Genomic DNA, 72,089 nt, shown 5'->3' with positions numbered 1-72,089 from the left:
GTATATATATATATATATATATATGGGCAACAATTCATGCCGAAAACATAAGTCTGATGCTATGGCCAAGTCTATATATTTCTTGGATTGTAGGGAAATATTTGTAACCTCACGATAACATTTGGTTGTGATTGCAGAGGTTCTGTTGACAAGGATACACCGTTGAAACAGATGGTGGAAGTAACTGAAGCAGGAGATGCAATGGAAGAATGAGTTACTGTGGTTGAACCATGCTCGGTATTTTGTATTGATTTCTTGCCATTTATGACACTGTTTACTCTCATATTGTATCAGGTGTGACATTAAAAATTTAAAACTTAGTTGTTTCCTTTCTGCAATTAACATTTGCTTAGTTCCTTCATTATGTTATATGCGATCTTTGTGGTGGTGTGGAATCTCATATGAATACTGGAGATTTAGGTGTGGCAATTTCTAAGAAAGATCATTTTGAGCCACTGTTTTTTTTTTTTTTTTTTTTTTTTTGAAGGTTTTTCTCTATTGCATGCACAGAACAAACACTGTTTAAATTATCTTGTCTCTTTTGTGGTTATGTGGAAGCTGCTGAAAATGATGAAAATGCAGAACAAGGTCAAGTGATATTTGAAAACGTCATTTCTCTCCCCCTCCCCCCTCTTTCTCCCTATACGAGGATAGACCATTACCTGTTTTAAGATTAAAATTCTGAATCCCAGCATCTATATGAGCAGAGTCAATTAGAGTAATAAGTTATTTAAATTTGGCTTGAAAACTTAAGGAGTTTGAAAATGTGTTTAAGTTTTGCTTGTTTATTTTTCGAACCAATCTCAAAAGAGTTTTAATGAGCCAAGGTTGATTAGTTTTATTTTTTATAATGCATATGACTGAGTCAAGTCAAGTAAAGATCGTTGAAGTTTAGTTTAAAAACTTAATAAGTTTTAAAATGTATGGAAACTTAAACACGTTTTTAACAAGCCAAATATGAGTGAGCTCAAGTAGTTTGATTTGTCTTACAACTCTAGTTGAAACTCATTGCGAAGCAAATATTAGAAGATCAAAGAAAGACCACAATAAAATGATTTTATTGCTTAAACAAACTAAAACAGTATATGGAACTTCATTAAACTTCTTTAATAAGGCTGTATTTAGATGATGAATTTGGGTAACGATTTAGAAAAAGAAAGAAAACAGAAAAAGGAAAAAAAAAAGAAGTGAAAAGTTGAGTAAAATAATATTACATTTCATTCACATTTCAACTATTTTTTTTTTTTTTTGTCTTCTCAAATCTTTAGTTAAATTCATGATTTAAATACAGCCTAAATGACTTCTTATATGTTTGTTCTTAAAAAAATGATATACAAGTCTACTTTTTAAACCTATTTTTTAGACCTAGTGATGTGTCAACCAGATGTGTCAACCAATCATCATCTTGACACATCACTGGGTCTAAAAAGTAGGTCTAACTTTTGAGGCTGAATAACAATACTCTTGTTCTTTTCACATATTTCTTCCATATGTATAAATACATCACTATCTTCTCTATCTCATGCTAAAACTACGAGACTCCCAAGCATGTTCTTTCTGAAGAAATCTAACACTGAGTTGAATCGAAGGAAAGGCGTGGTCACATTCAAACTTCTAGTACTATTAACAATTTTGAACCACTGACTTGCCGGGTCGCACTTGTGACGTATTTTTAAGCATTTACAAGTATTCGTGACGATAGTATTGCTATTGAGGTCCACATCCAAGCACACGCGGGCGCCGTGGCGGGCAAGCTTGGATGAGAGGTGCATATTAGAGTCTGAGATGGGCTCCCATTTTGAAGTTGAGCCACTGCAAATCACACCAAGCTTGACTGGTTTGTTTAGCCCGTCTGCTTGTAAACAGAAATAAGTTCCTTTTATGGTTATTGTCTTTTGCTGTGTGTTGTAAATCCAAGCCTCAGAGTCTGTGCATGGACCTAGAGTCAGTGGCTCCAGCAGTGATTTTCTTTGGAGACACTGACCAGTTAATGGGTGGAAAATTACTTTGTGTTGTTTGGCTCCTGGTTGGCCTGGTTGTTCTATTGGCCCTGCATGCCAAACAGAGCATAAACAAAACCATTTATATATAGGCAGTTACAAATCTGTAATATGATTGAATTTAACAGTTAAAATTTTCCCTTGTAGTTACAGAAGGGCATTTTCAGAAAGTACAAAATGCAACATTTTGTGTTAATACAACTCCAGTATTTATTCACTCGAAAAAGCTCAAGTATTCAATTTAAATGTTAAGAGATTTTTAAAAAGTGTACAATATTTTATTGTACTCATTTTTATATATAATGGTGGGATGTATTTTTTGAATACCAACACGTGACATGGTGACGCCCACGTGTCAGCCGAGGTGCCACGTATCCTGGTAGTTATGCCGAGGTTACCTCGGCAAGGCCGAGGTGATCTCCGAAAATATCGGAATCCGAGATAAGCGGATAAATGGATAAGGGGCAAAAGTCCTAGAGAAAAGAGAAGACTTTGCTAAGATAAGGATAAAGCTCTTAGGGAGTTTATCTTTATCTCTTGAAGAGTCCAAAGTCAGTATTGAATTGGAGTCCATAGAATCAGACTTCTAGTGGGACTTGGATTGAGTAAACTATAAAAGAGAGGCACCCCCGTGGGTCTAAGGTACGCAGTTTTATGCTTAAGCTTGTGAGTTTAGTACTTGATTTATCTTTGAGAGATATACTGACTTGATCGTCGGAGTGTCCCCAGGTGGAAGAGCCACCGCCGGAGCCTTTTCTTTCTGTTACAGGTTTGTTGAAGCCATCTATTCTGCCGGTGCTCTCCAGCTGATTACTAGGCGGGTAGTGTGGTCAGATTTTCACCCACACAATTTGGCGCCGTCTATGGGAAACTTAGAAGAATAGATGGCCAGTGACGGACAGAGAGAAAACATTGGGGGCGACACTCCTACTGGGAGTGGCAGACCAATTGGCCTCGATGTTGAAGGAGACAACCACAATGCAGAAACTCATGACCAAGGCCACGTCGAGAAAGACGTCGGCCAGGAGGGCAACACTTCAAAGAAGACAGACCAAGGCAAGTACTATAACGAAGATAACCTTCAGGTATGGAGGGATAGGTGCCTATGGAGGGATGAGGAAGTAAAAGACTTGGCAAACAAGTTGGCGGACCTACAGTCGGTCGTCAACTTCATGATGCAAAATAATGTCATGCAGCCACCATACCCGCTACAGGACACACCGATGCCAGCAACCAATGCCCAGAAGGGAGGAAGAACAACAATCCCCGAAGTCTCTCAGCACACCAGGAGCGGACGGCACTCTCACCGACCTTCCAGGGAAGGCAGACGAGAGGAGCCGAGACGAGAAGAGTCCCGAAGGACACATCACATGAAGGATCCAGGGCCCAAAGAACATCGGCATGTTCAAGGGTAAACACTCTGCTTCGACACAACCCATGGAGAAAGATCAAAACGGACCTGTAGACACCCCATTTTTGACCGACCTTAAGACTCAGACGTCGCCGATTGAGCGCTTGGTGATGTTGCATAATGTGCTCATTCAGAAGTTTCAGAGTCGCGGCCGTAAGCCCTGCCTCCGGACTTCCGAACCCTTTTCTGTGCCTTGTCTCGGTTTGCGAACCAGACTCGGTTTTCTCTGTTTCTTTTTCTGAAGGGAGGGAGAGGTCTCGTAGACCATCTCTCAATGTCCGTAGGCTACATTTGGTGGCCGTAGGCCATTTTGCCCATTTCGGAGTCCAGTTCCCGGTTTTCGGAGCCGTCAGGCCGTGTGCCTCGGTTCGGGACCGCTTAACCATCTCCTTTTGCTCTGATTTTTGGCATACATCCTATTTCATCCATTTTGAGGGACACTGGGGGCTGAGAAACCCACTTCGGGGTCAAATACCATTTTCGGTGCTTAACAGCCCATTTCCGGGACCCCGAACTGCGTGTTTTGGCTCCGGAACATTCGTTTTGCAACGGTTTTCGCTCATTTTTGGCAGGTACCTCTGTTTTATCACAGGGAAGGTCACTAAAGGGTGGGAGGCCAGCAATTGTTGCAGCAGCCAGTTATTTCTCCTCCTGAGCCTCCCGGCGCCCGTTTTTCGCACTTCCGGGCTAATGTTGAATACCTTAGAGCTAGCGTTGCCAACTTTCAACCACATATCTGTGATCTACACATCTGGGAGGCCACTAAAAGTTGGTGGCCGGCCATTAAGGTCACCTGACCCTTTTGACCCCTTTCTTCCGGGCTAATGTTGAACCCCTTGGACCTTTTTTCTCGAACTTTGAACCACATATCTGTGATGTACACACCTGAGAGGCCCCTAAAAGTTCATGGCCGGCCAGTAAGTCAACTTGACCCTTTTGACCCCCTCTTTCCGAGCCATTGTTGAACCCCTTGGGCCCACTTTCTTGGAATTTCAATTACATGGTTGTGTTGTACACACATAGGGCTACCTCCCCAATACCTGGCCGGCCAGAAAATATGGTTGACCCTTTTGACCCCTAGCCGGCCGGCTAGGGGGTGTGGCCGGCCGGCCACCTCCAGCAAAAGTGAGCGGCCGGCCGTGCTCTCCTCACTGTGCCCCTTCCAGCTGTGGGGCAATATCCCCCAGATATTTTCTGTATCCGGGGGATATTTTGGGAGAGAGTTTTCCTCTCCATTTGACCCCCCTTTTACACCCCTTTCTTGACCATATAACCAGCTGAGGGTCTTCTTCTTTAGGGTTAGAAAATTTCCTCTCCAAGGCTCAACCCTAAACTCCATTGTTATAGCTCTCAAATCTCCAAAAAACCCTAACTTCTTAACCTTCATTCCTTCTACACCACCAAGCTCTACCACCACCATCTCATTTCCAGCAGCTAGGAGGGATTCTTGAAGGCTAAAGAAGTTGCAAATCAACCCAAGAAGCAACAAAAGCTTGGATCTTCAAGGGTAAGTTACACTTTGATCCTTTTGACCCTTTCCTTTGATCTATTTCTAAACCTCATCTCTTTTTGGTTTCAAGCTTCGGCCCTAACTGAAAAGGGCCATATTTTGAGCTCATCTTCACTTCTCATTAAGGGCTCAACCCTGTTTGAGCCCTCCATAATACACTTGCTTCATTGATCATCTTGTATGTCATAGTTTTGCATGCTATTTTTGACCCATGAGAAATTTATTTTCGAGCATGTTGTAAACTGATATGAGGCATATTTTGATCCCCTCTCCAACATTGGAGAAGGGCTCAACATTGTTTAGTGTTTCCATATGTCACTTGTAGTTATATCCCCTATTTGGCCCCATTTTTTGCATGAATTAGTAGCCCTCTTTGCTTCTGTTTTTGGACCTTGGTCCGAACTGAAAGTGGTCTTATTTTGGCCTATAATTCATGTTTCATTCATACTTTTTTTTTGTTTGGTGATTATTTTATATACTTCATGTTATAGCACCTTTTGAGCCTTGTTTTGCATCACATTTTTAGCATGTTTGTATACTGATTTGAGGTCTGCCATACACTGTAAATATTCATTTTTTTGGTTCATCTTCAATGTTATAGAAGGAAATTTTTCAGTTTGAGTTTTTCTTATACCACTTGCTTCATTACCTCTCTTTTGGCCCCTATTCTTGCATGCTATGTTTCCCTTATCTATGCTTGCTGTTTGGCCATGTTTATAACTGTGAAAGTGCATATTTTGGGACTGCCTAGCTTCTGTCTTTGCATTGCATGTCCATATTGTGCATGTTTGGCATGGCTATAGGCCATTTCGGGTGCTTAATGTTGCATTTCGGGACAATTTCGTGCATTCGGTATCATTTCGCTACATTTCGGGACTGTTTTTCCCCATATTTTGTTGCTGAAATTCTGTTAGTGTGCTTGCATATCATTTTTGCCATGTTCCATGTCATTTTAGCATCGCCTCGGTTTGCGTGCCCGTGTGCACGCATTTCGAGGCACTTCTTTTTTATCCGACGGCATCTGATGTGAGTGTGGCTGAGGCTCACTCATGTTGGTATAAGCCCATTTATCATTTTCAGTGCATTTATCATCGCCTCGGTTTGCGTGCCCGTGTGCACGTACTTCGAGGTATCTCATTTTCATTGTAGTTATCATCGCCTCGGTTTGCGTGCCAGTGTGCACGCACTTCGAGGCATCTCATTTTCATATCATTTATCATCGCCTCGGTTTGTGTGCCCGTGTGCACGTACTTCGAGGCATCTCATTTTCATCGCACCTGTCATCGCCTCGGTTTGCGTGCCTGCGTGCACGCACTTCGAGACATCTCATTTTCATTACATTTATCATCGCCTCGGTTTGCGTGCCCGCATGCACATATTTCGAGGCATCTCATTTTCATTGCACATATCATCGCCTCGGTTTGCGTGCCCATGTGCACGCATTTCGAGGCACCTCATTTTCAACATTCCGTCATTTTCTCGGTTTGCGTGCCCGCGTGCACATATTTCGAGGCATCTCATTTCCATAGCATTCTGTATGTTAGGATTATATCTTAGTTGCATTTCATGCATATCATGCATATTGCATCGCGTCCGGAATAGGAGTTAGCCCGGGCACGGGAAACGAGGTACATTTCGTACTCCGAGTGACGGAATGTGTCTCAATTCCCCCAGTCACCGACACTCCGGATTATCCATGATGGAGTTAGGTTTTAGCTGTAGTTTCATGTGCATTCATCCTATATTGAGTTGTGCATTTTGATTCCTCGGCCATCATGCCTCGGTATGCGTGATTGGTGGCACAAGGATCGAGGCATGCATATATCTGTGCAAATACATTGCTATGCCCCTTTCCTGCTCTCTGTTGCAGCAAAATCAGGGATCAGCAACTTTTTGGGGATTGGCACGCATTTCAAGAACAAGTGTAAACAGAGGCTAATTGGGGCATTCCGGTAGATTTCCGCGCAAGACAACCCGGACATGCATCATCCACCAGAAGCAAGACAGTCCCTGGCTTGCACGCCAGTTTATTTGCTTTCTAGTTAATTCATTAATTAATTAGAATTCTGTAATATTTTGGACTGTAATATTCTTTTTTTTTGGGGACTGTAATATTTGGACTGTATTATTTATTCGGACCCTCCGAGTGAGGGCACAACTGTAATAAGTGTGCGTGAGTGTGATGTATGTCTTCCAACCCCACGTCTTTCTCCCTTTTATTTATCCGCTTACGATGGTTAGATTAGGGCATATTTAAATTGGCATACAGTATGACAGCATGTTTGCATTCATTCATCTGTATTGCATGCACCGGGCTCGACGCATCATACTAACTGCATTGTGCTTTCAATTTCAAAGATTGAATACATGTTAGTTGTAGCATTTCATATGCCATCTTAGAATAGCCGAGCCTACTATAGTTGCATTTTGCATGTGTTACATTAAGCATTTTTGTATACTTAGGATCATGCATGATTTCTAATGTAGTTTCTGTTTTTGGCTTGGAGTACTCGATAAGCTTTATGCTTTAGCATCCTCGCATGCGTGTGAATGAATGCCATGATAGCATGCTTACCATGAGGCTATGTGCTTATCTGATATATCTGCTTGAATGCCTGTGGGTGAAGGTTGGGTTATCTGAATTGGAATGAATCATCAAAATGTTTCAAGCCTACCTGCGGGTAGCAAACCATTTTCAAAAATAAGCATGAAATGTTTTGTTCCAATTCGGGCGACCCGGTCTATATTTATATGCTGTGAGCATCACATAGTAACCTAGGCTAATAAACCGGAATAAGAACTCGCAATGTTTTCAAAAATCGATATCATGGTTAGTAGAGGTCGGTCTATGACCGGGCGAGCGGGGGTGCTCACGAAGTGACCTTCCCCAATCGTACCCAAGTTCCCGAGCCGAGGCAACTTTGGTGATGACGGACATGTGGCCTTTTGGCACCGAGTCAAGGTTTCCTAAATTTCCCAAAATAAAATATTTAGGTGGCGACTCTGTATCTGGCAAAGCAGTCCATGTTTGGCACTTCTTTCAAAAATCTGTTTTCTCAAAACGATTTGCCGGATTTGGACTCTTTGGTTCAGACTTAGAACCGTGACATTTTGAGAGTCCGAGCTGTAGTGACCCCAAATGAACAGAACGGGACCTAAACCCTCCCGGGGCGTTCGGGGGACGTCTACAGACCCACCACGAGACCGAAAGTAGTATGCCAAAAAGATTGAAGTCCAGAGATAGCCGAGCTCTAGGTAGGAGTAAAGAAGACTTGAGGGATTACCTCAAAAGGAGGCAGCAGAATGTTGAAGCCGAGGTGACTTCCCCAGTTAAGCCGAGAACACCATTCTCGATGGAACTGGACAAATTTGAAGCACCAAAGAGATTCAGTATGCCGAGGTTCCAAATTTATGATGGTAAGTCAGATCCCAATTTTCATGTCGGACTATACCTGAATTCAATGGCATTATATAGTGGGAACGAGCCGTTGCTCTGCAAAGTATTTCCCTCATCATTTGGGGAAATTGCATCCGATTGGTTCCATAAACTACCGAAGGGAAGCGTAAAGACATGGGAAGGCCTGGCCGAGATGTTTGTGGCCAGGTTTGTAACGAACAAACTACAGCCCTTGAGGGTCGACGCCCTGATGGCTTTAAGAATCACCAAGGAGGAAGGCCTTAGGCCCTACGCGAAGAGGTACTACAAGGTGTTCAATCGAATACCCGAATGCAACCAAGAAGTGGCGGTCGTGTCTTTCAAGAACGGCCTGAAAGATGACTGCCCACTACGGAAGTCTTTGGCAAAACAATTGCCAAAAAGCATAAAGGAACTCATGGCGAGAATCGAGAAGTACGCCAGAGCCGAGGAAGATACGTCGGGAAACAAAGAGATGAAGCAAGAGAAGGGAAACGGCTCGCCGAAGCGAGGCCGAGGTAACAATGGGCCGACCAAACAAGAAACAGAATTGAAGGGTAAACAGGCAGTGACGACGGTGTTCCGAATCCCTATCCATAAAATCCTGGATCAAATATGAAATCAACCCTATTTCAGGGCACCGGCAAGAGCACCAGGGGCAACTTTGGTTTGGACCTCTGCAGCTTCTTGAAAAGCTACTATGGGAAAGGGCATTGAATCATTTGTGGGCATAATAGAGTCATTATCTTCAGCTAGTCTCAGGTGGACATCGGCAGGAATAGAGAACTCCTGCCTAAAGTACTCAAGTTTGGTCGGGGTATTAACCCTATGTCTCCACATACCCATAACGTCGGCCTAAAGACAGAAGGCTAGGTTTCAGAAAGAAGGTGCTCTTAAGGGGTTATCGGGACCTCGGCAAAACCCTAGGTATATACTGGTAAGGATTGTTTCAGTTTTCCCTAAAAATTGAAGGTTCTATAAACAAAACCCAAACCTAAATCTATGAAGGCAAAGATTGAAAGCAAAATTTAAAGGCAGAAATCTGGAAAACAAGAAACAAAGAACGACGTTTCAGAATCAAAGAACAGAGGTATGGTTCTCAGAAGCGAAAGACATACAGAAGTAAAAGGTCAAGAAAAGTGGCAAGAAAAGTGTTGAAACAATGCAAATGTTCAAAATATGAGTGAAATCATGGAATAGACGCATCCAGATGAATAGTTCAGCAAATCAAAGGTTTGAACAGAGCAATAATGGCAATAAGTAAACAAAAACACATAAAAGAAATTGGGAATGAGAGGAACAGAGGCTTACCAGAACAAATGAAGCCGGAATGAAAGTTGTCGAGGTAAGGCAACGGTTGCAGACACGACGGAACGGCGAAAGCTTCGCTGAAATGGAAGAATGAAGACGGTTGCAGAGCTTAAAGCTAGAGTAATGGCGGATTTGAAAAAGTTTAAGAGAGAGAGAAAGCCAGAAAATCAAGTGCAAAAGTAAAGAAACGAAGAAAGAAAGTAAAGTTTTATCAAAAACTTGAAACGGCGGCAAAACAGGGCATTTATTGCGCCTGGAGGAACATATGCGTCAGACGGCACAGACAGATTAAGACGGCTAATAAGCGCGTCGCAGGCACGGACCAATAAGGTAAAGACGCGTAAGAGAAACGGTTAAGAAGTGATGCATGACAGCTCATGCGCGTGGGAAAGTTCATTCGAGTTCTTGTTCTTGAAAACAAGACATATCGGCTTGATAATCTCGGCCGAAGAGTTCTTACGCCGAGGTAATAGAAGAAAATACAGTTATAGGTTCCATCACCTCAGAATGCTGAGGTAATAGAACCTATGGGGCAGTTGTGGGGATGTATTTTTTGAATACCAACACGTGGCATGGTGACGCCGACGTGTCAGCCGAGGTGCCATATATCCTGGTAGTCATGCCGAGGTTACCTCGACAAGGCCGAGGTGATCTCCGAAGATATCGGAATCTGAGATAAGCGGATAAATGGATAAGGGGCAAGAGTCCTAGAGAAAAGAGAAGACTTTGCTAAGATAAGGATAAAGCTCTTAGGGAGTTTATCTTTATCTCTTGAAGAATCCAAAGTCAGTATTGAATTGGAGTCCATAAAAGTCAGACTTCTAGTGGAACTTGGATTGAGTAAACTATAAAAGAGAGGCACCCCTGTGGGTCTAAGGTACACAGTTTTATGCTTAAGCTTGTGAGTTTAGTACTTGATTTATCTTTGAGAGATATACTGACTTGATTGTCGGAGTGTCCCCAGGTGGAAGAGCCACCGCCGAAGCCTTTTCTTTCTGTTACAGGTTTGCTGAAACCATCTATTCTGCCGGTGCTCTCCAGCTGATTACTAGGCGGGCAGTGTGGTCAGATTTTCACCCACACATATAATATATAATCATTTAAGTTTCTTAATATGTACTCGAATGATACGCGTTAACAAAAAATAAATATGTAGATGATATTCAATTCCAAGCTCTCAAATTAAAGTTGGTATATGTTTGTAAGGGATGCGCATAAATCTAACTTGGGGAAAAACAATAAATGATATTAAAAAATTAGTTTCCAGAAAAAATTATTTGTCACATTTCTAGCTTTTTGACTTCTTGGACTTAACCTAAGTTCTTTAGTAGGCAATGAGTTTGTCGAGTTTGTCAAATAAGCGAAGGCTTCTTAGACTTACGAAATTTGTTATTTTTTATGAAGTATTTTTGAAATACCAACTTAACATGCCCATGTGATACTCTCAAATTAATAAGAGCATTATGCGTGGAGCCAACTCAATCCACCTTGATCAACTAGGTGAAGACAAAGTCAGTCTATCTATCTCATATTCTATCAGTCAAGAACACTACATACACATAACATTGTGGTGCTCCAAAAATAATATATATATTTCTAAAAAAGTCATGAATTCAATACCTTGAAAGGGTAATTGGATGCCAGAGATCCTGTCCAAGAAGCTTGAATTCCTAGCCTCAGACCAATTCCAATTGAACAACCCATAAACCTCGTCGAACCCACTCACCCCTTCTTTCAAATAATAACTCCCAGCAAGAGTCCACAAAGCCCAGTCAAAGTCAAGCTCAGCTGCCACACCCAACAAACAATTTAGGTACCTATTGTCAATGACATCTGTACCCCTTAGGTCTACCCCAAACTCACTCAGAAACAAGGGGTACCCTTGCTCCAACACAAACCCCGCCTTCCTCATAAATTGATGCATGGCTCGCCCACAAACGTGGTTTGGGTTGCCCCTTTTCCATGGCAATCCATCAGAAAACCCGTACCAATGCACCTCGAATACTAGCTTTCCGGTGAATGATAGGCTTACCGGACGTTTGATGAGAAAGGATAAATCTTTGTCGAAAGTCAATCCAGAGAGAATGACAAGAACATCTGGGTTTATTGAATGAACTGCTTCTGCTCCTTTTTGCATGTACCTAGCATGTTTGATATAGATTATTTACAAGTTAAATTAAGCATTGTGTATGATCAAAATTTTTTTTTATGGTTGATTTTGTGTTCTAGACTTGCACCTAGAATTAATATGATGTACCCATTTTAAATTCTCAATTTTTTTTGAATATGTAATGTTGATGATTTATTAGGTAACAAGTACAATTTTGTTCAATTGACAGATTTTTTAAAATAATTACTCGATAGTTTTAGAATATCATATAGATATGGCATTCTCCATATAGTACTCTATACTAGTGACATAGCAAAAAAATTATGAATATGACTTGAGAATAACCTATTATATTTCGTGATTATTTATTTTATTGAAATACCATATAAATAATGTTATATGATACTCAGGAGATTAATCAATAGTTTTTTAATTTATTTTTTTTGTAATAATAGAACAATATTATTAATTACCTGTACCAATCATTGACATTCTGTTTGGGGCCACGAAGTTCATTCCTCAAGCTCATCCCAACAACATTTGTGGTGCCCTTAAACAAAGTGGCCATCATGGTCAGGCCTTTGATCCAAAGGTCAGGATTGAAGTACTGGTCACCAAAGAATCCACTACCGTCGAATTTGCTGCAACACCAACCAGGCTTGCTTATGTGATTGTCCAATATCACCATTACATTATTCTTCCCAAGGTTTGACACCACGGCCTAATATATTCACAATTCATACACTCTTCAATAAAAAATATTTCATAATAATATTATTATAAATTTAAAAATTTTATCCAAAAATATAAACGTAATATAAATTTAATCTATAAATGAATCTCACATTTCACCCTTCAAGCCCCAACCATTTCCTTACTTTTTGGGTTATTTTCCTGCTCTAATTTCTAGATACTTAAAATACGTCAAAATACAACATTTGGGCAAAATAATATGTTAAAATATAGCATTAACACAAATAAAATTAAGATAAATTATACTAATCCCCTTTGAGGTTTAAAAACAATACAGTAAGTTCTATAGCTTTAACATTGTGACCCCTGAACTTTTCTTTTAAAATTTTAATAAATAGAACTCAAAAATAAATAAATAAATCAATAATAATAATAATAAATAAATAAATAGGAAATTGGGAAGTTATCAATTAAATTGTTTGCGAGGCACCACACATTAAATATTTTAGTAAGTGGTAAGTGATATTTTATAATTTGGTAGTGAGGTTTTTACACGTGAACCTAACTTATAATTATACGTAATTTTAGAAATTATGATTTTTAAAATTGGAATAACATAATAAATAAATATTAAAAATACAAAAAAAGGAGTAAATTTCGGTGTAGGCCAAGGGGCAACTTGGGCCTTGGTGAATTCAGGGAGATGAAGGAAAGGGGCGAAAGAAAGAGTTAAACTTGAGGAGTGAAGAACAGGTGGCAAAGAGCGGAATTCTCCACATGTGCGTTGACTTTACTTGGGCTTTACTTGGGCCTCACTTTAAGAGATGTATAAATGAGAAGTCGGTGCTGTAGCAAGAATCAGAAGTGAAGTAGAATCAGGAGCAAAAGACGAGGTAAAGTAGTGTAAGGAGAGCGTAGCAGTGAGGCTTTGCAGCACGGAAAATAGGGATAAATTTATATGAAAAGTAAGTTTTATTATATTTTGAGTTATTATAATATATTTTTTATATATCTTAAGTTATCATAATATATTTTATGAATGTTTTAAATTATCACAATTTATTTGATATAAATTATGTTTTATGGTTAGGATAATGTTTCAATTACGTGAATTATTTTCTGAACTCTATTTGCTTAAATTAAAATCCATAGATATGTTTGTTTAAATTTTAGAGATTATTTGGCAATGATCTTATAAACAATTATTTTCTGTAAGTACCACCACGGGAGTCCCATGCCTTGAGAGACTTAAATAACCATTGGCCCCTGTTTGACTACTTTGTGGTCCCGTGTTTGTCATGGATCCATTGACCCCTGTTCTGATTGTCACTTTAGTGAACCCTGTTCTGTCCTGTTCTGTACCGTGGTTATAGTTATTTATTTCAATGTTTGCCACCTAATTAATTTGTGTATTCAACTCAAATTATGTTAATGTTTTATCTTAACTAACTATTCATGGCTATTTTGTGCCCCTACACTCACAGTATAATATGTCTCATTTTGCTATGTGCTTATAGCTGTTACCCCTTTCAGGTGACGAGATTTAGCGGGATCAAGATGAAAAATGAATCGCTGTGTTGTTTTTTTTAAAATCTTTTTTTTATTTCTATCTGTTTTGTTTTGAACTCTTGTAATATAATAAAGTTCAAATGACTATATTTTGTTCCCTTTTAAATAAGCATTTGGTACCCAATTATTTTATTTAATTTATCCGCTTGCGCTACGACTATAAAATTTATTTGAATTATTTTATTTTTATCTTGTTACGACGCCGAGCCTTTGGGTACCGGGTTTGGATCGTGACAAAAGTGGTATCAGAGCAATGATTTTTTTTGTTAAAACAAAAAAAATAGTGTTAAGTTTTTAAATTTTTCCGTATAATTTTCACATTATTTGAATTAAAAAAATATATATATATATATATATATATGTATAATATATTCAAAAGAAAATTTATTAACCTTGTGTTATTTGATATTAGGTAATATGTCTAACACAAGTAAACCATGTTATAATGTCTAGGCTAAGTTTTCCTGTGTTGTAAGAAATGGCCAATCTCATGGAGTTGTTTTGGGATAGAGCACCGTGGGTGGGAGTTTGAATCCCTCATGCAGAGTGAGTTTGCGGGGTTATTTCATAGGCCAGTTTTCCGGAGTCAGTTTTCATGGTGGTGGCCTAACGGCCCCTTCTAGATGATCCTTTTGTGTCTTGATGGTGATTAGCCTAATTCAATTTTGTATCAGTAGGATTAGATACTAACACTGACTGTCATCTAAGTATGTCGTACTGGTATCTTTTCCTTATATAAGTAAAACTGGTATTATGTAAATAATGTATGTATTGGATATATATGTTGTTATGGGATCGTTATGAATCATAGATATAATATTGCAATAATAATTGATTTAAAAAAAAAAAAAAAAAAAAAAAAAAAAAAAAACAACAACAACAACAACAACAACAACAACAACAAAAAGGGAAGCCCACTAACAGTTTTCACCTTGTAGTGATGGCTAATGATGGAAATGGAACCAAATCGTCGGCCAGTGGTACAGACCCAATGGAGCAAATCATGGAAAGAGCAGTTACTAGTTTTCTGCGAGCCCTACAAACCAACGTTAACAGCGGAGTGCCTAAACGACGAGAATAGCCGACTACTATAAAACAGTTCCAGGACTTAAAACCTACCATATTTACCGGCAGCACAAACCCACTGGTGGCAGAAGCTTGGGTTAGAGAGATGGAGAAAATTTTCCACGTGCTACCTTGCGCAGAAAGACAGAAGGTGACTTTCGCCACATTCACCTTCAAGGACGATGCACAAGAATGGTGGCTACTTACCCTAGAAAAAGAAGATATTATGACTTGGGCCAGATTCTTGGAGGTATTCTATAAAAAATACTTTCCAGATTCGCTACGGGAATAAAAGGCGTCAGAATTCATACATCTAAGGCAAGGAACCATGACAGTGGCCGAATACGAGAGCAAGTTCACGCAACTGGCCCGATTCGCGACATACGTCATCCCCACCGAAGCTCGAAAAACCAGAAAATTTGAAGCAGGATTGGATCCTGAAATTAAAGACAGGCTGGAGGTTTTGAAACTACCAACCTATGCGGAGGTGGTAGATCGAGCATACATTGCGGAAAAAGGGATTAAAACCTTGCGTTCCGGGAAACCAAGCCAGAGGAAGCGATTTTGGGAAAGAGATAACAGAAGACCCGGTGTCGCACCTCCCAAGAAAGTAAATACAAGCACAACCAATTCAACCAGTTCAAGCAATCAAGGTCCTACAAATCCCAGAGGTGACACCATTTCAGCTTGTACTACCTGTGGAAGGACTCATTGGGGACAGTGCCGTCGAGATACGGAAGCATGCTTTAGATATCGCCAAGTTAGCCATTTGCTGAGAAATTGTCCAAAGCTCGTCCACCCCTTTGAACTAGTCCGAAAACCCACAGTACTTGGAGAAGTGAGAAAGGACCAAAAACGCCAAGGAAGAGCTTTTGCCTTAGTACCTAGAAACCCAAAAATTACAGAAAACGTCGTGTCAGGTACACTTTCTGTTTGTGGTCACTTAGCCTATGTTCTCTTTGACTCTGGCTCAACTCATTCTTTTGTTACACCGCACTTTGCTACCAAGTTGGCATCAACATCCGAACCCTTAGGATATGCATTATCTGTGTCTTTTTCTTCTGGTAATTCTGCCCTTAGTACTAATGTGTACAAATCTTGTACTATATCCTTAAAAGGTGAAACCTTACATGCAAATTTGATTCCCCTCTGCATTAGTACCTTTGATGTGATCTTAGGAATGGATTGGTTAGCTGCCCACCATGCCTCTATCGATTGTAAAGCCAAAAAGGTCTTCCTTCAGTCACCAAACCAACTCGAACTTGTTTTCGAAGGAACTGGAACCTCTTCTCCTCCATGTATCATATCCTTCATGATAGTCCAACGACTGCTAAGAAAGGGTTGTTGTAGTTGTATCTATTATGTGATCGATACTCAACAAGAGACCTCCACACTTGATGTAATCCCTGTGGTTCGAGAATTCCCGGATGTATTTCCTGAAGACCTGCCCAGTACCCCAATTGACCGAGAAATTGAATTCACCATTGAAACCCAACCTGGTGCACAACCAATCTCAAAGACCCCTTATCGCATGTCTATGACAGAATTGGAAGAACTAAAAACCCAACTCCAAGAACTACTGGACAAAGACTTCATCCGACCAAATACCTCACCATAGGGAGCTCCGGTACTGTTTGTAAAGAAAAAGGATAGTACAATGAGGCTATGCATTGATTACCGGGAGCTGAACAAAGTCACCATCAAGAATCGATACCCTCTACCACGAATTGACGACTTGTTTGATCAACTGCAATGCGCCCAAGCATTCTCAAAAATTGACTTGCGTTCTGGTTACCATCAACTAAAAGTCAAAACAGAAAGCATCGAAAAGACTGCCTTTAGAACTCGTTATGGGCACTACGAGTTTCTCGTCATGCCATTTGGCGTCACAAATGCTCCAGCGGCCTTCATGGACCTCATGAATCGAGTATTCAAACCTTATCTCGATGAGTTCGTCATTGTCTTCATTGACGACATTCTTATATACTCCAAATCGCCAGAAGATCATGAGCACCACTTGCGAAGAGTTCTACAAACATTACGTGATCACAAGCTTTATGCCAAGTTGAAGAAATGCGAATTCTGGATCACTAGTGTACACTTCCTCGGTCACGTCATTAACAAAAATGGCATCTCAGTTGATCCCTAAAAGGTTGCAGCAATCGTGGAGTGGCTGCGACCTATTAACGTGTCTGAGATTCGAAGCTTCTTAGGCCTAGCCAGCTATTACCGGCGCTTTGTGCAAGGTTTCTTGAAGATAGCTTCACCCTTGACTCAACTAACTCAGGAGAACATGCCCTTTGAATGGACGGACAAGCAGGAATGTTGCTTCCAAGAATTAAAGAACAGACTCGTGACAGCCCCTGTACTAGCACTCCCCGTAGAAGCAGAAGGATTTGTAATTTATAGCGATGCCTCATACAATGGGTTGGGTTGCGTTCTTATGCAAAATAGGAAGGTCATTGCTTATGCCTCCCGCTAACTAAAGACTCACGAAAGGAACTACCCAACTCATGATCTAGAGTTGGTTGCGGTGATCGTCGCCCTCAAGATCTGGCGTCATTATCTCTACGGTGCAACCTGTGATATTTACATTGATCACAAGAGTCTCAAATAGCTGTTTACACAGAAGGAATTGAATATGAGGCAACGACGATGGCTAGAATTTATGAAGGACTACGATATAGAGATCTATCACCATCCCGACAAAGCTAACGTAGTAGCAGACGCATTAAGTCGAAAAACAACCAAAAGTTTGGCATGTACCCTTATTCCCTGCAAGATCCATGGACTGCTCGCCAACATAGTCGTGGAACTCGAGTTGATTGAAGAAATTAGAATCCGCCAATGTGAAGATAAACTTGTGAAGAAAAAGTACGAGGAACAAGGAAGCACGCCCGATCCTGACTTCACAATAAGCAATGGGATGCTAAAATTTCGAAATCGAATTTGCGTACCTGACCTTCCAGAACTCAAGAAAAAGATATTGATAGAAGCTCATAGCTCGAGGTTGCGATCCATCCTGGCAATACGAAGATGTATAACGATCTGAAAGAACACTTCTGGTGGACAGGAATGAAGAAAGACACAGCAAGCCATGTCTCCAAATGCCTGCGTTGTCAACAAGTTAAAGCAGAACATCAGAGACCTGTAGGAATGTTGCAACCACTCCCTATTCCTGAATGGAAGTGGAAACACATTACTATGGACTTCATGGTCGGGCTACCGCAATCAATCTTGAAGAATGATGCAATATGGGTTATCGTGGATCGATTGACAAAGTCGGCGCATTTTCTACCAATCAGAATCATGTACTCTCTTTCTAAGTTCGCCACTCTATACATTAAGGAAATCATTTTCTTATACGGTACCCCAGTTTCAATCGTATCCGATAGAGACCCCGCTTCGTGTCTCATTTCTAGAACAAATTGCAAGAAGCTTTGGGAACCACTCTGAAGTTTAGCACGGCTTATCACCCTCAAACTGATGGGCAATCTGAAAGGACGATCTAGACTTTGGAAGATATGTTACGTTTGTGTGTGTTAGACCTCAAAGGTAACTGGGATGATCATCTACCTTTGGTGGAGTTCGCGTATAATAATAGCTAACATACAAGTATTGGAATGGCACCGTACGAGGCACTATATGGAAGGAGATGTCGATCACCTCTGTGTTGGACGGAAGTCGGAGACGGAAAATTATTAGGCCCCGAGATTGTGCAAATAACAAGCGATAAAATCCAACTCATCCAGCAACGAGAGTCGCTAGAAAAAGCTATGCAGATACACGGAGACGAGACTTAGAATTTCAAGTGGGCGATCATGTGTTCCTAAAGATCTCACCAACGAGAGGAGTTATCCGATTTGGAAAGCGAGGAAAGTTAAACCCATGTTACATCGGCCCATTCGAGATACTTGAAAGGATTGGTTCTGTGGCATATCGCATTGCGCTTCCACCCAAACTGTCCAATGTGCATAATGTGTTTCACGTTTCGATGCTTCGTCGATATCTTCAAGGTCCAGAGCATGTTGTCGATCATGAGAACCTAGAAATTCAAGAAGACCTCTCCTATGAAGAGCAACCTGTACAGATTCTTGATCACCGTGAACAGGTCCTCCGAAATAAGACTATACCTCTCGTAAAAGTCTTATGGTAAGAGTCTTATGGAGAAACCATCGTGTTGAAGAAGCAACTTGGGAAATTGAAAGCCAAATTTGGGCCAAATACCCACACCTCTTCGAAAACCAAGTAACGTCAAGTTTGGGGACAAACTTCTTTTAAGGAGAGGAGAAATGTGACACCCAAATTTTTCTTTTAAAATTTCAATAAACAGAACTCAAAAATAAATAAATAAATCAATAATAATAATAATAAATAAATAAATAGGAAATTGGGAAGTTATCAATTAAATTGTTTGCGAGGCACCACACATTAAATATTTTAGTAAGTGATAAGTGATATTTTATAATTCGGTAGTGAGGTTTTTAGACGTAAACCTAATTTATAATTATACGTAACTTTAGAAATTATGATTTTTAAAATTGAAATAACATAATAAATAAATATTAAAAAAAAAGGAGTAAATTTCGGTGTAGGCCAAGGGGCTACTTGGCCCTTGCTGAATTCAGGGAGATGAAGCAAAGGGGCGAAACAGGTGTCAAGAAAGAGTTAAACTTGAGGAGTGAAGAACAGGTGGCAAAGAGAGGAATTCTCCACATGTGCGTTGGCTTTACTTGGGCCTTGGGCCTTGGGCCTCACTTTAAGAGATGTATAAATGAGAAGTTGATGCTGTAGCAAGAATCAGAAGTGAAGTAGAATCAGGAGCAAAAGACGAAGTAAAGGAGCGTAAGGAGAGCGTAGCAGTGAGGCTTTGGAGCACGGGAAATAGGGATAAATTTATATTAAAAGTGAGTTTTATTATATGTTGAGTTAGTATAATATATTTTTTACATGTCTTATGTTAGTATAATATGTTTTATGAATATTTTGAGTTATCATAATTTATTTGATATAAGTTATGTTTTATGGTTAGGATAATATTTCAATTACGTGGATTATTTTCTGAACTCTATTTGCTTAAATTAAAACTCATGGATATGTTTGTTTAAATTTTAGAGATTATTTGGCAATGATCTTATAAACAATTATTTTCTGTAAGTACCACTACGAGAGTCCCATGTCTTGGGGACTTAAATAATCATTGGCCCCTGTTTGACCACTTTGTGGTCCGGTGTTTGTCATGGATCCATTGACCCCTATTCTGATTGTCACTTTAGTGACCACTGTTCTGTTCTGTACCATGGTTATAATTATTTATTTCAGTGTTTGCCACCTAATTAATTTGTGTATTCAACTCAAATTATGTTAATGTTTTAGCTTAAAAAACAACTCAAATTATGTTAATGTTTTAGCTTAAAAAACTATTTATGGCTATTTTGTGCCCCTACACTCACAGTATAATATGTCTCACTCTGCTATGTGCTTATAGTTGTTACCCCATTTAGGTGACGAGATTTAGCGGGATCAAGATGGAAAATGAATCGCTGTGTTGTTTTTTTTTAAATCTTTTTTTTATTTCTATTTGTTTTGTTTTGAACTCTTGTAATATAATAAAGTCCAAATGACTATGTTTTATTTTCTTTTAAATAAACATTTGGTACCCAATTATTTTATTTAATTTATCCGCTTGCGCTGCGACTATAAAATTTATTTGAATTATTTTATTTTTATCTTGTCACGACGCCGAGCTTTTGGGTACCGGGTTTGGGTCGTGACAAACATAATTATATTGAATTATCTTTTAATAAAGTTAAATAAATTGAAACTAATGCAAATGAAGTAACGATGCGAAGATAAATAAAATAAAATATATATTTAAGTGTAAAAGAGATGGCAATATTATTTTTGTGTTTATATGACTAACGAAATTCTAATGAAAATGAAACTAACGGCTCGTTTGGACATTTACTATTTTAGTTGATTTTTTGACATCTTACGAAAATGTGAAGAAAAGTAAACAGAGCAATATAACAATTTATAGTAATTTTTTGACTTTTTGACTATATTAGCCCCTTCCCAAACAAGGCCTAAGGATTGTATTGGAAATTGACTTTTTTTAATGACTTTTTGACTTTCAATAAAAAGATGTGAAAAAAATAAAAGAAGAAGAGTTGACTTTTTTGTAATTTGTAATTATTTTTTGAGTAATGCTAGAGGTCCCAAAAATTCTACCAAAAGTTTTACCAAATGTCTCACATGGTAAAACTTTTGGTAGAATTTTTGGGGCCTCTAGCATTTTTGTTATTTTTTAGCTAAAATTTGATGTTTCTAAAATAGGTGTAAGTATATGAATTAAAAGTTTTAAAAAATTAATATAATTATATTGAATTTATGAAATTTATTTGTATTTTCTAAACATTAAAAGTGATTAGTGTCATCTACTCTTAAAATTATTCACAATATACAATAATAAAATGAGGGATTTATGTATAGGTCCTAATAGATGGAGTTATTATTTAATAGGTCTTATGATAATTAATAATAATTTTTATCAAACACTATTAAAAAAAGTCAATAATTATTAATTTTCAGTGACAGTTTGAAAATTGTCACAAAAAATGTCATTAATTATAAGTTTTGGCGTCAGGTTAAAAAAAAGTCACTAATTTTTAACTTTCAGCAACAATTTGTAATATTTTCACAGAAAAATGTCACTAATTGTAAGTTTTAGTGACAATTTATAAAAAATCGCGACAAAAAAAGTCACTAATTATTAATTTTTAATGATATGTAAAAAATTGTCAAAAAAAATTATTTTTAGATATGATTTTATTATGACTTATTTTCAATAAGATTTGATAAAAATTAAGTCAAACTATTAAAAATTATTGATAATTTAGTAATAAGCTTTTTAAGGTTATGTCCATACAAGATATTCATCCTGATTTTAAATGAAATTCATATAAGTAAACGGTGAGATTGATTTCTCAAAATTAATTAAAATACGCGAAAAGTACTTCAAACACATAATTGTAAAATAAAATAAGATAAGAAAAACAGTCCAGTAGCGTGGAAGCATAGTGATTATTACTATATTATAATTTAAATGTCATTGTCATGACTCACCATAATTTTTGTCGTAACTTAAAGGTTATCCATCATGACAATGCCAATTTCCACAACTTAGTATTAACAAACAAACAGGCAAACAACTTTTGACTTATTAAAATCAATTTGAATATTCTTCTATCGGTACTGATATTTATTATACTTTTATAAGTCCCTTCTATTAATAAATTTATGAACTATTTGTGCTTTCAATTAATTATCCAATGACATGTATGATTTAATCATAACCACATCCAACAAGAAGGTTAATGTCCAAAAGTTGGAAATTTCACATCAAGCATGTATTCAATCATGCAATACTGAATTATATAGAAAAATAAATTTATAAATCACAATCATGAATTTTAAATCTACACCGTATATATCACTTTATAATTGTGTTTGGTTTATTGATTTGGGTAAAAATTTAAAAAAAGAAAGAAAAATAGAGATAGATGAAATATGAATAAAATATAGTTACATTTCATTTATTTATTTATTTTTTATTTTCAAATTTCTAACCAAATCAATAAACCAAACTCAGCGTTAAAGTAATTTTCAAGATAAAAATTCATAATAAATAGCATTTTTCCATGCATATTTATTACCTTTTTTTAACTTGACCTTATCACTCACCATTTTTTTTAATATAATTATTTTATAGTCTCAAAATATCATATATAATATTAATTATTTGACATGTATTAAGATCTTTTGGGAGTATTAAATAACTCACGGTGTATTTTGTAATTTTTTATCCGTTAGAAACATCAATTGATAAGGTCACATAACAACTACCTAATACATTTCTCTTTTGATAGGGCTTCTGGAGGCTCTACTTGGTTTGATATTTAGAATCAATTTTCTAAAAAAATAAAAAAATTAATATAATATAAAAAATAAAAATAAATAAAAAATACACATCATTTTCACATAGCTTTATTATTTTTTTGACTAGTAGAAATAATTTTTAAAAATTTGGAGAATTTCTTTTGATTATTTCGTTTCATCTAATTAATTTCTATTTTCCAAAAAAAAAAAAAATTGAAAACAGATTTCAAAAATATGAAACCAAAATAAATAAATTACTTCTGTATAAAATATATTATTTTATTGCTATTCATGGTACAATAGTGGGTCAATACCTAGCAGGCAACAAAGTCATCTTTCATGCTCTCTTTCTCATTTGATTCCCACCCCAACTTCCCACATGTAGATAATACATAAAATTTTCCCAGAAAAGAAATGAAAAGAAAATTACCTGGTAAGCATTAATAAGGCTGAGATCAATGATAGAAGGGTTTTTGGCTTGAAAACCAGCAATGGAATCAATCAATCCAAGGTTCATAAAAGAGTGTCTAACAGTTGTGCTAGCCAATGAATCATTGATTGCCAAGAAAAGAGGCCAAGTGAGCCTAACACAGTTGAATCCCATTGACACAATCTTCTTTGAGATTGAATCAATGGGTTGTTTGCTAAGTCCCTCTGCCACCACGGCCTCGAGATGCGAAGCCCAACTCACACATGAGAGCTTCACGCGCCGCCCTGTTTCATCGACGATCCACCGTGAATCAGTGGAGAGTGGAAACGCCGCCGCGGGGTTTGGTGGTGTTATGGTGGTGCTGAGGAAGATGACTGTAAGAGAGAGAAAGGGTAGGAGGGACAAGAAAAAAGGGAACCTTCCCATGTTGAGTACTTTGCATTGGATGTAATGTATTGCTTCTAAGTATTATATTAATCTGAAGGGCTTGTTTGGTTGTTTCTTTTGTCTTTTTATTTAATTTGATTTTTTTTTTGTTTGCTTACTTTTGACACAAAGAAAATTGGCATATGTGAATTTGACATCTCTTAAAACACTTCAACCTGTATGCCAAATTTTACTACTCTTTCAGTCCCAAAATAATGATTTCTTTTGGGAAATTCAACTTTTTTTTGATAGTATAATTATTGTATTTGAAAAAAAGTTGATTTTCTAAAATTATCCTTTTGGTAGTACATTTTTTGAGGATATCAATGTCATAATTGTACTTTTTATATTATTTATTAATTTAAAAGAAGGGCAAAATAGGAAATTTATACTATTTTTGTACTTGATTTTTGAAGAGGGACTAATATTTTTAGACAATAAAAAAATGGAATAAGAGACTAATATTTTGAGACGGGGGAGTATTTTATTATTAAAAGATAAAGGAAAATATTATTTTATTTATAAAAAAATACTATAATTAAAAATTTGACATGAGCTAAGGAGCATGTCATGTTGACATATGGATTGAGCGAAAATTTAAGGTCAAATTTGATTGTTGGTGTGCCATGTAGGATTTGGCATACAGGTTGAAGATGCTCTAAGGCTGTGTTTACATAGTCAAGTAGTGTAGTAAGTTTAACAGAAGGTAATATGCATTTTAATTTACAAATCACATGTGAGCTATGTAATAATTTCTAAATGTTATGAGGTAAATTGCACATGGCCCAAATTACAAGGGAATAAAATGAAATTTGCTCTAAAATTTATTTAAGTTTGCTTTGTTTATCTTTTGAGGCAATCTCAAAGGAGTTTTAACGAGCCAAACTTTAGTAATTTGATTTTTTATAGTGCATAAAAGTGAATTGAGCCAAATAAGACTAGTTCAAATTTAGTTTGAAAATTTAACAAATTTTAAAATAGGATAAATTATGTAAATGGTTCCTGTAGTTTACCCGGTTTTTTCATTTTGGTCCCCTTTGTTTCAATTTGATCAATTTTGTCCCTTAATTTTACAGATTGTGTCATATTAGTCCAATAAATAACGGCGGTTAAGTTTGATGAACGAAAAATCAAATGATCTTTCAATTTGGTTCCGGTAGTTTATAGGATGTGTCAATTTGGTCCCTATAGTTTATATGAAAATCAAAACAACAGTGACCAAATTGACACATTACAGGGACCAAATTGAAACATCATTTGATTTCCCGTCCATCAAACTTAGCCGCCGTTATTTATTGGACTAATATGACACAATTCATAAAATTAAGGAGTAAAATTGAGTAAATTAAAACAATAGAGACCAAAATAAAAAAAATGCAAAGTACAGGGACTACCGCTGTAATTTACCCTTTAAAATATATAAAAACTTGATTTGTTTCTTACATATACTTTTAACAAGCTAAAAATGCAGTCATATTTGAGTAACTTAATGAAAAGATTGTAACGCAAATATGAGAAGAGTTAAAAAATACTCCAATAAAATGATTTATGGGAAAATTACATCGATAGTCTCTATGTTTTGTCTCTTATGTCATTTTGATCCCTATATTTTTAATCGTTTTAATTTTGATCCTTAATTTCAGATTTCGTGTCAATTTGATCTAATTGATAAAATAGTTAATTTTGCCACCTAAAAGTATGACACATGCTGCTCATTTTCGTATTTTCTATAAAAAAATGCTAACAATTGTAATCAATCAGACAAAATTGAGACAAATTTATAAATTTATGGTTAGAATCAAGCCAACTAGAATTATAGGGACTAAAATGACATAAGAATCAAAATATAAGGACTATGGATGTAATTTGCCGATGATTTATTGCTTCAACAATATGAAACTTGATTAAACTTCTTCAATAAATGATTTCTTGTACGTACTGTTCTTTTCACAAATTTCTTCAATGTCAAAATACATCACTATCTTCTCTTTCTCATGCTGAATCCACCAAACTCCCAAGCATGTTGTTTCTCAAGAAATCGAACATCGAGTTGAATCCAACGAAAGGTGTGGTCACACTCGAACTTCTAGTACTGTTAACGATTTTGAACCACTGACTTCCCGGGTCACACATATTATCCCTATTTAAGCATTTACAATTATTCGTGACGATAATATTGCTACTGAGGTCCACATCCAAGCAAACGGCAGCGCCATCGGTGGTGAGCTTGGACGAGAGGTGCATTTTAGAGTCTGAGATGGGCTCCCATTTTGAAGTTGAGTCACTGCAAATCACACCAAGTTTTGCTGGTTTGTTTAGCCCCCCTGCTTGTAAGCAAAAATAGGTTCCTTTTATGGTTAGTGTCTTTTGTTGTGTGTTGTAGGACCAAGCCTCAGAGTCTGTGCATGGACCTAGCTTCAGTGGCTCCAATAGTGATTTTTTGTGGATACACTGACCAGTTAGTGGGTGGAAGATTACTTTGTGTTGTTTGGCTCCTTGTTGGGCTGGCCCTGCATGCCAAACAAAGCATAAACAAAACCATTTATATATAGATGATTGTTAACGTGTGTTTTTAAGGCACACATCAAAACTTTATAGGCATACAAGTTAAGACTGAACTCTCAAACTAAAATTGGTATATGTTTAGACTGGATGCATAATTCCAACTTGGGGGAGAATATAGATGTGAAAACTAAAAATTCATCGGTACCACTAATATTCTAATATTTTCCAAATAAAATTGTAACCGTCAAGTGTTTTTTTTTAAAAAAAAAATATATATATATATATACTCAGGGCCTAAATTATATAATTTGAAAATATTCTTAATTAATACTACTATAATATGGAGATTTTCAAAACTTTTTGGGAGGGGCATTATCTCCATTTATCCTTGTCCATTCCGATTATGTTCGTATTTTGTCTTTTCTTATATTTTGTCTTCCTAGTACAAAATTTATTGTCTTTTTTGAAGTACTTCAGAAATACCAACTCAATAGGTTAATATGACACTTTCAAATTAACAAGAGCACTAGTCATGAATGTAGGGAAAGGGATTCTCTCCAACAATTTTTTTATTCAATCATTATTTAACAATTGATTCAAAGGTCAAGTCTAGTATAATGACTCGCTGTTATATTAAATTGTGATATTTGGATAAGCTATGGTAATAACTAGTTGTAAAATTGAATTGTGACCTTTAGATCAATTGATGGATGATGATGGCTAGATGAAAAAAGTGCTGGAGGACCAACAAGATAACTGACAAATGAGAAGACCTTGTCTCCCATCTAACTGACAAAAGTGAATTAAGTTAGGTTGACGTATTGCGATGGCGAATATTGAATAATTTTCACACAAAAAAAGGCATAAAATTGAATTTTATGAATTCAATACCTTGAAAGGGTGATTGAATGGCAGAGATCCTTTCCAAGAAGCTTGAATTCCTAGCCTCACACCAATTCCAATTGAACACCCCATAAAACTCCTCTAACCCAATCACCCCTTCTCTCAAATAATAACTCCCAGCAAGTGTCCACAAGGCCCAATCCAAGTCAAGTTCAGCAGCCACACCCAGGAAACAATTTAGGTACCTATTGTCGTTGTCATTTGTACCCCTTAGGTCCACCCCAAATTCACTCATAAACAAGGGGTACCCTTGGTCCAACACAAACCCTGCCTTCCTCATCATTTGATCTACCACTTGCCCACAAACCTGGTTCAGGTTGCCCGTTTTCCATGCCGACCCATCAGAAAACCCATACCAATGCACCTCGAACACTAGCTTTCCGGTGAACGTTAGGTTCATTGGGCGGTTGAGGAGGAAGGATAAATCTTTGTCGAAACTCAATCCAGAAAGAATGATGAGAACATCAGGGTTTATTGCATGAACCACTTCCGCTCCTTTCTGCATGTACCTAAATTAAGCATCACATTCGTTTGGCATAAAGTTATGGGACTAACATAGTTATAAAAAGACAAAATATGCTAAAAAGTCAATAAGACAAAATGTCACATCAAAACTATAGTCATTTCATTTTTTCTCTCACAAAAGTCAAAAAAACTAAAAAGTTCATTCCAAACAAGACTTTTTAGCCCCAGGCTAAAATAGTTGAAAAATCAAAAAACTAAAAAGTCAACCCACATTCCAAACGAACCCATTGTGTATAATCAAGATTATTTTTTATACTGCCATATTATTGTGATTGTTACAGTGAACTAAACTAACTTGTTGGACCAATTTCAACTTTAGGCCCAAGGCCACAACATCATTTGTGGTGCTACGTCAAAGTCAGCCCAAGGTACATTCGGGGTTGTTTGGTATGTATTAGATTAGTATATTTTTTGATTTTTTATTTAAAAAAATAAAATATGAGGTAGGTTTGAAATGATGTGGTAGAGAAGTAATATAACTCCAATAAGATGATTGTGACCCAAATATGATAATGTGCAAAAATAGCACTATTTTAGCCCATGCCAAACAAAACCTCAGTACATTTTAGACCAACCCCATTAGTAATGAGTTTAAACAAAAGAATTAATTACATCCAAACTCCCTCAATTGTTAATCTTCTCATTTATAAATCTGTACATATTAGCCTCATCAATTATGAAAATCGTACTAATACACCCCTTTTAAATATGGTCTGAAAAAGTGAAAGTAGTACAATTTTATAATTAAGAGAGTCAAAATGTACGGATTTATAATTGTGGGGCCAAAATGATATTAACAAATAGTTGAAGGGGTCTTGATGTAATTAAGCCTTGAACAAAATTCATGAACAGTTAAAGAAAAAAGACAAAAACAATAATGTAACGAATACTATGCATCACCAAATACATTTTACTATTTCTCACACAAAATTACTATAACCCAAAAATAACCGTAGGTTTTACATAAATACTCCTTTATTGTGTAGATCGAGAAGTGAAAATAATTTTAAAATTCATAATATTCAAAAAATTATTTAAAATTTTAATTTATAATATAAATTTTAACTTTATTTAAACGTTGCACCTAGAATTAATATAATCAACCCATTTTAAATTCTCAACTATTTTTAGATATTTTTTGAGTACGCGGTGTTGATGATTCATTCGGTGACAAGTACTTTTTGGTTCAATTGATAGAGTTTTCAGGTATGGCATTGTCCACGTAGTGCTCTATGCCAATGACATAGGGAAAAATTCCCAATATGATAATGTTGACTGTTAAGTAATTGAGAATCAAATGAGACTGACTTATTGTATTTCGTCATTCTTTATTTTCCTAGAACACCACAGAGATAATTGTCATATGATACTTGGAAATTAGTTAATAGTTTTTTGAATTTTTTTGAGAAATTACAAAAAAAAAAAATTAAGGATTGACCCTATAACAAAATAAACATTTATTTTTAAATTTTGTCAAATTAAACCCTAATTTTTTTTATTTATTTTCAATCTAAATTAGTTGTCTATTTTCATTAAGTAAAATCCATAAAAATAATAATAATTTAGTCATTAAGCTCAACAAAAATGATATTTTAAATAATTTATATATACCTACATTAAGTTTATGAGTAAAATATTTTTTTTCATCGATTCTACTTGATGAAAATAGTTAGATTGAAAATAAATTAAAAGATTAAGATTTAAATTGACAAAATTAAAAATTAAAAATTAATTTATTATAAGGTTCAAACCCTAATTTTTTTTCTTTTTTTTTTAATGTAATTTTTCCTTTTTTTTGGAGTAATAGAATATTCTTATTTAGGATAAATTACAAATATACCCTCTGAAATTTGTTTAAAATACAAATTGTTTCCTGTAATTTTAAAAATTATAAATATTTTTTTATTAAGAATTTTTATTTAACAGAATTAATAAAAAAGATAAAATTCATAACTACTCTTCCATAATACAATAAAATTATATTAATTATTAATTAAAATATATTCATGATAAAATTAAAAATTATTAATAAATTTTATGATTTAGTAATAAAAAAGACAATTTCTCATATGTGATTAGAAATTTAAAAAAATGACGAATAACACTAACTGTCCTTATAGTTTGAACTCATGTCACTTTAGTCCATGACTTTTCAATTGTGACACATTTGACCATGAATTTTGAATCTTATTCCAAATCAGGACAATTGAAGATACCATTACTTCAATTTGATAAAATATAAACTAATTTGACAAAAATAAATGTCAAAAAAAACATTTTTGATTTTTTAACAATTATTTCTACCCACTAATTTACTACATTATGAAGCTCAAATCTTATGAATCAATCACATGCAAACCCAAATTATACCAAGCTTACTTCCAATACATTAAATTCATGCATTCAAATTTCATATCTTCATCAATCATGCATGCATGTCAATTCTTGACCCCATTCCTATTTCAAATGGTACAAATGGTGCTCATAACCATAAAACTCAACAAAACTATGCTTACATGTATGATTCAACACTCAATTTCTCATATTCAACTTCTTACATGCTTGATTATGCAATTTCATGGCAATTCTATGCATGCATGTGCATATAAACTTCAATTTCATCATAATTAACTCAATTCAAGTTCTTGATCATCATCTAACATGAATTCACAAAATCACAACTTAAACTCGTGAATTTACTCACCTAGGAGCTTCAATCTTCACAAATTTTTGTTAATCTATATTTTAAACCACTGAGTGTATTTATTACCTGTACCAATCATTGACATTTTCTTTGGCGCCACGAAGTTCATTCCTCAAGCTCATCCCAACAACATTAGGGGTGTCCGTAAACAAAGAGGCCATCATGCTTAGGCCTTTAATCCAAAGGTCAGGATTGAAGTACTGGTCTCCAAAGAATCCATTGCCGTCGAATTTGCTGCAACACCAACCAGGCTTGCTGATGTGATTGTCCAATATGACCATTACATTGTTATCCCCAAGGCTTGATACTACTGCCTGAGAAATTCAACAATCCAAACACTCCTCAATCAAATATATTGCACAAAGGTATAGAGTTAATTATAATTACACTTTCTCAAATTTGTCTAAAAAATATTGATCGTCTCTTCGTAGTTTTGAAAGGTACATAATGTCTCTTAAAATTTTAATTACTTTTATTATGATGTCAATAATATATTTTAATTAACAGTTTTAATAATTTTATTATTATATAAGAGAATAGTTATAAATTTTATTTTTTGTTAAATGACAAATTCTCAAAATAGAATATTTATAATTTTCAAAATCAAATTAGATAATTTATATTTTAAATAAATCTAAAAAAGTATGTTTATAATTTATCCAAAATTATAAGATGGTTGTTTGTTTGGTCTCCTTCTTTTCACATGTACAGCAATGCTAACGATTTAGAAAATTTATTCAAAAACATATCTTGAAAAGAAAATATTATACATTTGAAATTCATTTTGTGTATGGATCTTGCTGTATAATCATTTTTTGCGATAAATTTCTTTACCGTTTTTCTAGATTTTTATAGTTGGTTTGGTCCACTTCTTTTCACTAAAAAATATTATGCACTTGAGATTTATTTTGAGTATGCATCCTTATTGTACAAACTCTAAATTCGGGCCACGTCATTTTTTGCAATAAATTTCTTAACTGTTTTATATTTTAATTAACATATTAATTTAATTTTTATTATATTAATTTTACTTTATTTTTTCAAAAAATTAAATTCATCCTAAAAAATAGTGTGGGATATATATTTCATTAGTTTGGATTAAAAGACCTAACGGTAACATTTTAATTTAAAATTACATAGGAAACTTTCTAATTATATTCAAACTATAAAAACAAGATACTCGACCTCAAACAACAAAAGAATAAAATAAAATTTTACCTTTAAATTATTCATAACATATTATACAAGGAAATTTTTTCGTTATGCAATGCATATTTATGTAAATTAAATACAAATTATTATAAATTTATAAAAATTTATATGATTATGTGAATTTATATTTAATTTACATATTTTTATAATATTATTTATGTAAAGTAATAAAAATTCATATTATTTTATATAGAATTATATACGGTGCATATGGGAACATTTAACATTATAATTTCAAGTAGCGTGGAAGAATATTTTCCATAAGGTCGTTGTATGTCATTGTCATCAATGCATATTTATGTAAATTAAATATAAATTATTATAAATTTACATATTTTTATAATATTATTTATGTAAAGTAATAAAAATTCATATTATTATATACGGTGCATATGAGAACATTTAACATTATAATTTCAGGTAGCGTGAAAGAATATTTTCCATAAGGTCGTTGTATGTCATTGTCATCACCCATCATCATTATTGTCAAGGTTGAAGGTTTTTTTTGTTTTTGTTTTGTTTTTTTTGAAGGGGGTTTCAAACGTCAAACCAAGGTCATCCATATTAAAATTTTAAAAAAAAAATTAAAAACTTTTTGGTCCTTTCAAATAATTATCCAATCAATTACATCATTTATCCACATCCAAGATCCAACAAGAAGGTTAATGTCCAAAAGTCTCAGCAAAGCTGGACTTTTAAGACAGTATTTGGTTAGAAAATTTAAAAAGAAATTTAAAAAAAAAAAGAAAAAAGTAATTAAAATTTAAATAAAATATATTTATACTGTATTTAATTTTATACTTTTTTTTTTCTTTTCAAATCTGTTTATAAATTTTTTAATCAAACACAACCTAACATTCAGAATATTAAAGAGTCAGAATATTTTATAGTGTTGCTATATATTACTCATAATAAGCAGTAAAATATTGAAATCTTTACACTGGGCGATAATATTGAGTCACAGTACTAGGTAGCTCACAGACATAAATAACCAAAGTTTATTTTGTAATTTCTTATTTATTACTAAAATACAGCAGGCACTTCAATTTTTTTCTCTCCCTGACAATATAAGTGGATTGAAAAAATCAATTTGCATTCGTCTGTTTACTTAACAGATGTGAATTGAGTGTGCCACGTGAATGCAGATCGGTTTACCAGTTTGAGCTTTATTGTTTAAGGTTTGTTTTCAATCTATTTTCAATATAATTCTTTACTATTTTGAGTCCAAAAATTTTTATTCTTCATTTTTTGAAACAAAAATAAAGGTACAATTTTTGTATTTCATAAATAACAAATATAATTACTAAATAAAATATCTTATTTTTTATGCACAAATTATAAAAGTATAACATCATTTTCTTGACGGTTTGGCGGTTTATTGTTTAAAGCTCTTTTTTTTGAACTATTTTTCAATAATTCTTTATTATTTTGAGCCCAAAATTTTTTATTCTCCATTTTTTATAACAAAAATAAAGGTACAATTTTTATATTTCATAAATAGTAAATATAATTACTAAATAAAATGTCTTATTTTTAATGCATAAATTATAAAAGTATAATATCATTTTCTTAAGAGGATTGATTGATCGAGTGATCTCTCATTTGTTATCCGTTTAAATTTAACAACAATGATTCATCCCCCCTTTTTCCTCCACCCCCTTTGACCCCCTCTCTCTCTCATTGGTTACATTTTCTTTTTCTTTTTCTTTTTTTTCCTGCTCCTCCAATCACCACCTGCCACGTGGCAAAGGGGGGTGAGGGGGTGACCCCCAAACGGGGTCCCAAGCATTATTCTAAATTTAAACATATTGAGAAAAATCTATACACATCCACCTGCTCAGACAACTAAAATTTTCCATTTTGTATAACGGATTGATTCAAGCGATTTAGTTTTTACAAATCATATAGATATTTGCCCAACCCTAAATTCTACATTTATCTCGGTGGGACCGACATATAGCTTTTCAATTTGATATTTGTATTAAAAAAATGAAGAAATAATATATTACCAAAATATGACACTTAGTCTTCGTTTGGAAAGAGTTAAAATAGCTTTATTTTTTTATTTTTTTAATTATTTTAGCCTGACTTTTTTAGTCTCGCTTAATTTTTATTTTTGACTTTTTTAATTTTTGTGAGAGAAAAAATATAAAAATTATGATTTAAATATGACATTTTATCTTATTGACTTATGTAATCAATTTTATATTTTATGCTTTTTTAACCAGAAAACCAAAACCAAGCATAGCTTTAAATCATTATCTATTGTTAAAAACTTAAAATCTAGCAATAGCTACTACATGTTTGGTTTTCGTTTTCAGTTTAAATTTACAAAATTTAAAAAATTGTCATAAAAATTTGTTTGCTAATTTTTTTGTTTATAAATGGTTGTATTAGTTTGTAAATTTCAAGAAAAAGCGTAAACTCAAAAAATGAGTTTACGTTGGTTTTTAAACAGAAAAATTTGACCAACAAAATTTTTTTTTCAATCAATTTTTTTTTTCAATTAATTTTTTTAAATAATTGTTTTTTCAATTAATTTTTTTTTCCAATAATAATAATGTACATGATCCCATTATCATAAATAATAAAAAATAAATATAAATATTTGAGGCATGAACAAATATATTTTTTAATTTAGGTTTTTAATTTTTTTTTAAACATTTTGTTCAAATCAAACATGTTTATAATTTATGTTTTTCAAAAAAATAAACAAAAAATCAATTTATAAAATTTTTATAAATATAAACCAAAATCGTAATCGTTACTACCCAACACTACAGTAGTGATTCAACCGTGGGAGATGGCTTTTATGATCACTCTCTCTCAGCCATAAATAGTGGGTGTCAATGTCATGATCAAACAAGCAATAACCCAATCAAAACAAAAAATCTTCTTTCATGCTCTCTTTCTCTTTTAATTCCCTTTCCAAGTATACCACCATCTGAATATATACAATTTTCCCAGAAAAGAAAAGAAAAGAAATTACCTGGAAAGCACTGATAAGGCTGTGATCAATGAAAGAAGGGTTGTTGACTTGAAAACCAGCAATCGATTCAATCAAACCAAGGTTCCTAAAAGACTGTCTAACAGTTGTGTTAGCCAATGAATCATTGGTTGCCAAGAAAAGAGGCCAAGTGAGCCTAACACAGTTGAATCCCATTGACACAATCTTCTTTGAGATTGAATCAATCGGTTGTTTGCTAAGTCCCTCTGCCACCACAGCATCGAGATGAGAAGCCCAATTCACACATGAGAGTTTCACGCGCCGCCCTGTTTCGTCCACGATCCACCGCGAATCTGTGGAGAGTGGAAGCGCCGCCGCGGGCTGTGGTGGTGCTATGGTGGTGCTGAGGAAGATGACTGTAAGAGAGAAAATGGGTAGGAGAGAGAAGAAATGTGGGAACCTACCCATGTTGAGTTCTTTTGATTTGGATATATTGCTCTGTTCCAAGTCTGATTTATATCAAGGGCTTGTTTAGTTCTTTCTTTATCTTTTTATTTAATTTTATTTTTTTATTGTTTGTTTACTTTTGATATAAACAAAGTTAGATGATTGATTCCTGGCTCAGCTAACCATATTTGGAGATGTCGATGTCATGATGAATTAATGTAATAACTAGAAATAGTTAATTTTAAATTATAATGATTATTGCGACCTTATCTATGTTTTGAAATCAAGATAATTTTTTATAAGAAAGCACAATTATTAATATAGTGTACACTAGATAATAAGGGGTTGTTTGAGATGTCTTAAATAAGTTCACTTTTTGACTTTTTAGATTAAAAAGTTGAGGAAAAAAAATATGATTGTTTAGGTAAATTTTTTGACTTTTTATAAAAAAATGTATATTAAAAAATTATATAAATTAGTGTGTAAGGAAAAATTAGGATTGGGAGTTGTGCAGCGGTACTTGTTGACTTTTGGTGAATAGTGATAACTTTTTAACTTTTTGAGTAACTTTTTGACTTTTTAAATTTTTTTCAACTTGTCAAACTTGACCTAAATCATTTAATAAAATAAATTAAAATATAAAATAGATTTCAAAAAAGCTAAAGAGAACATCTATACAAGAAGGATTCTAGTTTTCACACAATGAAACAAATAAACATCCATACAGTGAGAAGAAAACCTCTATAAAATGAGGAAGGGATGTGATTGAGACCCCCTCCAATCACCACCCCCACCACCCCCCACACACGTGGCGGGTGGTGATTGGAAGAGAAGGAAAAAAAAAAGAAAAAGAAAAAGAAAAACTGGCCAATCAGAAAGAGAGAGGGGTCAAAGGGGGTGAGGAGAAAGGGGGTCTGGATCATTTTTCAATGAGAAAATCTCTACACAGTGACATATTATTGCAACACAAAAAATGAAATAAAAAGTAAAGCAATCACCACTAAACAAATATTACCAAACTATCTTCACAATTCATTCATCATCACAATCAACAACTGTGATACTTTAATCGTCACATTTACATTTCAAAATAAAACATTCTAGATTTGAGATAGTCTCTTATAATATAAAAACACGTTTAGCGGCATCGGATCTTGATGGTAAGGCGATGATGGAGACGAAAGGAACGATATCATGGTGATGAAAAAAAAAAAAAAAAAAGAGCAAAAGAAGAAACGAAAGGGAAAAAAAAGTTGGAAGCACCACCACTACCCCTAAAATGTAGAAAAAGTGTGAGGATGGCTAGGATTGGATTTTTTAAAATGGAGATGTTAATGTATTAGAATAGTGTGTTTATTATGTAATAGAAAATAATTAAACTTCAAAAATAAATTATGACATAATTTAAACCATTTGATGCTAGTCACTTTTTGAGTTGGGATTTGTCATTAATCATGATAAGATTCAGTGTGTTGATTTTTAAGAGTTTGCCTTGTCACCAAATAGAGATACGGATTGATGGACACTTTGAACAAAAGAATTATCAAAATGGCACAAATAGTGGGCCACAGGCCCAGGGTAGATGGTTTAGTTTAATTAGAATCTCCAATTGCATTGATTTCAGAACACTATTTGAGCATGAGGTTGTGATAGGACTGTTATGTAGAAAGTTCAATTTTTCCATACCCAAATAAAATATGATAAATAACATTATTGCAAAAACCATACAACAAATCTAAAAAAAAAAAAATCTCAAATTAAACAAAAGGGATAATAATTACACAAAGATGGATGTCAAGAATCAAATGTATGAAACATAAATCACACTATTAGGAATCACATTGCTAGATATAGGATTTCAGTAAAAATTTAAAAATTTTGGGCATAATTAACCCTTTTTTTTTTTTTTTAACACTCTTAAATAGTCCATGTTTTTTTTAAGAATGTGAAATTACCGTAAGAGAGGGTGGGAGTCAAATTCCTACTCAGTTTGAGATTGTAATTATTGATGAAATTCTATTCTATCTCATTTCAAATATTAGAATCATGAAAATTTAAATTACATTTTCATTTTTTCTTCAAGATTATTGTTATTCTCCAACCCACTTAAAAGTGCAAAAACTCATAAATAACAAGCTAGCGTGTTGATTAGGGTTCTGGATTCTCTCCAATACTTTTTTCATAAAATCATCATCTAATAATTAATTAAAAAATTACAATTCAACAATTAATCATTATCACTAATTATGATTTGTAGATAAACTGTTAAATAAAGAAAGTACTGAGAAGAATTCTCTCCCATTAATTAGGGTTTATATTCATTGAAGTTGGAAACACGTCAAGTAAAAGACAAAGGCTATAACTCTCGTTGCTTTTGGGATAAGTTCGATATAATGTGGTATGGATTTTTAAGATTTTGCAAGACTTGCAAGGCAATGCATATATGTAATTTATTGCTTTTGTTATTGGTTATGTTTTTGTCATTTTTTTTTTTTTTTTTTTTGTCTACTTTGCTTCTCTTCCCTCTTTCTTCTATGCACAACTCAAATTTTAACTTTGTAAATAAATTTGATTTTTTTTTATTTTTATTTTTAAATTTTTATAAATTGATGTGACCTACAATAGTAAAATCTTGGTATTTTTTTTTTTTCTAATCAAATTTGGTTTTTTTTTTTCCCCCTCTTCATGATGTATTTGCTCTCTGTTATGACTCAAATTGATAGAAATAACAAACAATTGTGACTCAAAATTTAAATACATATCATTTACGCTTTTTGAGGGTATACTCCACTTCTAGATGAAAACATAATTAATAAGTTCAACAAATAAGAAATGTGATATATTATTCCAATAGATTCACACTTAAAATAACTTAAATGACACATAATTTTTTTATAAAACATTTTTGAATTCTTAAATTTACTGATTTCCTTTTGGACAAACACCTCCTCCAAAAATCCCTCTATTCGATTTTGAGTTTTAAAATACAGTTTTTGAGCTTGCCGTGTTTTTGTGTCTGTAGTGAATTTTTTTAATATTTTAATCAAAAAAATTTACTTACATAGCTTAGATATACTTAAAAAATAAAATATTTGAATATAAAAAATATAAAAATTCAATATATATATATATTTTATTGTGTGTATTGATTTTTTTTGAATTTCTCCAAAAATATTTTTTTTTAGATGCATCTAGGTTAAGTGCTTTTAAAAAATAATAAATAAATAAAATTTGATTAAAATATAAAATTAAAAAAAAAATCACCAAAGACAACAGAATATAAAAAATAAAAAACTCAAATATTGTATTTGGTTGCTCAACTAAAGACAAGATTAGATCCATTATGCTCTTTCAGTGCACCATCATTGGATAGAAGCACCACATGTGCACGCTACGGTAATATTAATGAAATACTAACGCTTTGCCAATGATTTTTTTAGTTAATTTTTTTAATTTTTTTAACTTGTGACTTTTTTGTTCGTTTGGTATTTAGGTCAAGTTTGGCAACTTAAAAATAATTCATATTTTTATCTTTTTTTCATCACATCACCTCTCTATTTTTCTGCACATCTTTTCATAAAAAGACAAAAAGTACACTTATTTAGGTCATCCCAAACAATCCCTCTTGATTGAATTTTTTGGCCTTTTAGCTTCGGAATAGTAGATTTTTATTTTATTTTTTTTTGTCTTTTTATGATTTTTTCACTTTTTTTTCTGTCATTTTGTGATTTTTTAGCCCAACATATTTACCAAACAACCCTTAATAATTTTTACCAATATGGTAGTGATCTATGAAGTAATAAAAAATATATAATAAATAAATAGATTGATTATAATATTATTGGTGTAAATATTCATATTCTTATTAACAAATATTTGCAAAGAAAGTTGGAAAACACATGCATGAAAATCTACAACATAAACACATTAATTATCTGCAAATGCATACATAAATACATATAAATAATCATAAAGAAAAAAATGTAAAAAGTGGCATTATATATATTATTATATAAAGTTAATACGTTAGTATGCATGTTACCTTCTTCTTTTTTCATCTAAAAAATACTATTAATAGCAATTTATATGGACCGTTATGTCCTAAATTGAAGGTAGTATTTGGTTTAATTTTTAAATTAATATTTGGATCAAAAAATCAAAAAAACATGTTTGGTTAACAAATTATTTTTTCAAAATTATTTTTCTCTCTCCTCTCTCCTTCTTTTTTTTTTTTTTATTAATAATGTAGGACAATCTTCACCGTATTTAAAAGGATTTAATTCTGTTGTGTACAAAACAACAACAAGAATAAAAGAAATAGCGAAAAGGAGAGAATATGTTTGATTACAAAAATCAAACTCGAAATAATAAATAAATAAATAAAAACCAAAACAGATTTTATTTTGTTACAAAAACAAAATTAAAATCTGAATAAATAAACAAATAAAAACAACACTGAAAGTAATTAAATAACTTACTTGATTTAATTTCTTCGAATTATTTTTCTGATCAAGTCCAGTGTTTAACACTGTGTCCTTAAGACAGATTCGTCCTCTCCACGGTGCTTTCAGAATTCGGACGTCTATCTCCCAGGATGAAATGATCTTCCACAAACAATAGCAGCACTACTAATTGTTTGCCTTACGAACACACTAAGTGTTTACACTCTTTCTTTTGAAAATAAAATGCAGCAAGATGAAGAATAGAAAACAGAAGTGAAATACGAAATTTCTGAATGTAAAATATCAAATGAGGGTGGTCCTATTTATAGATGTGAAGGTGGCTCTTCATTTTGAATTAAACAGGTATGTAACTCTTGGTTTTGAATTGAACAGGTATCATACCTGTTGGGTTTTGAATTCAAACAGATTTGAATCAATTCAAACAGATAGTAAAACGGGAAGGGCCCTGTTTGGGTGTGCACTAATTCCAAAACAGGTTATTTCTGTTTGAAACCGGGAAGGGCCCTGTTTGGGTGAACAAAAAATCCAAACCAATTTAATTTGAATTATGGATTTTATTTTAATAAAAAATAAAATTAAATTCAAATGTTTTTGGCCCAAAAAGATTAGAAGCCCAACCCAACCACACACCACGCACCCGCGCCCAGGCCCAGCCCAGCCCGACCGACCGGACGGACGGCGGCGGCGGCGCGCGCGCGCGTGTGTGGTGATTTTTGGGTCCAATGGGTCTAGCCCATTTTGCCCATAACCTCTCCCTCTAAAACACTTGGGTACCCCTTGGGGCACACCCCAAGTATCTCACCCTAAGCCTTATAAACCCTTTCAAAACCTCCCACCAAATCAATGTGGGACAAGCCAATTTACAACCTTAAGGAATTTCCACCAAAACTCCATTTCCAAGGAGCACACTTTGGCTTCAATTTCCCATTCACTCGGTAATGGTTTTGAGCAACCAAATATACCACGTGAATCACAACGTGGCATAGAACGCGTTACCACTTTGACCCGAGTAAATTGACACTCGGGGCCCACCTAAAAAATAGACCGAACTTGAGGAAAAAATAACCATTTCCAACAATCCCCCACATGAATGGAATTTGATGACAACGGAAATGCAACAATATGCAGACTTAACGAAAGAGCATAAGTCGAAAATATCTTGCATCAGGATAGGTAGTTTTCGGCTTTGAACCTTCCCTAGTGATAACCTATCGGACTTACTGGCTAACCAATGGACGCGATGCCTTGAATTGTTCAGCCGTTTGTGTAAGCCAAGACAATAGATTTCACACAAAATATCTTCTAACACATCGTGGTTCTCACTGTTGTGTTCATTTTGGCCTTGAACGCGCCTGGTTTTCATAAGTGTTTCTAGAGAATTTAGCCTTTGTATTCTCATAGAACCGGCCCCAGTTCAACACTCATATAGGTGATTCTTATTGTGAGTATCTCTTTATACTCGTCTTGATTTTATGCCTTAATCAAGATATAAGTAATCATTAAAAGCAAAGCTTATCCTTATACCCCTGCAGACAACATATGTTGCAGATATCACTCTCACCATAGGAATGGGTAGGAATTTTAATCCCTTGGTGATTTCTGGCGAGCCATACATAACTTAGTTGTCCCTTTGAACTTAGTTCTTGGGATCTCCAGTCATATAAGTAGGGTTACCATTATGACGACTCTTATGTAATAGGCTTTAATCCCATCCCCTTTGATGAACTATACACTAGCTCTTTTGTCAAACCTTTTGTTAACGGATCCGCAATATTCTCTTTAGATTTTATATAATCTATTGAGATTATTCCGTTTGACAACAATTGCCTTATGGTATTATGTCGACGACGAATATGTCGTGACTTACCATTATACATATGATTCTGTGCCCTGCCTATTGCAGATTGACTATCACAATGAATGCAAATAGCTGGCACAGGTTTTGGCCACATTGGAATGTCTTCTAAGAAGTGACGAAGCCATTCTGCTTCTTCACCTGCTTTGTCTAAAGCAATGAACTCGGATTCCATTGTGGATCGTGCGATGCATGTTTGTTTCGTGGACTTCCAAGAAACAGCAGCGCCTCCTAGAGTAAAGACATATCCACTAGTGGATTTTGAATCTTTAGTATCCGATATCCAATTGGCATCACAATAACCTTCGAGTACTGCTGGATATCGAGTAAAGTTCAAACCATGATCACCGTTTAAGAAAGCTGTCTTAACATCCATTTGATGTATTTCTAAATTAAACAACGCTGCTATAGCAATAAGCATGCGAATGGATGTTATTCTTGTCACAGGGGAATATGTGTCAAAATAATCCAGACCTTCCTTTTGTCTGTAACCTTTAACAACAAGTCTTGCTTTATACTTGTCAATTGAACCATCTGCTTTCATTTTTCTCTTGAATATCCATTTATATCCAAGAGGTTTAGAACCTGGTGGAAGATCCACCAATTCCCAAGTATGATTTTGCATAATGGATTCAATTTCATTATTAACAGCCTCTTTCCACAAAGGTGCTTCAGGACCTGTCATTGCTGCCTTAAAGCTTTGAGGTTCATTTTCTAACAAGTATGTCAGAAAATCTGGACCAAAGGATTTTGATGTTCTCGCTCTTTTACTTCGTCTTGGTTCATCATTAGTTAAATCCAGTTGGTCGAGACTATTACTAGTCTCTTGTGTTTGATTGTCATTAGTCTCTTGACTTTGTGTACAATCATAAGTTCTTTTCTGTGAACTTAATTCCTGTCCTTTCTTGTAAGGAAAGACATGTTCAAAAAACACAGCATTCCTTGACTCTATAATAGTGTTCACATTTATATCAGGTATATCTGATTTATAAGTCAGAAACCGATATGCACTACTATTCTGAGCATAACCAATAAACACACAATCTACTGTTTTTGGTCCTATCTTAGTCTTTTTAGGAACAGGTACTTCAACTTTTGCCAAACACCCCCACACTTTTAAGTATTTGTAGGAAGGTGGTCGACCTTTCCACAATTCATAAGGAATGCTTTTGGTTTTCTTGTGGGGTATTCTATTAAGAACATAATTAGCAGATAATATTGCTTCCCCCCACAAGTTCTGTGGTAAGCCTGAACTTAGTAACATGGCATTCATCATTTCTTTTAGGGTTCTATTCTTCCTTTCAGCAATTCCATTTTGCTGTGGAGAATAAGGGGCTGTAGTTTGGTGAATAATGCCATGTTGTGCACAAAATTCATTTAATGGTGCATCATATTCACCACCCCTATCACTTCTAACCATTTTAATGGTTTTACCAAGTTGATTTTCAACTTCTGTTTTGTAGAGTTTAAACATTTCTAAGGCTTCATCTTTACTTCTAAGTAAATAAACATAACAATATCTTGTGCAATCATCGATAAATGTTATGAAATACTTTTTGCCACCTCTAGTTTGAATAAACTTTAAATCACATACATCAGTGTGAATTAATTCTAGAGGTTCGGTTTTTCTTTCAATCGATTTAAATGGAGCCTTAGTTAGTTTCGCTTCTACACAAATTTCACATTTATGATTAGGATTAATTTCAAACTTTGGTATATAATCTAAACCAATTAATCTACGCAAAGCATCAAAATTCACATGTCCTAATCTACCATGCCATAAATTTGACTCAAGAATATAAACAAAAGATGTGTTATTCTTATTCATAGCAACTTTCGGTACAACTGTCATTACATTTAACTTAAAGAGACCATCACTCATGTATCCCTTACCAACATACATACCACTCTTTGTTAATACAAACTTATCAGACTCAAAAACAAGCCTAAAACCATTTTTACTTAACAAAGACCCAGAAACTAAATTCTTCCGGATGTCAGGTACATGTAGTACGTTGTTGAGGGTCAGTTCTTTCCCTGATGTCATCTTCAAGATTACTTTCCCTTGTCCAGCCACAGCAGAAGTAGAAGAATTTCCCATGAAAAGTTGTTCACCATTTGCTGCCTCATTGTAGGTAGTGAACATCTTCTTGTCCGCACATATGTGACGAGTTGCTCCAGTGTCAACCCACCACTCTTTGGGATTTCCAACCAAGTTAGCCTCAGACACCACAGCAGAAAGGTTGATGTCATTCACTCCGTCAGAGATGTAATCCAATTCTGTTACATTGGCCTGATTGGCGGTCTTCTTACTTGTACTTCCATGATTTTTTTTTAGGGCGGCGGCAGTCAGAAGCTCGATGTCCAGTTTTGCCACAGTTATAGCATTTTCCTTTGAACTTCTTGCTACTATCGCCTTGTTTAGGACCATCTCCAGTAAACTTTCTCTTTTTGTTATGTGGTTTATAAACTTGTTCAACCACATTTGCCTTGGACTCAATGGGATTTTTCCCATTCCTCTTTTCAGCCTTTCGGTTATCTTCTTCAATTCTTAACCTTACAATCAATTCATCCATAGTCATCTCTTTGCGTTTATGTTTTAAATAATTTTTGAAATCTTTCCAAGCCGGTGGTAACTTTTCCACTAAAGCTGCAACTTGGAATGACTCGCTAAGAGACATACCTTCTGAATGAATATCATGCAAAATTATTTGAAAACTTTGAACTTGAGATATTACCGTTTGGGAGTCTACCATAACAAAGTCCAGAAATTTACCGACGACAAATTTCTTCGTGCCGGCATCTTCTGTCTTGTATTTCTTCTCCAAAGAATCCCACAATTCTTTTGCTGTTTTCAGAGGACTGTATACATTATACAGCATATTGTCAAGGCCATTTAGGATGTAGTTTCTGCACAGGAAATCTGAATGTTTCCAAGCATCTACAGCGGCAACAACTTGCCGATCACTTTCACCCTCTTTAAGTGCTGGAGCCTCTTCATGGAGAAACCGGGCCAAATTAAGAGTTGTAAGATAGAACAGCATCTTCTGCTGCCATCTCTTAAACTCGGTACCATTAAATTTTTCCGGTTTTTCTCCATGATTGATTGGTACATGAACATGGTTCTGGATAGGGACCGATGTAGGTGTAACAATAGGAGTACCACTGCCAGATGCAGTTTCAGTTGTAGTAGCCATAATCTCTGATTACAAAAATCAGAAAATATTAAAACACAAATTAATTTTCTAGTTACTAAAACCAGAAAATAATTATAACAACAAAATAATTTTATTTTCCTTGTTACTAAAACTTGAAAAATAAAATATCACAAGAATTTTCTGTAATACCAAATAATATTCTGAATTGTTAATGACACCAGTATCGTACTACTAGTAGTTGTCAAAGAAAAGAGACAGTATATTACTACTATCTGTCAAATAGCATAAAACACTATTTGTTTTTCCAACCAGAATATTAATTTGAAAACACAGAAAATTAAATACAATGAAGATACCCAAAAAGGATTCTGTCTTAAGATTGTAGGACAATCTTCACTGTATTTAAAATGATTTAATTCTGTTGTGTACAAAACAACAACCAGAATATAAAGAAATAAAGAAAAGGAGAGAATATGTTTGATTACAAAAATCAAACTCGAAATAAAAATAAATAAATAAAAACAAAACAGATTTTATTTTGTTACAAAAACAAAATTAAAATCTGAATAAATAAACAAATAAAAACAACACTGAAAGTAATTAAATAACTTACTTGATTTAATTTCTTTGAATTATTTTTTCTGATCAAGTCCAGTGTTTAACACTGTCTCCTTAAGACAGATTCGTCCTCTCCACGGTGCTTTCAGAATTTGGACGTCTATCTCCCAGGATAAAATGATCTACTACAAACAATAGCAGCACTACAAATTGTTTGCCTTACGAACACACTAAGTGTTTACACTCTTTCTGACAAGTAAATAATGCAGCAAAATGAAGAGGAAGTTTGCAGAATTATGAAGGACGAAAATTAGAGTTACAAAATCCAAATGAGGGTGGTCCTATTTATAGATGTGAAGGTGGCTCTTGGATTTGAAATAAACAGGTATGTAACTCTTGGTTTTGAATTGAACAGGTATCATACCTGTTGGATTTTGAATTCAAACAGATTTGAATTAATTCAAACAGATAGTAAAACGGGAAGGGCCCTGTTTGGGTGTGCATTAATTCCAAAACAGTTTATTTCTGTTTGAAACCGGGAAGGGCCCTGTTTGGATGAACAAATAATCCAAACCAATTTAATTTGAATTATGGATTTTATTTTAATAAAAAATAAAATTAAATTCAAATGTTTTTGGCCCAAAAAGATTAGAAGCCCAACCCAACCACACACCACGCACCCGCGCCCAAGCCCAGGCCCAGCCCAGCCCGCCCGACCGGACGGACGGCGGCGGCGGCGCGCGCGTGTGGTGATTTTTGGGTCCAATGGGTCTAGCCCATTTTGCCCATAACCTCTCCCTTTAAAACACTTGGGTACCCCTTGGGGCACACCCCAAGTATCTCACCCTAAGCCTTATAAACCCTTTCAAAACCTCCCACCAAATCAATGTGGGACAAGCCAATTTACAACCTTAAGGAATTTCCACCAAAACTCCATTTCCATGGAGCACACTTTGGCTTCAATTTCCCATTCACTCGGTAATGGTTTTGAGCAACCAAATATACCACGTGAATCACAACGCGGCATAGAACGCGTTACCACTTTGACCCGAGTAAATTGACACTCGGGGCCCACCTAAAAAATAGACCGAACTTGAGGAAAAATTAACCATTTCCAACAATCCCCCACATGAATGGAATTTGATGACAACGGAAATGCAACAATATGCAGACTTAACGAAAGAGCATAAGTCGAAAATATCTTGCATCAGGATAGGTAGTTTTCGGCTTTGAACCTTCCCTAGTGATAACCTATCGGACTTACTGGCTAACCAATGGACGCGATGCCTTGAATTGTTCAGCCGTTTGTGTAAGCCAAGACAATAGATTTCACACAAAATATCTTCTAACACATCGTGGTTCTCACTGTTGTGTTCATTTTGGCCTTGAACGCGCCTGGTTTTCATAAGTGTTTCTAGAGAATTTAGCCTTTGTATTCTCATAGAACCGGCCCCAGTTCAACACACATATAGGTGATTCTTATTGTGAGTATCTCTTTATACTCGTCTTGATTTTATGTCTTAATCAAGATATAAGTAATCATTAAAAGCAAAGCTTATCCTTATACCCCTGCAGACAACATATGTTGCAGATATCACTCTCACCATAGGAATGGGTAGGAATTTTAATCCCTTAGTGATTTCTGGCGAGCCATACATAACTTAGTTGTCCCTTTGAACTTAGTTCTTGGGATCTCCAGTCATATAAGTAGGGTTACCATTATGACGACTCTTATGTAATAGGCTTTAATCCCATCCCCTTCGATGAACTATACACTAGCTCTTTTGTCAAACCTTTTGTTAACGGATCCGCAATATTCTCTTTAGATTTTATATAATCTATTGAGATTATTCCGTTTGACAACAATTGCCTTACGGTATTATGTCGACGACGAATATGTCGTGACTTACCGTTATACATGTGATTCTGTGCCCTGCCTATTGCAGATTGACTATCACAATGAATGCAAATAGCTGGCACAGGTTTTGGCCACATTGGAATGTCTTCTAAGAAGTGACGAAGCCATTCTGCTTCTTCACCTGCTTTGTCTAAAGCAATGAACTCGGATTCCATTGTGGATCGTGCGATGCACGTTTGTTTCGTGGACTTCCAAGAAACAGCAGCGCCTCCTAGAGTAAAGACATATCCACTAGTGGATTTTGAATCTTTAGTATCCGATATCCAATTGGCATCACAATAACCTTCGAGTACTGCTGGATATCGAGTAAAGTTCAAACCATGATCACGAGTAAATCTTAGATATCTAAGAACACGAATAATCGCTTTCCAATGGTCTTCTCCAGGGTTACTAGTGTACCTACTCAATTTACTTATAGCATAAGCTATATCAGGACGAGTACAATTCATTAGGTACATTAGGCTTCCAATGATTTGGGAGTATTTTAACTGAGACACTGCATCACCTTTATTTTTCGATAAATAAAGACTGATGTCTACAGGTGTTCTAGCTAAATTCAAATCATCCTTGATAAATTTATCAAGAATTTTCTCAATATAATGAGATTGAGATAATGCATATCCGTCAGATGTTTTAGTAATTTTCATTCCTAATATAACATCTGCGACCCCCATATCTTTCATATCAAATCTTTTGTTAAGCATCTGCTTAGTTGATTTGATCATGTTCTGACTGCTTCCAATGATAAGCATGTCATCCACATAAAGACAAACTATGACATATCCTTGGTCAGTGTTTTTAACATAGACGCATTTGTCACATTCGTTTATCTTAAACCCATTAGTAAGCATTGCATGATCAAATTTTTCATGCCATTGCTTAGGTGCTTGTTTTAATCCATAAAGGGATTTTACAAGTCGACAAACTTTCTTTTCTTGCCCTGATACTACAAACCCTTCGGGTTGTTCCATATAGATCTCTTCATTTAGATCACCGTTTAAGAAAGCTGTCTTAACATCCATTTGATGTATTTCTAAATTAAACAACGCTGCTATAGCAATAAGCATGCGAATGGATGTTATTCTTGTCACAGGGGAATATGTGTCAAAATAATCCAGACCTTCCTTTTGTCTGTAACCTTTAACAACAAGTCTTGCTTTATACTTGTCAATTGAACCATCTGCTTTCATTTTTCTCTTGAATATCCATTTATATCCAAGAGGTTTAGAACCTGGTGGAAGATCCACCAATTCCCAAGTATGATTTTGCATAATGGATTCAATTTCATTATTAACAGCCTCTTTCCACAAAGGTGCTTCAGGACCTGTCATTGCTGCCTTAAAGCTTTGAGGTTCATTTTCTAACAAGTATGTCAGAAAATCTGGACCAAAGGATTTTGATGTTCTCGCTCTTTTACTTCGTCTTGGTTCATCATTAGTTAAATCCTGTTGGTCGAGACTATTACTAGTCTCTTGTGTTTGATTGTCATTAGTCTCTTGACTTTGTGTACAATCATAAGTTCTTTTCTGTGAACTTAATTCCTGTCCTTTCTTGTAAGGAAAGACATGTTCAAAAAACACAGCATTCCTTGACTCTATAATAGTGTTCACATTTATATCAGGTATATCTGATTTATAAGTCAGAAACCGATATGCACTACTATTCTGAGCATAACCAACAAACACACAATCTACTGTTTTTGGTCCAATTTTAGTCTTTTTAGGAACAGGTACTTCAACTTTTGCCAAACACCCCCACACTTTTAAGTATTTGTAGGAAGGTGGTCGACCTTTCCACAATTCATAAGGAATGCTCTTGGTTTTCTTGTGGGGTATTCTATTAAGAACATAATTAGCAGACAATATTGCTTCCCCCCACAAGTTCTGTGGTAAGCCTGAACTTAGTAACATGGCATTCATCATTTCTTTTAGAGTTCTATTCTTCCTTTCAGCAATTCCATTTTGCTGTGGAGAATAAGGGGCTGTAGTTTGGTGAATAATGCCATGTTGTGCACAAAATTCATTTAATGGTGCATCATATTCACCACCCCTATCACTTCTAACCATTTTAATGGTTTTACCAAGTTGATTTTCAACTTCTGTTTTGTAGAGTTTAAACATTTCTAAGGCTTCATCTTTACTTCTAAGTAAATAAATATAACAATATCTTGTGCAATCATCGATAAATGTTATGAAATACTTTTTGCCACCTCTAGTTTGAATAAACTTTAAATCACATACATCAGTGTGAATTAATTCTAGAGGTTCGGTTTTTCTTTCAACCGATTTAAATGGAGCCTTAGTTAGTTTTGCTTCTACACAAATTTCACATTTATGATTAGGATTAATTTCAAACTTTGGTATATAATCTAAACCAATTAATCTACGCAAAGCATCAAAATTCACATGTCCTAATCTACCATGCCATAAATTTGACTCAAGAATATAAACAAAAGATGTGTTATTCTTATTCATAGCAACTTTCGGTACAACTGTCATTACATTTAACTTAAAGAGACCATCACTCATGTATCCCTTACCAACATACATACCACTCTTTGTTAATACAAACTTATCAGACTCAAATACAAGCCTAAAACCATTTTTACTTAACAAAGACCCAGAAACTAAATTCTTCCGGATGTCAGGTACATGTAGTACGTTGTTGAGGGTCAGTTCTTTCCCTGATGTCATCTTCAAGATTACTTTCCCTTGTCCAGCCACAGCAGAAGTAGAAGAATTTCCCATGAAAAGTTGTTCACCATTTGCAGCCTCATTGTAGGTAGTGAACATCTTCTTGTCCGCACATATGTGACGAGTTGCTCCAGTGTCAACCCACCACTCTTTGGGATTTCCAACCAAGTTAGCCTCAGACACCACAGCAGAGAGGTTGATGTCATTCACTCCGTCAGAGATGTAATCCAATTCTGTTACATTGGCCTGATTGGTGGTCTTCTTACTTGTACTTCCATGATTCTTTTTAGGGCGGTGGCAGTCAGAAGCTCGATGTCCAGTTTTGCCACAGTTATAGCATTTTCCTTTGAACTTCTTGCTACTATCGCCTTGTTTAGGACCATCTCCAGTAAACTTTCTCTTTTTGTTATGTGGTTTATGAACTTGTTCAACCACATTTGCCTTGGACTCAATGGGATTTTTCCCATTCCTCTTTTCAGCCTTTCGGTTATCTTCTTCAATTCTTAATCTTACAATCAATTCATCCATAGTCATCTCTTTGCGTTTATGTTTTAAATAATTTTTGAAATCTTTCCAAGCCGGTGGTAACTTTTCCACTAAAGCAGCGACTTGGAATGACTCGCTAAGAGACATACCTTCTGAATGAATATCATGCAAAATTATTTGAAAACTTTGAACTTGAGATATTACCGTTTGGGAGTCTACCATAACAAAGTCCAGAAATTTACCGACGACAAATTTCTTCGTGCCGGCATCTTCTGTCTTGTATTTCTTCTCCAAAGAATCCCACAATTCTTTTGCTGTTTTCAGAGGACTGTATACATTATACAGCATATTGTCAAGGCCATTTAGGATGTAGTTTCTGCACAGGAAATCTGAATGTTTCCAAGCATCTACAGCGGCAACAACTTGCCGATCACTTTCACCCTCTTTAAGTGCTGGAGCCTCTTCATGGAGAAACCGGGCCAAATTAAGAGTTGTAAGATAGAACAGCATCTTCTGCTGCCATCTCTTAAACTCGGTACCATTAAATTTTTCCGGTTTTTCTCCATGATTGATTGGTACATGAACATGGTTCTGGATAGGGACCGATGTAGGTGTAAAATAGGAGTACCACTGCCAGATGCAGTTTCAGTTGTAGTAGCCATAATCTCTGATTACAAAAATCAGAAAATATTAAAACACAAATTAATTTTCTAGTTACTAAAACCAGAAAATAATTATAACAACAAAATAATTTTATTTTCCTTGTTACTAAAACTTGAAAAATAAAATATCACAAGAATTTTCTGTAATACCAAATAATATTCTGAATTGTTAATGACACCAGTATCGTACTACTAGTAGTTGTCAAAGAAAAGAGACAGTATATTACTACTATCTGTCAAATAGCATAAATCACTATTTGTTTTTCCAACCAGAATATTAATTTGAAAACACAGAAAATCAAATACAATGAAGATACCCAAAAAGGTGTCTGTCTTAAGATTGTTTGACAATCTTCACTGTATTTAAAAGGATTTAATTCTGTTGTGTACAAAACAACAACAAGAATAAAAGAAATAGAGAAAAGGAGAGAATATGTTTGATTACAAAAATCAAACTCGAAATAAAAATAAATAAATAAAAACAGATTTTATTTTGTTACAAAAACAAAATTAAAAATCTGAATAAATAAACAAATAAAAACAACACTGAAAGTAATTAAATAACTTACTTGATTTAATTTGTTCGAATTGTTTTTCTGATCAAGTCCAGTGTTTAACACTGTGTCCTTAAGACAGATTCGTCCTCTCCACGGTGCTTTCAGAATTCGGACGTCTATCTCCCAGGATGAAATGATCTTCCACAAACAATAGCAGCACTACTAATTGTTTGCCTTACGAACACACTAAGTGTTTACACTCTTTCTTTTGAAAATAAAATGCAGCAAGATGAAGAATAGAAAACAGAAGTGAAATACGAAATTTCTGAATGTAAAATATCAAATGAGGGTGGTCCTATTTATAGATGTGAAGGTGGCTCTTCATTTTGAATTAAACAGGTATGTAACTCTTGGTTTTGAATTGAACAGGTATCATACCTGTTGGGTTTTGAATTCAAACAGATTTGAATCAATTCAAACAGATAGTAAAACGGGAAGGGCCCTGTTTGGGTGTGCACTAATTCCAAAACAGGTTATTTCTGTTTGAAACCGGGAAGGGCCCTGTTTGGGTGTGCACTAATTCCAAAACAGGTTATTTCTGTTTGAAACCGGGAAGGGCCTTGTTTGGATGAACAAAAAATCCAAACCAATTTAATTTGAATTATGGATTTTATTTTAATAAAAAATAAAATTAAATTCAAATGTTTTTGGCCCAAAAAGATTAGAAGCCCAACCCAACCACACACCACGCACCCGCGCCCAGGCCCAGCCCAGCCCGCCCGACCGACCGGACGGACGGCTGCAGCGGCGCGCGCGCGTGTGGTGATTTTTGGGTCCAATGGGTCTAGCCCATTTTGCCCATAACCTCTCCCTCTAAAACACTTGGGTACCCCTTGGGGCACACCCCAAGTATCTCACCCTAAGCCTTATAAACCCTTTCAAAACCTCCCACCAAATCAATGTGGGACAAACCAATTTACAACCTTAAGGAATTTCCACCAAAACTCCATTTCCAAGGAGCACACTTTGGCTTCAATTTCCCATTCACTCGGTAATGGTTTTGAGCAACCAAATATACCACGTGAATCACAACGCGGCATAGAACGCGTTACCACTTTGACCCGAGTAAAACGACACTCGGGGCCCACCTAAAAAATAGACCGAACTTGAGGAAAAATTAACCATTTCCAACACAAAAAACCCATACGAATGTACCTCGAATACTAGCTTTCCTTTGAAGGTTAGGTTCACTGGACGGTTGAGAAGGAATGATAAATTTGTATTAAAACTCAATCCTGAGAGAATGACAAGAACGTCAGGATTTACTGCATGAACTGCTTCTGCACCTTTTTGCATGTACCTAACAGATTTTCTAAAGATCAGTTACTATATATAAATAGAATGCTGGACTTGGTGTCGAAACATTTGTTTGCTTCTCCTTAGGCCACATGTTTCTCATTTTTCTATTTAAAACAAATATATATATATATATATTATATAGAGAAGTGTATGAGACTTGAAACTAATATATCAGTATTCTTATTGCTTGAGCTTTACACATATTATGATATTAAATTTATTATTATTTGTTTTTATTTTTCTTTATTTGAATTGCATACGTATCGCGGTTCTACTTTTAAAAGAAAAATTATACAGCAATATGCTCAAAACTCTAAATCAAGATCTTGAGTCCAAAAAAAAAAAAAAACTCTTACCACTTGAGAAACACATATTAATATGATATTAAAGTAAAGAGTCAGCCCAAACTAGTAAACTACATTCTTTACAGTTTGGACCAAGCCCATGAACAATAAGACCATGTTTAAAAAAGAGGGTTGCTAATAACATTTATCATTTTATTTTGGATTTTCTTTTTTTTTTTTTAATTCTAATGTAGTCTAAAGATAAAATTCAATTTCTATCCTCATTCTTAACCTTTTAACCCTAATTTTCCATACCCTAACCCTAATTTTGTCACCTTCTGCAGCCACTGTTAACCCTGTTCATTGTCGTCGCCACTCCCTGCACCAACTAGCTAGTTGCCATCGCCTCCTCTCCTTTCTTCTTCTTCTTCTCCTCTCATCTCCTCTCCTCTCCTCTACCCACTACCGCCACTACCTCTTTTTCTTTCTTTTTCTTCATCTGCAAAACTCCAACCTAGTATCCCCCTCCTCTCCCTTCTTCTTCTTCTTCCCTCCCCTGCTCTTCTACCCTTCATTGCCGCATCTTCTTCTCTTTTTTTTCATTTTTTCCCATCGCAAATTCCCTCCCCGTCGTAAAACTCTTCCAATACCTCCGCGAACCCTAGATCTAAGGAGAAAGATAAGAGAAGAAGGAAGTGGAATGTGTGGAAGGTAGGAGATGTTGAGAGACAATGACAATCACGGCCTAGCGACAAAAGCCATAGCGGTGGCCTAACGATAGAAGTGCTGGAGTTGTTTGATTCGATTTTGGAGACAGATGAGGTAGTGTGATGGTGGTTTGTCGAATATGAGATAAAGGAAGAGAAAAAAAAAAAGAAAAAAGAAGAAGGATAGGATATGGGTTGGGAGGCAATGACAGTGGTGCCGGAGGCGGTGATTGGAAGTGGGGTTAGGGTTTGGATTTGGGATTAGGGGTATAATTGGTATTAAGGTAGGAGTTCAAAGAGAAAATGATAGGGACCTATTTTACTAGGGGGGGTTCAATGAATTGGGAGTCCAAATTAATGAGGTTTTAAAAAGTATTCATGTCTCATTATTCATCTATGGGTAAATTACGCTTTCACTCCCTAATGTTTTTTCTCATTTTGCTCGTAAAGAAAAGATTCTCACAATATACCCCGCTAAAATATGGTTCATTTCCGATTTTGCCCCATTTTGACATAGACGTTTTAATTTGGACGAGTAGTATAAACACCAAAATAATATTTTTTAGGAAAATTTACCCATAAGTCCTAGTTTCTGAAAAGTTGAACCATTTAGTCCTAAAAGTTTTCTTATACTCCATTTAGTCCCATTTGCACATCAATCTAATGTTCGAAACATTAATCTGATGTTTGGAATCTAATGTTCGAAACATTAATCTGATGTTCGAAATCTAATATTCGAAACATTAATATGATATTTGAAACATTGTAATGGGACCTTTCAGTGTATAAGAAAACTTTTAAGACTAAACAGTGTATAAGTTATTAATTTAGGATTTATTGGTGCATTCCCCTTTTTTTAAATTTTTAAAAATATTTTTTTCCCCTCAAAAAATATAAAATTATATAAAAATCCTGAGTGTTTTTTTATTTATTATTTTTTTACTAAATTAATTATTAGTTTTTTTCATAAAAATTTAGAAATTATATTCTAAAAATTAAACCAAACAAAATCCAAATGTATTGACACTATTAAGGCCAAACAGGAAACACTATAAAAAGTCGAGTAATGTTAGAAATTTTAAAAATTTTATCAAAATTTCTATTAAATATCTCACATGAGTGTGGGTCTCATATCTATATGAGACATTTGATAAAAAATTTGATAAATTTTCTGAGATTTCTACCATTTTTGCTAAAAGTCCCAATAGAAATGGGTTCCCAACCATTAAACAAATAGAAGACAATGATACTTGTAGTCAACACTAATTTGGGGTAAAATACAGGAAATTATATTATTGTTTAAATGAAATACCACAAACAATCAAAGAAATCAATACGAAATCAACTTTTCAAAAATCCCAGATCAACCTAAGACAACTCAGAAAAGACAAAATCAAAACAATAACAACCCATTCCTCACTTGGCTTTAAGAAGGAAAAAAAAAATCACAATCTGCCAAACATCAACATTTAGAAAATTATTCAAAATTTAAATCTACTGTGTATATTTAAACTTTATATAGTAGGAGTCATACTCATAATTAATTCGATCTACATATTTTAAATTTTAAATTTTAAATATTTTTTAAGTAACAACATTAATGATTCATGGGGTGACAAGTACAATTTTGTTATGCAAATAACATTTTTAAAATATTTATTCAGTAATCTAGAATATTATATAGTATTATCCATGTAATGCTCTACGTAGCCGGAAAATATGACAATTTTGAATCCCATCTTTATTAGGGAAATTTATTTGGTAGTTGAGAAATAAGGATGGTTGACCTAGTGTGTGTTACGATTGCTCATTTATCAAGAATACTATATAAATAATGTCACGTGATATTTTAAAACAACTTTATGATTATTAGAGAAAATTACACACACACACACAAAAATGGAGTTTGACCATTGTAACAAAACAAACTATGGGGTTTTAATTTTGTTAATTTAAACTCTAATTTTTTAATTTATTTTTAATCTAAACCATCAGCCTATTTCCATTAAGTAAAACGACTAAAAAGTGATATTTTGGTCATTAAACTCAATATATATATATACATAATGTCTAAAATATTATTTTTTGCTGAATTTAATAACTAATATATCTTCTTCTTCTTCTTCTTCTTATTAGTTTTACTTAACAAAAATAAACAAATAGTATACAATGAAAATAAATCAAACGTTTAGGAATTAAATTGACAAAATTAAAAATTTGGGTCTGGCTTTGGTCCAGTCCGCCATCGGACTGGACTGTGTTGTTGGGCCCATGGGGGCCCATCACGAGTCCCGTTTTGAAAATCTGAACCGTTCAATGTGTAGAACTCGTCGAGTACTATATGCCTGTGAAAAATCACGTTGATCGAATATCGATAGCTATGTGATCAAATCAGTTTTGTATAAAAAAAAATGGACGGTGAATAAATTAACGGTTGATAAAAAAAACTATTTTGATCACATAGCTATCGATATCTGGTTAACGTGATTTTTCACAGACATATAATACTCGATGAGTTCTACACATTGAACGGTTCAGATTTTCAAAACAAGACCCGTGGTGGGCCCCCACAGGCCCAACAGCACGGTCCAGTCTGATGGTGGACTGAACCAAAGCTAGGCCCTAAAAATTTTGAATTTATTTTATAGGAAAAATTAGCAGTACATTCTCGTTATAGTTTAGGTAGTAGAAAAGGTCCAAGATAATTTACCTTCTTAGTTAAAATCCCTCAGTGTTATTATTTTGCTAGTTTAGGTCCTTCATCCCACCTTTTACATTATTTAAGTGATTTCAAAATTTGAAAATTTAATAACTTTTAATTTACATCCTTATTTTTTATAAAATTTATATTTTTGTAATCTTATTGATAAATGTTTCAAACAAAATTCATGAGTACTATAAAATTCCGAAGAAAAAAAGAGTCATGAAATTTCACTGACTCACTGACTTGGTTATTGAAATTTCACTAACCAGTCGAAATTTCACTGATCTATTTAGTCATCGAAATTTCACTGACCTAGACTTAGGCCTCATTTAGGAACATGCTTTTTTAGTAACTTTTTGACTTTTTGGCTAAAATATGATATAAAAAACACTAGTATATTTGGAATGATTTTTTGATTTTTTACGAAAAGATGTGCAAAAAGTAAAGAAAAAATGGAATCTTTGACTTTTTAGTATGAGCTGTTGGCTTTTTTATTTTTTTTAGTAACTTTTTGACTTTTTGACTAAAATGGTCAGTTCCCAAACGAGGCCTTAGTCACCAAAATTTCACTAACTAACTAAAATTTTGTCTACTTTTATTTTTAAAATTTTGTAGTCATCATGGATCTTATTTTACAGATCTTGATGAAGTAATTCTGAAAATACAAATTTTATAAATAATAAAAAAAAAAAGATCTAGATTAAAATTTATTGAATTTTAAAATTTTCAAAAGAGTTAAGAAAAGGTTATAAAATTTTGTCACTATGAGTTTTAGAGAACCTAAACTAATATAAAAAATTATGTTGTTTTTATCCTTCTAAAAAAAATATGGGTTAATTACACTAATAGTCCCTATAGTTTGGGACTTGTGTCACTTTGGTCCCTGACTTTTTAATTGTAACACATTTGACCTTGAATTTTGAATCTTGCTCCAAATAAGGACAATTGAAAATATTATTAGATTTTTCAAGGGTAATATCGTCAATTTGATAAAATATAAACTAATTTGACAAAAATAAATGTCAAAAAAATATTTTAATTTTTTTAAAATTATTTTTATCCACCAATGATAAAATTATGCAAAATTAATAAAAATTATATGATTAATTTTTTTAAATTAATTTTACATGATCATCATCCAAACACATAATAAAAATTAATTTGGTAAAAATAAATAAATAAATGTCTAAAAGATTTATCAATTTTACATAATTTTATTTTTAGTAGGTAGAAATAATTTTTAAAAATTAAAAAATATTTGTTTGACATTTATTTTTGTCAAATTAGTTTATATTTTATCAAATTGATAATTTTACCCTTGAAAAATCTAATTATATATTCAATTGTCTTTATTTGGAATAAGATTCAAAATTCAGAGTCAAATATGTCACAATTAAAAAGTTAGAGATTAAAGTGACACAAATACTAAACTATAGAAAGTATTTGTATAAATTGCCCAAAAAATATTACTAGTAACTTAAACTAAAAACCTTCTTATTATTGGCATTCTCTTTGCGGCCACGAAGTTTATGAGATTTTATTTTTCTTCTTTCTAATCATTAAAATTTGTTTAAGTATAAAAGAATATTATTATTTCCTGTACCAATTCTCTTTGCGGCCACAAAGTTCATTCCTCAAGCTTATCCCAACAACATAGGGGGTGCCCTTAAACAAAGAGGCCATCACGGTTAGACCTTTGATCCAAAGGTCAGGATTGAAGTACTGGTCTCCAAAGAATCCACTGCCGTCCGATTTGTCGCAACACCAACCAGGCTTGCTTATGTGATTGTCCAAAATCACCATTACTTTGTTATTCCCAAGGCTTGACACCACTGCGGCACTGCCTAATAGATTCAACAATCCAAACACTCCTTAAAAAAATATATTGCAAAAAGTTATGAGTAAATTACACTTTGTCCCTTTTATATTTTACCACTTTTTTATTTTAACCCTTAAATTTATTTTTTTCACTTTGACTCTTCATCTGTTAATTTTTTTTTTCAATTTGCTCCTAAAATTAGTTTCCATTCAAAATTACATTGAGATTTAAGTTTATGACAAAGGTATTAGTTATATATAATAAAATATTTTTATACCATGTTACTGTCAACAGTGGCGAAACTAAGAAATTAAATCAGATGGAGCACTTATCAATTACAACATTAAAAGTTTTTACAAAAATATTTTACATAAATTTTTACGATTGATTTCAATATATATATATATATATATAAGTTTTAAAATAAATTATATTATGATAAAGTAATTTTTTATACAAAATTTGAGTAAAAATTCAATATAATAGTAATATCGCGTCATTATTGACATATGATATCACCAACCAATAGTAAAGAAATACATAGGGGATGAACTCTACATGTCAAATGTAATTAACAATCCAATAAATTTCATATCTTCATTGAGATTAATTATGTTTGCATGTCAATAATAATAGACATCATCATTATATTAAAATTTTCATAGATAATAATATGATTTATCATAATCTCTTTATTTTTAATTAAAACAACCATTATTATTCTCATAATTTTAAAAATGTCATTGAAATTTCACTCTAAATAATATTTATACAATTTTTTATTTAAAATATTTTATTCATGTTTAAAAAAAAAATTCCAAAACCCAAGGGGAGCATGTGACGCCCCTAGGCCGTACATGCCTCTGCTACTAACTGTCAATGTGTAATTTTTTGTCTAATTTTTTTTTAAAAATTAGTTTTAAGAGTAAATTGGAAAAAACTTAAAACATGAAGGATCAAAATGAAAAATGGTCAAACATAAAGGGGATTAAGAGTAATTTATCCAAAAGTTAAATACACCTCTTAAGATTTAACTAAAATATTAATTACTTTGTATAATTTTGAAATCACATAAAAAATAATCCCTTTCATTAATCAATCATTAAGTTAATTAATAATCTTTAGTGATATCAATAATATTTTTCAATTAACATTTTTGATAATTTTATTGTTGTATAAGCAAATAGTCACGAATTTCATTATTTTACTCTGTTATGCTGTGTTTGGTTAGAGGATTTGGGAAGAGATTTGGAAAGGGAAAGAGAAAAGGTGTGTGAAACTATGTGAAATTTAGGCATATTTTATTCTCATTTCACCTACCTTTTCTATTTCCCTTTTCAAATCCCTCCTCAAATCCCCCAACTAAACACAGTATTAATGACAAATTTTGAAAAAAAATGATTTATAATTTCCAGAAGTATAATGGACAATTTATATTTTAAACTTTAATGTTGTGTTTGGTTGGGGGATTTGAGGAGGGATTTGGAAAGGGAAAGGGAAAAGATGTGTGAAACTATGTGAAATGTAGGTATATTTTTTTTCACATTTCACTTACCTTTTTCATTTCTCTTTCCAAATCTCTCCTCAAATCCCTCAACTAAACACAGCATAAAGAGTACATTTGTAATGTTATATCTTGAAAAGAATACTATAGTTGAATTTCATTTTAAATACAGGCCTTACTGTACAAATTTTAAATCCGCACCACGTCATTTTTTGGGATAAATTTCTTAACCATTTGTATAGATGGTTTGGTCCCCTTCCTTTCACTAACATCAATGCTAAGGATGTTGAAAATATTCCAATAAAACATTATGCAGTTGGCTTTTATTTTAAGTATGGTCCTTACTGTACAAATTCTAAATTCGGACCACATCATTTTTTGTGATAGCAGTTGGAACAATTCTTGGTACTCTTTATTTTTTATTAGTTAAAGTATAAAAAATATACTTATACTTTTTATTTTATCTAAATTAATTTTTTATTTATGTATTCTAACGTTACTATATATTTTATCTATTTATTCATACAAACTGATTAAAAGAGTTTCTCAACACTCTCCAAATATAACTAACTTGAAAACTCTTAATAAAATAACTATGACAGTAAATAGTCCATCAGAGATGAGAGTTAATAAAAATACAGTTATGCTTGTTTAGTTAGAAGATTTGGAGGAGATTTAAAAAGTAAAAGAAAAAAAGTGTGTGCAACTAAGTGAAACATAAATATGTTTTATTCACATTTTACTTACTTTTTCTATTTCCTTTTTCAAATCCCTCTTCAAATCCTTCAACCAAAGATAATATTAAATTTTCTTTTTGCAAATCCCTCCTCAAATTCTCCAACCAAACGCAACATTAAAGTGTATTTTGAAGATGCTCCAGAAATCACTCTCATCCATAAATTGTAGGTCATGATCAAACAAGCAATAACACAATCAAAACAAAATGTCATCTTTCATGCTCTCTTTCTCAATTGATTCCCTTCCCAAGTATACCACCATGTGAATATATACAATTTTCCCAGAAAAGAAAATTACCTGGAAAGCACTGATAAGGCTGTGATCAATGATGGAAGGGTTGTTGGCTTGAAAACCAGCAATGGATTCAGTCAAACCAAGGTTCCTAAAAGAGTGTCTAACAGTTGTGTTAGCCAATGAATCATTGGTTGCCAAGAAAAGAGGCCAAGTGAGTCTAACACAGTTGAATCCCATTGACACAATCTTCTTTGAGATTGAATCAATGGATTGTTTACTAAGTCCCTCTGCCACCACGGCATCCAGATGAGCAGCCCAATTCACACAGGCAAGCTTCACGCGCTGCCCTGTTTCGTCCACGATCCACCGTGAATTGGTGGAGAGTGGAAGCGCCGCCACGGGCTGTGGTGGTGCTATGGTGGCGCTGAGGAAGATGACTGTAAGAGAGAGAAAGGGTAGGAGAGAGACCACATAAGGGAACTTTCCCATGTTGATTTTCTTTCCTTTGGATATATTGCTCTCTTCTAAGTCTTATATTTATATGAAGGTAGTCTTTGGTTCTTTCTTATCTTTTTGTTTAATTTTTTTTTTTTTTTTACTGTTTGCTCTACTGGATGGGGCCTGAGATTTGGAAGTTTGCTTTTAAATTTCTTGATGAAGAATGGTAAAAGGGTGGCGTTAATATATTTTTTAATTTAAATTAATGTAATAATTATAAATAGTTGATTTTAAATTGTAATGATTATTGTGACCTTATGTATGTTTTGAAATGGAGATTTTAATGTATTAGACTATGGGGTTAGCTTCCCTCCAATCCGTGATTGGATTGGAAAGTATTGTTGGGTCTGTGAGAGCTTATTAGGAATCTCATTTGGATAATTTAAATCATTCAATGTGTAAAACTCGTTGAGTAATATATGATATAAAAAATCACGTTGATCGGATATCGATAGTTACGTGATCAAATCAGTTTTGCATATAAAAAAAATGAATGGTGAAAAAATAAACGGTTGATAGAAATCTGATTCGATGAGATAGCTATCGTTATCCGATCAACGTGATTTTTTACAAGCATACAGTACTCGACAATTTCTACACATTGAACGGTTCGAATTATCGAAAAGAAACCCTTTGTGGGCCCGGCCTCCATGGGCCTACAGTACCCTCCAGTCTGTGATCGGACTGAAGGGAAGCCCAACCCTTAGACTAATACTAGAGATCTATACAATTATACTTACAAATTCATGCACAATGATGTGGCATGAAAGTTGAACCTACCATTATAAGTGTGCAACAAATTAAAAGTTGAAGCATATCCTGCTACATTATTATGAGTAAAATTATAAGTACATTTTGAGAGTTCATACATTTTCCGTTTTAGAATACTGTTGTTTATCCTAACCAAGTATGTAATATTAGTGCTAGTTGAGAGGGAAAAAAAAAACCTATATAATAGTGAGGAACTAAAACTTTGAAGTATCAAATAAATTTTTTAAGCCTTTGAATACTATTCACTATTTTGCAGAAATGGTGTACAAAAAATATACCAAAATTTATTGTATAATCCAAATTTAATTCATGTATTGTAAGAATTAATATAAAATAAATTTGAGTCACGTAGGGTGTGTTTGGTAACGTTTACGTTTTCAGTTTACATTCATAAAAATTTTATAAACTGGTTTTTGTTTATTTTTTGTTTATTTTTAGAAAAACATAAACTACAAACCCGTTTAGTAATTTACAAAATGTTTAAAAAAATTTAAAAATATAAAAAAGAGTGAGAAATGGCAAGTGGTGGCAAGTGGCAGCGGAAGACGGTGGGTGGTGGGTAGCTGGTGGTAGTGGGTGGGTGGTGATGGTGGGTGGGTGGGTGACGGCGACGGGTGGTAGGTGGTAGCGAGTAGGTGGTGGTGGTGGCAGGTGGCGGGTGGTGGTGGTGGTGGCAGGTGGCGGGTGGTGGTGGTGGTGGGTAGGTGGGTGACGGTGGCGAGTGGTAGCGAGTGGGTGGTGGTGGCGGGTGGTGCTGGCAGGTGGGTGGTGGATGGCAGGTGGTAGTGGGTGGTAGCGAGTGGGTGGTGGTGGTGGCAGGTGGTGGGTGGTGGTGGCAGGTGGTTGGCGGGTGGTAGTGAGTGGTGGCGGGTGGTGGTAGTGGGTGGGTGGGTGACGGTGGCGGGTGGTAGGTGGTGGTGGGTGGCGAGTGGTAGTGGCAGGTGGGTGGCGAGTGGGTGGTAGTGGTGGGTGGCGAGTGGGTGGCAGGTGGCTAGTGGTGGCAGGTGGGTGGTGAGTGGTGGTGGCAAGTAGGTGGCGGGTGGTGGTGGTGGGCAGTGGATGGTAGTGGCGGGTGGTGGGTGGTGGCGGGTGGATGGCAGGTAGGTGGTGGGTGGTGGTAGTGGTGGCGGCGAGTGAGTGGCAAGTGGGTGGTGACCGGTGGGTGGTAGTGGCGGGTGGTAGGTGGTTGTGGTGGCAGGTAGGTAGTGAGTGGTGGTGGCAAGTGGTGGTGGGGAGTGAGGGGTGGGGGTGGGTGGTGGTGGCGAGTGGATGGCAGGTGGGTGGTGGCAGGTGGGTAGGTGGTAGCGGGTGAGTGATGAGTGGTAGTGGTAGGTGGTGGTGGCGGAAGACGGTGGTGGCAAATGGTGGCGGGTGGTGGCTAGTATTGGGTGGTAAAAAAAAAAAAAAACTGAAAACTCAAAATGGAAACACATTTTTTGACCAAATTTATAAACTGAGACCACTGATTTATAAATCAAAAATTTTACCAAACAAGTTTTTATTTGAGTTTTTAAAATTTTTGTAAATATAAACAGAAAACTAAAAATGTAGTGTTACCAAACGGCATCATAATATTTGTTTTTTTTGAAATATTTTTGTGAATGAGTTATGTATACCTATCCTTATTCCTTTATGAGTTGTGAATTGTCGTTTTTCTTTTTTAAATTGCAAAAAAAAAAAAAAAAAAATTTGAGGGGGGAGGTTTGCATGTTGATTTTTAAAATTTGCATCGTCTCAAAATAAGAATAATACTTGGGACCCCCTTTTGGTGGTCACCCCCTCACCCCCCCTTTGCCATGTGACAGGGGGTGATTGGAGGAGTAAGAAAAAAAAGAAAAAGAAAAAGAAAAAGAAAAGGTAACCAATGAGAGAAAGAGGGGGTCAAAGGGGGTGGGAGAAAAGGGGAGATGAATCATTACTCTCAAAATAATTAGTTTGGATTGGACGTTCTAGTTGAGATTTGTGGGCACTTTAATTAACCATAACACTACTTTTTTAGTTACATATAAAGAGATTATTCGTTAAAAAAAATTAGATAAATATGATTTAATATCCACATAATATTACCAAGTTTCTTTTTAGAAAAATTGACCTATAAATCCCGTCTTAAGTAATAATGATCTATTTAGTTTAAGTTTGTTTGATTCTAGTTTTTAAAAAATAATTTTTAGAAAATTTTACTTTTTTATTTTTCGTATTTTAATATTTTTAATGAATTTTTTAATATTTTAAGCAATTTTTTTTTTAATTTTTAGACACACCTAACATAAATATACTTAAAAAGTATAATATTTGTGAAAAAAATCTCTAAAAAATATATTAAACACCAAAAATATGAAAATTTAGTACATTTTCGTATTTTTGTGTATTTATTAATTTTTTAAAATATTTTTTTACAAATATTTTACTATTTAGATACATCTAAATAAAGTGCATCTAAAAAAGTAAAAAAATTACTTAAATTTTAAAAAATATTCACGAAAAACAAAAAATTTAGTTTTCAAAAAACTGAATTCAGAAAACTGAAACCAAACATACTGAATAATTTTCTTATAGATCAATTAGTCATATTAGTTTTAAAAAAATAGATTTAATATATTATTTAGAAATTGAATTTATGGGTATACTCTTATTTCTATTATGTTCCCTTTTTCTTTTCTTTCTTTTTTTTCTTTTGTGCTAGAAAGGTAAGACATACAGCCCATGAGAATTAAGTTTAAGATGAATTTTTATATGGGAATCTTTTTTATTTGGAATGAATTGAAATGTGAGATTTTTCAAACATTTTAAAAGGATTATAAAAATGACTTGAAATATGAGATTTTTCAAACATTCCAAAAGGTTGTGGGATTCTTCAAACATTTCAGAAGAAGTATAAAAACTTCTTAGAGTGTTACAGTTTGAAAATCCAAAACCTCTATAATGCGGATTACCCAAATGTATAATTTTATATTTGAAAAAATCTATTTTTATCTCTCAAAAATTAAACCCAAACGTATAAGTGGCTATCATTTGTGTAATTTTCACTTTAATGGGACCTTTGGGTTCATAAAAAAAAAAATAAAAGACTAAACAATTCATAAAATTATATTTTAAAATTTATTAGTACTTCATCCTTGTTTTTAATTAAAAAAAAATTGACAATAAATATAATTTTAAAATTTTAAATTAAACAAATTTGAAAAAAATTACATTATCATAATTATTAGATCAAAACACAATATTGTATATATTAATATAGATTAAAAATTATCAAAATAGGGCAATGGTGGCCCACAAACTAGGCTAGATTCATCCTAATGATCAATATGGGGTTTTAGTATAAACTGGGGTATAAGATCATAATCTCGAGCTCGAACAATCTTCAAAGGCTTGTTGGAGGTTTGTTCAGTAATTAATTTAGAAGTCCAGAAATTAGTCGATGTATCTGTAAATTGATTTGAAAAATTAGCTAGGGATTGACAAGCATTCACCCCATTTTTCATAATTGAATAGTCTGGATTAGTCTGTCACAGAATGGACGGTTTTAATAGTGCGAACAGACTAATGCGGATGCAATTTTTTCAATCAGCTTAAGTTCGGATGAATGGCAGATGAGAGACTATTCAACTCAATCCGATTGGCCAATTCTCCTAAAAAAATGAAGTTATGTTTTTATTTTGTGTGTTAAAAAATATATTTTATTTAATAATTATATTTGCTATTTATAAAATATGAAAGTTGGGTCTTTATTTTTATTATAAAAAAAGAATAATAAAAAATTTTGGCCCAAAAAGTAAAGAATTACTGAGAAGTAGTTGGAAAAAAAAACTCTCAAACTAATAAAATTTAAATCGCCAAACCAATTTACATTAATCCGCTAACTTGCAAAGCCTACTCAATTCGCATTCGGTAACTAAGTAAACGGTTATAAATTAAATTTTCTCAATTTATTTAAATTCAGAGAAATAGCAAATAAGAAATCACTCAATTCAATTCGATCCAGGAGCATCCATACAATCAGTTATCAAATAAATGACACGTATGGGAGTGATTATTTGGATAGACTTGCCAAAATATTCTAGAGAGACACTACTCAAGCGTTGTGATAGCACTGTTTTGTGTGGAAAGTAAGGCTTTCTTAGGTTCCATTCTGAAATCATTATATTTTAATCTTCTATTTGATTATGATTTTTAAAATATAATTTTAAATTACATTTTAAACACTTTTGAAAATATGTTTGATAATCAGAGAGTTTTTAAATTTTTTGGTCTACCTGGTAGTCCTCCCAAACACCTTCCCATACAATTTTTAATTTTTAGATCTACCCAATTGTCCGCCTAGACATCCTCTCGGACGTTCGGCCAGTTGACCGAAACAGTGCTTCTTTTGTTTTTTGTTTTTGTTTTGTTTTGTTTTGTTTTTTTTTGTGTGGTAATTACCACCTATTATTTGAAAAAAAAAATTGTACTTTGTTTTTGATATTTTTTAAATATTGAAATTATTTTTTTAGACCAAAATGACAAATTATTTGGCAATTTATTTAAAATTAACAAAAAAGTTTAAATAAAAATTAATTTGTCACAGTAATTTTTAAAAAATAAAAAATATTTTTAAACAAAACAATTAAAAAAAATTCCAATCAAATACACAATCAAAAGTAATTTTAAAGTACTAGTTGAATTTTTTTTAACATAAATAAAAAAATATTTTCGAAATTTTTTGAATTTTTTAAATAAAAAATTTATTTTTTTCAATAATTATTTTTTTGAATTAAATTTTAAAAAGAGTTTGATTATGAGTTTTGAATATAATTTTCAATAGAGTTTTGAGTTGTGTGTTTAATTATAAGTTATAAGTTTTTGAACTAAATTTTTAAAACTCTTTTCAAAACTCATAATCAAACAATTTTTCTTATTTCAAAACTTATTTCAAAATTCAAAATTCAAAATTCAATACGAAACTCTTTTTAAAACTCAAAACTAAACAAATTTTTACTTTTCAAATTATAATTCAACAACTCAAACTCAAAATACAATTCCATTCTCAAATTATAATTTTAAAACTAAACCAAATGCTAACCTAATTTTCCTACCCAAATAAATATGATAAATAACATGCCCACCAAGAGATGGCTCATGTATTAGTCAAAGCAACCTTCGCAGAAGGCTGAACAGTGTGTAGTCTGTATAATATATATGCTATTATCTTGATTTCAATCACAAAATGGGTAGGATGTATAAATACTAGATATTCAATTAAATATACAACAAATCTTAAAACGTATTTTACATTATATTTAGATGTCATGAATCGAATGGAGGGAATAGAAATCACATTATTATAAATCCCATTACTATAGAAATCAAGTTTAGTGTTAATATTAGGAAAATTTATTCATAAATTTTATATGGGAGAATATTGATCTATTTAGTTTTAAGAGTTTTCTTATGAACTAATTAGTCTTTTTTATTTTGAAAAGTTGTATTTATTTGATTTGGTGTCATTTGAGTTTAAGTAAACATCCTTTTATGATTCATTTTTCTAATTCTATGATTCGTTTTTGGGATGAGAATAGAAATGTGAGGTGTGGAATATTATTTTTGGGAGGATTTGTGACTGAAGTGTTATTTGTCGAGCGTAAAAATCTAAATTCCTATTAGTATGGTTTTCTAGTGTTACATTAAAGTGTTACATTTTTTTTTTTTTTTTTATCAACAAAAGAAACTTCATTAATGATAAAACTATAATATGCATACAACAAAAAGAGAGGGGAGGTGCAATGAGCATCAAAGCTAAACTCAATAATCTCAACTAGGTTGGCACCAAAGAACAAGCCCTATCATATGCCAGCACACAGCCCAAGATTGGCAAGCGACCAATCAAACAGCCAAAAAAGAAAAAGAAGAAACAAATAAAAAACAGGACATCCCAAATGCAAACTAGCCCCCATATTGCACACAACCACCCAATACTGAGAACAACTCCATAGCAAGAAGAGCTAACAGTAGCTAGCCACAAGCACAGCAACAGCACTGGCTTTCCAAATCTGCAACAGAAGCAACACTAGCTTTCCACCCAATAGCCAGGACTTCCCCTTACAAGAACAACCTAAACAGAGTAGCACAGCACACCAGCAGATTTGGAAACTAGCCCCCATACTGCACACTACCTAAACAGAGTAGCACAACACCTAGACAACATCATATAAGACACACACAGCAGCCTGGACTTCCCCTTACAAAAAAACAAGACACACTAGTAGCAATCAAAAGATCTGCAGACACACAGTGCCAGAATGGATATGACAGAACAGAATAAACAGCACCAGACAGCATCATATATGACAGAACAGACAGCAGCAACAACAACATTACTTTAAACAGAATCTGACTTGCTGAAGATTTGCCACCAAATCATGAACTGAAAACTGAAGATCCTTCCCACTGCTTGTCACCCACAATGCCACTCTAGTTTTTATTAGTTCAAGCAACTCATCAACCACCAAATGTTTACCATTAGACATCACCTCATTTCTCATCTTCCACACAGACCACATCAGAATCAGAGGTACAACCTTTCATATTTTTCTCTCCCTTTTCTTCATTCTCACACCATCCCACCATTGCAATACCTCAGCCACTGATCCTGGTATTACCCACCGAAGATCCCACCATTCTATCACACCAGACCATAATAACCAAATCTTTGGACAATGGAGAAGAATATGATTTAAAGACTCTGCATCATTAAAGTGTTACATTAAAGTACTATATTTGAAAAAAAGCACACTAAGTAGTTTTTGTGTGTTATATTGATTGGAGTGTCACGTTTAGAAAAAATACACTAAAGAATTTTTTTAGAATGTTACATTACTATGTTTTTTTTAGAATGTTACATTACTATGTTTGAGAAAAGTACACTAAGAAATTTTTTAATGTATTACATTAGAACGTTACGCTTGGAAAAATTGCACTAAAGAGTTTTTGTATATTATATTAATTAAAATGTTACGTTTGGAAAAAATACAATAAAGAGTTTTTTTGGAATGTTACGTTATTACGTTTAAAAAACGTACACTAAGAAAATTTTTAGTATATTACATTGGAATGTTATATTTGGGAAAAACATATTAAGGAGTTTTTGTGTGTTACATTTAGGAAAAGCATACTAATGAGTTTTTTTTAGAATGTTACGTTGTTATGTTTGAGAAAAGTATTCTAAGATATTTTTTTAGAATGTACGTTTTATGTATGAGAAATATATACTAAGGGGTTTTTTAGTATGTTACATTCGAGTATTACGTTTTTTGAGTGTTACGTTTGGAAAAAGTATACTAAGAAATTTTTTTTGAAGTGTTACGTTTAGTGATTTCAACATTATGAAGAAATCCATATTTATCACTCAACACATAACACATGCACGTTTATGTTTGACTTTTTATGTAATTCACACTAAAATGGAACCTTTGAATTTATAAAAAAAATGAAGGGCCAAATAGGTGACAAATTTGAAATTTACTGGCATTTCACCTTTAATATGATTCATTTAGTTTGGTTAGGAACAAAAATGATGAAAAGTTAAAAAAATTTAGCCCAATTGACTTTTTTTATTCTTAAATAGTTTACATTTCTCAAAAAATTTGAAATTACCATAAGTGGCTGGGAATCAAATTCCTCATTTTTATTTTATTTTTTTTGATAAAAAATTCCTCAGTTTGAGATTGCGATTCTTGGTGGAATTCTATTATATCTCATTCTAAAATTAGTACGATTATAAGAATTTGGAATTCCATTTTCATTCTCTTTAAAATTATTGCCATTCAAAATGATATATCTATATAGTTGAATCTCTAATCCATTTAATGTTATGTTTGAATTATAAATTTAGATAGAGATTTGAAAACATAAAAAGAAATAGAGAAAATTTTTAATTAAATTATTCACATCTCTTTTTTTCTTTTCTTCTTTTTTTTCCTTTAAATTTATTCTTAAATTTATCTTTTAAATTTATAATTCAAACATAACGCAAAAATATAAAAATCATGAGAAGGAGTTAGGCCTTTGATTGGGGTTGAAAATACTTTAAGTAAAAGACAAAGATGGTCACGCATATGCAAGTGTGAAAAATAAAGACTAACATAACAGTTTTTAATTACTAAAGTTTAGTTGTCTGGAAGACTTGCAAGGCAACTCACTTACAATTGCTTCTGTTATTGTTATGACTAGCAAGTTTATAATAAAGTTAGTTGTTTGGAAGATTTTTTTTTTTTTTTTATCAACAAAAACAAAATTATTGATGAGAAAAACATATATTACATATGAGAGAACATCAATAAAGGAAAGATAAGAACAAAAATCATCAAGGCGAAATTCCAAATCCCAACTAAGTTGGTAGTAAGAATAACACCCAATCATTTGCTAGCTCCGTCACAAAGTTGGTGAGCAACCAACAAATGCCAAGCAAACTACAAATACACCACAATCAGCCAACAATCCAGAGCAGCCATCAATCCTAACTATCAAACTAGTAAAAAACTAGCAAACAGTAAACCATATCCATCTCTAAGAAAATCCCCTTGCTGCTATGATGCCCGTGAGAACTTCAACATGATACCTTCCTACAGATACCTCAACATACCTGATCGGCAGTGCAATAGTTGATTTATAGAATAACCTCTAAATTCCAGTTTCAATGAGGCCCAAAACAGAATGCGAAACTTAATTAAATCCATTAGCTCTACCCAATTCGGTTAGGTGCTCTCAAAGATGCATTGATTTCTGAACATCTAAATTGACCACAAGACAGGAAAAGGAAGAATCTGCCATACTATTTTTCTTTTTCTCTAAATTTCCAACTCATCCACCACTCTAGTAAGATAGCCATCGACCCTGGAACCACCCACGACAACCCCTACCAGCGCAAAACTATTGTCCAAATCCTCTAAACTTTCTCGCACTAGATTAAAACATGTTCCCAAGATTCATTTTCAATCCCACAAAATCTGCAATGCCCATCATATTGGTTGTCAATAATCCCTAATCTAGCAAGGCTATCTGAGGTCTTTACACGACCTCTCCACGCCAACCATCCGAAGAACTTCACTGAAGGTGGTGCTTCATTCCTCCAAATCAATTTTGGTACTTCCAGTTTAGGACCCATCTCGGCTTCAATGCAATCATACATTGATGCCACTGTAAAAACACCATAATTATCTGCCTTCCATCTAATCTCATCATCCTTCCTTTGAATAATCCCCGAGCACCCATTAATAGGTTGTTCAGCATAGTACTTTTTCTTCTTCCCAAGCCATCAACGGTCTTCTAAATTGTACCTTCCATTGCTGTCTATCACTTACATGGACCACAAAGGCTACAACTCTACTTTCCTTATTAGAACTGATCTAGTACAATCTTGGGAAGATATTTCGTAATGTCACTACTAGAAAAAGTACTTTTTGCAACCATCACAAACCGTCGCAAATAATAAAAATACAGTCGCAAAAGAAATTTTGCGATGGCCGATGCAACCGCAAATAGGGAGCGCGAATGTGGGGGTGGCAAATACTTTTTGTGACGACAAAGCAACAATCGCAAATTATTTGTGACCACTTAAACTACTTATGGCGACCGCTATTTTGCCGTCGCAAAAAACAAAGAAAAAATACAAACAGGCTTTTTGGCGACCATTTTGTTACTATCGCAAATAGTTTTCAATGACATTTATAAATAGTACAATAATGGCTTTTTAGTAACAAATTTGTTGTCGCAAATAAGTTTTTATTATAAACATCGCAGATCATTTCTTTCAAGTACAAGCACCTAACAAAGTTCTTCAAAAAATCTAGATAATATAACCAAAATTACATAATATGCCTTTCATAAGCCATGATACAAGTACATGCCTTTACAAACTCATGTAACCAAATTTACATAATATGCCTATCATATATAGGAATATTAAGTTTATAGCTTGCATTCAGGCCATAAGTAAATCTATGTTTAAACCTTCTTCGGCATTGTCTGGTTGTTTTATCCTTGAATTTTGATGCAATGATAGGGAAACTACAAACATACATTC

The 72,089-nt window shown here is 33.8% G+C and overlaps 3 protein-coding genes and 1 pseudogene across 4 annotated transcripts in view; 1 reads left to right on the top strand and 3 right to left on the bottom strand.

The window, feature by feature from the left end:
• LOC114259429 (proteasome subunit beta type-7-A-like) overlaps positions 1-453 on the top strand; it is a 5,194-nt pseudogene extending 4,741 nt beyond the window's left edge. Inside the window, exon 9 of the transcript XR_014342951.1 lies at positions 138-453. The product of XR_014342951.1 is annotated as a proteasome subunit beta type-7-A-like (transcript). The remainder of the gene's footprint in view (positions 1-137) is intronic.
• A 586-nt stretch (positions 454-1,039) lies between these two features.
• On the bottom strand, positions 1,040-23,960 carry LOC114259425 (glycosyl hydrolase 5 family protein). Its single transcript, XM_082892856.1, has 4 exons — positions 23,453-23,960; positions 12,231-12,478; positions 11,268-11,788; positions 1,040-2,050 (listed from the first exon to the last, which is right to left on the bottom strand). Exons 1-4 carry the CDS (start codon positions 23,876-23,878, stop codon positions 1,521-1,523), a joined length of 1,725 nt encoding a protein of 574 aa, XP_082748982.1. The 5' UTR covers positions 23,879-23,960; the 3' UTR covers positions 1,040-1,520.
• A 1,794-nt stretch (positions 23,961-25,754) lies between these two features.
• On the bottom strand, positions 25,755-35,345 carry LOC114259424 (glycosyl hydrolase 5 family protein). Its single transcript, XM_028199441.2, has 4 exons — positions 34,717-35,345; positions 30,582-30,829; positions 27,275-27,795; positions 25,755-26,388 (listed from the first exon to the last, which is right to left on the bottom strand). Exons 1-4 carry the CDS (start codon positions 35,140-35,142, stop codon positions 25,871-25,873), a joined length of 1,713 nt encoding a protein of 570 aa, XP_028055242.2. The 5' UTR covers positions 35,143-35,345; the 3' UTR covers positions 25,755-25,870.
• Positions 35,346-39,032: 3,687 nt separating this feature from the next.
• Positions 39,033-61,249, bottom strand: LOC145800886 (glycosyl hydrolase 5 family protein-like). Its single transcript, XM_082890639.1, has 6 exons — positions 60,824-61,249; positions 58,333-58,336; positions 58,069-58,297; positions 53,808-53,825; positions 52,594-52,771; positions 39,033-39,056 (listed from the first exon to the last, which is right to left on the bottom strand). Exons 1-6 carry the CDS (start codon positions 61,247-61,249, stop codon positions 39,033-39,035), a joined length of 879 nt encoding a protein of 292 aa, XP_082746765.1.
• Between the last annotated feature and the right edge of the window lie 10,840 nt (positions 61,250-72,089).

Source organism: Camellia sinensis, chromosome 10 (assembly GCF_055761805.1).
Source record: "Camellia sinensis isolate YWXY chromosome 10, ASM5576180v1, whole genome shotgun sequence".
Taxonomy (NCBI): domain Eukaryota; kingdom Viridiplantae; phylum Streptophyta; class Magnoliopsida; order Ericales; family Theaceae; genus Camellia; species Camellia sinensis.
Note: the sequence above shows the minus strand (reverse complement) of the source record. Positions and strands in the feature narration are given on the sequence as shown.

What these genes read in the sequence shown, in the direction of transcription:
- LOC145800886 (XM_082890639.1), bottom strand. Translation starts at nt 61,249, where the DNA reads ATGGGAAAGTTCCCTTATGTGGTCTCTCTCCTACCCTTTCTCTCTCTT. An exon ending in GGTTTTTTGTGTTGGAAATG is followed by an intron (nt 39,057 to 52,593) that starts GTTAATTTTTCC and finishes ATGCATTTGCAG; the next exon opens with ATAATTAATGTGTTTATGTT.
- LOC114259424 (XM_028199441.2), bottom strand. Translation starts at nt 35,142, where the DNA reads ATGGGTAGGTTCCCACATTTCTTCTCTCTCCTACCCATTTTCTCTCTT. An exon ending in AATGTCAATGATTGGTACAG is followed by an intron (nt 27,796 to 30,581) that starts GTAATAAATACA and finishes TGCTTAATTTAG; the next exon opens with GTACATGCAGAAAGGAGCGG. An exon ending in CATTCAATCACCCTTTCAAG is followed by an intron (nt 26,389 to 27,274) that starts GTATTGAATTCA and finishes TTTGGCATGCAG; the next exon opens with GGCCAGCCCAACAAGGAGCC.
- LOC114259425 (XM_082892856.1), bottom strand. Translation starts at nt 23,878, where the DNA reads ATGGGAAGGTTCCCTTTTTTCTTGTCCCTCCTACCCTTTCTCTCTCTT. An exon ending in GCCTTATTAATGCTTACCAG is followed by an intron (nt 12,479 to 23,452) that starts GTAATTTTCTTT and finishes TGAATATATTAG; the next exon opens with GCCGTGGTGTCAAACCTTGG. An exon ending in AATGTCAATGATTGGTACAG is followed by an intron (nt 11,789 to 12,230) that starts GTAATTAATAAT and finishes CAAACATGCTAG; the next exon opens with GTACATGCAAAAAGGAGCAG.